Source organism: Aythya ferina, assembly GCF_964211825.1.
Source record: "Aythya ferina genome assembly, chromosome: 1".
Classification (NCBI taxonomy): Eukaryota; Metazoa; Chordata; class Aves; order Anseriformes; family Anatidae; genus Aythya; species Aythya ferina.
This window is the reverse complement of record NC_140296.1, coordinates 107,827,076-107,879,672: the sequence shown is the minus strand read 5'-3', so window position 1 is coordinate 107,879,672 and position 52,597 is coordinate 107,827,076. Positions and strand designations below refer to the sequence as shown.

The 52,597-nt window shown below is 36.0% G+C and overlaps 1 long non-coding RNA gene across 1 annotated transcript; it reads left to right on the top strand.

Annotated features, from left to right (window-relative positions):
- Window positions 1-25,858: 25,858 nt before the first annotated feature.
- On the top strand, window positions 25,859-31,162 carry LOC311421110. Its single transcript, XR_014684700.1, has 4 exons — window positions 25,859-25,927; window positions 27,119-27,218; window positions 29,081-29,151; window positions 30,728-31,162. It is a non-coding gene; the product is annotated as an uncharacterized lncRNA (long non-coding RNA).
- Window positions 31,163-52,597: the final 21,435 nt, after the last annotated feature.

The following is a 52,597-nucleotide window of genomic DNA, read 5'->3' as shown; positions in this document are numbered from 1 at the left end:
AAGCAATACATTTAAAGAGAAGGTCTGTGACTCTTCCAAAACTTCAGAAAGATCCTCTTTTTAAAAGTAAACTATTTACTAAGGAAGGGCTTTATCCTCACCTTTTCTCAGAAACCTCAAGATGAAATTTCAGCAACAGATTGTGCAGAAATCCGTTCACGTGGCTGTCAAGTTGCAGCTAATTGCATTCCAGCTGTGCGTTTAACCATTTGGAATGAAAACTTTTGGGCATTTTGTCTCAAAACGTGAACTGGAATTCACAATGCAGGGAAATTCTTGTCTATTTAGAGATTCATTTTGTAATGTTTCAGCTTCCGTTAATTAACACTGCTTGTTGAGCCTTTCTTAGTACTAGTTGTAAGGGGTACCTTTCAGAAGACAGACTAGAAGCCTTATGCTTCAAGCCATGCTATACTTCACAGGATAAATAAAGCCAGCCATGAATTGAGTCAGTATCTCAACATAGTTAATGTTGTGCCATTTACTGGCACTGGAAAGGAAGTGAGAACAATAGATAATATAGTTTAATGTTCCCAAATCTATTGAAAGGGGAGTCCTTGAACCTAGTGTTCATTTCAGCCATTAGGCTCTTAGTTGTGGGGTACTATTTGAGTTTTTAAGATCAGACAGTAAAGTACAAAATTAAATTTAAAACAATAATACCTAATGCTGTAACCATTTTTTTTCTTTGTTTTCTATACCAGTGGCCAGAGCTGATGACATTGGTGGCTACAAGTAGCAAGCAAATACCTGTCCAAGCCAGCTGAGTCGGCCAAACGACAAGCACAAAGATGGAAGAAATAAAAAGACTCAGCCACCATATAGATACACTTCCCTTACATGCACACCAACTCTTAGTTGTCTCTCTCCTTTCTTGCCCTTCCTCAAGATACTTTTCTTTATGGTATTTCATAAGCTGGAAGAGCACGTCACTTCTGTATGGCACAAAGAAACAAAAGATACTTCTCAAAAGTACAGAATAATCACTTTTGTCGTCTGAAGTAACAGAAATTTGAAGTCGAAAAACCTGCTCTGAACCTTCCAGTGGTATCCTTACTGTTGTTGTTCCTACATGAAGGAAAAACAGAGGGTCCAGGAGCAAATGCTGAGGTAAATCAGACAGTGATGGGTATGGAAGCAGTGTGTAGTGTCAGTACAAAAGGAAATTTAATTTCTTTAATTTATAAAGATCATTTTATTTAAGATTTCACAGTTCCGTAGAGCAGCTACTTCCCTGTGTATGTGAAGAATAATGAGATTAAAAGAAAGAAACTCAAAACAAAATCACTTGTAGGAAGGTGTTGTACATCATGTATAGCTTAATAATTGTGGATCTAATTCTGCCAAAATTACTTCAGGCATTCTCAGGTAGTGCTAGTGAAATAAAAATTCAAAAGCTATTGAGATGACTCATGGAGAAAGTCAGTATTTATTGAATGAGATTCACCTTTCTAAAAGTGACTATTTTTTATGTACCATAATTGTTGCACTTATATCATGCTTTCAAAATGTGATGATCATTTAAGTGCTTCATGTTTGTGCTTTGCTTTATTCTATTCAAAGAACAAGTCTGGAAATGTTTTCGTTTTACTATGGTAGTGGCCCAGATCAGGAGGGCTCACGTACACCTTGAGTTGTCTGTCTGAGCAAATGTGCAGGCAGATCCTTTCATTTCCAGTTATAATTGTAGCTCAGTTCTTTTTTGCCTATTTAAATGCAAAAAGAGAAATGAATACACATTACTACTTCCCTATCCCTAGTCATTTATTTTAGTAAATGGCTTGCTTACACTGGCTTGGAAGTTGGAGGAATGGTGCTCCTTCATTACTGCTTTAGCATCTGTGTAGGGAGCTGCAGCCCTGTTGAGTTTAACTAAAAAAGGAAACCTTTATTCTCTCTCTCTCTCTCTCTCTCTCTCTCTCTTAATTTCCTCAATATCAGGAGCAAAAGAAATTACTAGGCAATTTGTGGTGGATTCCATTAATTTAAGGTCTCTGTAACTTTCCATGTGATACAATAATCTGCATTTTTTTTAGTGCTATTTTTTTTTCTCTTATTCATGGTAATTTTACATCAGTGTGACTTCTTTGACATCACATACACCTTATCTAGATGGAAAAGAAATGAGGATCAATTTTTTACTCCTCCCTGTTCCATTCCAAATATATAACAATTCCTGTGCTTAAAGCATTGCTACCCTGGTCACCCTGTCTTCAAAAAAAAATGTCTCCAAACAGCATCTGCAAAGGGACGAAGAGGTCTTGCCTAATTGCACCTTTTTATGTGCAAGAACTTCAAGTTTAATTGGTACTACTTAAATGTTAATATTGTTAATAATAGCTAATTTTTTTATTATTTTTTTTCCCCAGGGAAAAGGGAAGTGAAATGATAAAACTATGTTAATAGAACATTATTATTATATAGGGATAATTATGAACCCGATGTGGTGAGGTGGAAGTTTCATAGAACTTCAGCAATCATTTTTCAAAAACCTCTTCTATCACAAAATGCAAGCACAGTGTACACCAGCCGGGAAGGAGACAAGCAAATTTCACAAGCAGTTGTTCATCTAGCAATGTAAACAAGAAGAAAAACCACCCCATCCCCATGCTCTCAAGCTCCAGAACATCTCTCAGATCACTCTCATTTGTGGCAAGGTAAGTGTGTGTGCACTAGTCACATGTTATAGCTGCGTTGTCAGATTGGCCACACCTAGAAATCAGATCTACTGGCCTTTTGAAGTTAGTAAACTATACAAGGAAGATATTTTTGTGCCTGGATCCCACCCTTCCCACCAGTGTAAATACTTTCCTCTGTTGTTTCCAGCTGTGAAAGGGCATTCTGCTGTTTGCCCCTTAGGCCTAATCTGGCTCCCATCCAGACTCTTTTGTTTGTTTGCTTGTTTCTCAACTTCATTCATTGCAGCCACCAAAATTGGCTGCTTGCATGGCAGGCTGCCAAGGTATTTGTAGTAGGACTCTGGTATGCTTGCTCCCACTTAGCATCACTCTCAACACGTTTTTTGTAGCATGATCCCCTCCTTACTGTGTCTCTATCCAGGAAAAACACACATAATTTTGCACTTCTTTATCTGCATCTTCCAAACAAGTCAATAGCCCCTTTGTTGCTTGCATTTACTCTGTTTGCAAGCAGAAACCAGAGTACATGTAAATGATATTTGTCTTCCTCTCTGAAGCTCTGTGAATTTAAAATAAATAAATAAATAAAAATGTTCTGTGAATATTGTACATAAGATGTTTTAATTTCTGTAATGAATATCTTCATTGTGGATCTCTGCTGTTAACTAGCAGAGGAAAGCTCACTGCCAGTTCTGTGGTTTAATCCTATACCTAAAATAAATGTTTCTGGTCATGAAAAAATTTGCAGTGAAGGGGAAATCCATTCCCCTGTATTTGCAAACTAGATATAAGGAAGCTTATTCCATCACCAAGGAAAAAGGTACTTAATTTTCTAACAGGAACTGTTGTGTTTCATAGAAACTTCTGAAATGTTGGAACACAAATAAATTTCCCCTCAAAAGGTAACGTTGAGTCTCATGTAAAACCATTGAATGTTGTAAATTCAAAATTCACTTCCAGCATATATTCTTCAATATTTACTTACCCTTAGGGGTTTGCCCTGACAAACTTTTTTTTTTTTTTTTTTTTTTTTTTTTTTTTTTTTTTGGGGGGGGGGGAAGGTACCTGTCATTGTTTCTCTGACTCACACTATTATATTGATATATTGATCTTTTATAGCATTAGAAATCTTGAATTTATATATATATATTTTTAGGAAACTACTCCAGGTATCTCAGGTGCCATTATTACACTACACACAACTGTGCCAGCCTGGATATACTGGAACTGGTAGGTATCTTGCTTGTATTAATGCAAAATGATGATTCTTAAGGGAATAGATTTACAGCACAGTGATCATTGTTGACGATACACTGATCCAGTTTTTAACATAAGACTTGGAGCATCATTTCCTCTTAGAACCTTGAACTTCCTTGAAATCTTCACGTTTTTCTCTTTATTTCAATCAGCTTTTCATGAAATGCAAAGTTCAAACCTGCCAGTGCTCTTCAGCTAATGATCATAGAAAAACATGTCTGGAAAGGACCTTGCATTTTTGTATCATTTTGTTTGTGTGATATTTTGGAATGTTCCCTAGAAAAAGAAACTTATCTGCAATACTCTCTTTTTATCAACCTTTCCTTAAAGCTGCCAAGAACCTGACAGAGATTAGTGTTGAGGGGGACTATTTGGTTAAGGAAAATGACATAAATGAGGTATTCCTGCTGTTGCCACTTTGTTAGTACTGAATTTCCAAGTATGGATGCAGTGATTTTTCTGTAATACCTCCTGTAGTGCTCCACAGCCACTGTTGTGAGGAATTTAACTAAACTGTTTCTAATTAGTACTTTTTACAGGAATTTAAATAAACGCTTGTCATCACCCCTTCTTCCATTTGCAAGTAAAGCTCAGTAAACTGTTTGCTAGAAGCAATATTGCTAACTACCCTGTCCAAATAAAGACAATACAAGGTCAATGACTGATTCTTTGGTGATGCTCCTCACATCATTGGCCCTACACTGCATAAGTAGAAAGACGGTTTTGTATTAATTTTTAAAGTGCCATTCAACTTGGCACTTTGGAGAATGAGATCAAAAGATTTCCTGTACTGTGAAATATAATTTTTATATGTGTGTATGTATGCTATAGACGGTCAATATCTCCTTCATTGACTGGGAAAAGTGTATTTTCTGGAGTCTGAAAATTTTCTCCAGTGAACTTCATACGTTGTCTTTGTTACATTATTCTATTTCTTAGGTCAGAGAAGAAATTGTGACCAAGGTTCTGCCTGTCATACCCAGCATTGCTACTTCACCTTTATTAGTAGTAAATACTTCCCTCTTTTATTTACCTCCCTCTCTCTTCTTTCTAACAATGTGTATTGTGTCCTGGATGACCATATGTGTTCAATAATTTATTCAATATATTCATTGAGCCTTATTAAAATTTAAAGCAACTCTGTTGTAAGGAATTTTGTGTGTGTAGTTTTGGTATGAAGTCAGTCCACAAGTAGAAGAAAACAATCAAATCTTATAGTGCAGTTCTTGCACATGTTCCATAGTGGTACGGGGATGAGCAGCAAGCTGAATGAGTGCATTGGTGTCAGACAGATGAATGAAACACCAACTTTGACTGAAAAATCCAAATTTGCTTCAGTGGTATTTCTCTCTTTGTACTTCTGTTTTTATAATTTCTACAAATAAAAAGTAAAATAAAATAAATTAACCTTCTCCTCCCAAAAACCTTGGCATATAAAATAAAAAATTAGAAACAGATAGAAATTAATTGATTTCCTTGGTCAATCAGACCAATGTTATGTAGTTCCAGTAGCAGTGGCAGTTAAGTTAGCATTGCACAGTCTTCCTTGAGTACTGGCAACTGCTGAGCCATAGCAGAAAGGAGTTCTATCCAAATGTCAATTCATTCAAGAAAACATGAAAGTATACGAGGGAGTTACCCTACGCTTAGACATATGTTGTTATAAGCTAATGTGTTGCACTCAAAAACCAGTTATGTGCAAAAAGGAGCACACCATATGTATGAAGCTGAGAATTTATTTTTAGTTCAATTAATGTTTTACCAATTTAAATGTCCAAATTATTAGTCCAGTTACAATGATACACTATTGCCTATAATAGCCCATATAAATACAGAAAGGTCTTTAATAATAATAATAATAATAATAAATAACTGCTACATAGGAAAGCTAATTTCCACCCTTTTGTACAATGATGCATCCTTTCAATGTCTCTCTGTGTCCTAAGGTTGAACAGCAAAAGTATTCCTTCATTTTTCTGATACATCATTTATTCATATCTGTTAAAACAGAGATGACTTCTTTGTTATCATTGAATCTCTCTATCCAAGCACTGCCTGGCTGAATGCTATGTCAGATATCATAGAATCATAGAATCATTAAGGTTGGAAAAGACCTTCAAGATCATCTGACCCAACCATTACCTTACTACCAATGTCACCCCTTAAACCATGTCCCTAAGCATCAAGTCCAACCTTTCCTTGAACACCCCCAGGGATGGTGACTCCACCACTTCTCTGGGCAACTTGTTCCAATGCCCGACTACTCTTTCTGAATTACTATTACAATACGAATTACAATGCCCGACTACTCTTTCCAAATCTACTCCTAATTTCCAAACTAAATCTCCCTGCTGCGACTTGAGGCTATTCCATCTAGTCCTATCACTAGTTATCTGCTTTATCTATCTATCCTATATCTATTTATCTATCTATATCTATCCAATACAATTTAGTTGCTGGTTGTTTTTGCATATTTGCATTCTTCCTTTAGGTCCATCTTCTCTTTCTATGTTGAAGTACTTTATTTTCTTTGGAAGAAGAAGATAAAGTGGCTTTGGGATTTCCAGAAGCTCGGTACAGTGACACAGGAGATCCCTTCTCATTCTGTGTTCTTTGTGAAGCAGAAATGGAATCCCAGTCAAGGGATGAGAAACTTTAAGAAAATAGCTTTGATAGAAAGTCAGCTTAGAAAATAAAAAACAAGCTTTATTTAGGACAGCAGGTATTAGCTTCAATAGAAAGATCTTAAATCTGTTTCTTTTTGATGGAGTATATTTTTATTGTTACATGCATTGCAAACACATGACATGTAACACCTCACATAGAGCAAGCAGTGTTTCTACTGCTGACCAGAGCAACAGCAATGGACGGCTACACAAAGGGGCCACATTAACAGAGACAACCTTTTCCATCTTGTCAGTCAAAGCAGCAGAAAGAAAGCACGAGGGGAAGGAAGAGCAGTCCTTGTGTCCCCTGTTAGACAACAGAGAATATATGTGTCTAGGTGATCTGGAAAGCCACTGCTCTTGTGATTGGCATTATAATGTCACCTTTTCCCAGGTCTTCCCACTCTTCCTGCTAGGGAAGTTGTAGCATTTGCATGAAGTACCTTGTGTGCCCTCACAATACCATGTGTCCAAACTACTCTTTATGAAGGTGGACTTGGAACAGCTACTAAGCAAGAGGTACCAACAATGCAAGTTCTGACAGTTTCATCTCAGCAGAGTACTTGATTTCCATTGAGAGCTATAATAATAATGTAATTTCTTCATTGCCTTTCCAAATCCAACAAACCAGTGCTACTGATATGCTACTGAAGGCAGAAAGAAAATGAAATATCAACTCCTGTACACCTTTCAGGTGCTTTTCTTTCTGCTCTTCTCCCTGCCTCTTGTTGGAGCAGGCTGGCCCACATTGTTCAGTTTTCAGTCTTTCTCAAAGTGCTGATCTCAGTGCTTTTACTCTGTTTCTTTGTTCCAGAAATTAAGATGTTTAGCATCAAAACCATAAGTGCAGAAAAGACTCTTCTGCCTTCTATAAGGTCTCAACTGCTTTATGGAAAGGCATAATTTAAACTACCAATGTATTAATTAACTAATTTAATTTTTTGTAATTGCAGTCCTGTGTCAAAAAGATCAAGGAACTTGGCTGCAGTCGGCTTAATGCATTCTTGAATAGAGAGCTATTTTCTACTCTTATTCCTCCATTATCTGGATCACAGCCAATATACTACACAAAATCCATTCTTTTAAGGATTGCTAATGACACAAACTAAGTGATCCCAAAAGATGAAATGGTTGGTGTGGTTTTCATTGATTTTGGCAAAACGTTCAATCTGGAATCTTATTTGTTTTTCATTCAGTTGTGGGAAATATCTCATTCTGGATTTTTCAAATCAAGCTGAAAACACATAAACACATGTCTGTTGGGAAAAAAAAAAAAAAAAAAAAAAAAAAGTTTTTTAAAAAAAGCCCCATGGAAGGAAAAACAACGTGTTGTAATCTTTCCATTGGAATGTCTATATTTTCATAATCAAGCATGGTTGTCTACTAACATCAAAATTTTTCTCATATTTAATCTTGGTAAAATTTCTAACATAAAATTTATTCAGTTGTTAACTATGTCTTTAAAATGACACTCGGAGCACTAATCCTATATCTCTTCTACATGGAATAGCCTGCTTCTTTTCAGAGAGCACTGTGAAGCCCATGGAGCTTTTATTTACCAGATACAAGTCCAGTGACTGACACCTTGGAGTTAACTAGCATCTCCTAGGGAGTGAAAGAATCCCTAACAGGGAGACAAATTCTGCTGATGTTTGAGGAAAAGAAGGGATGATGGACAGAAGAGACCAGGAAGCTAACCTGAAATATGTAGGCTTGCATATTTTTTTCATGCTTTGGGGGTGTTTCTGTTTATGGTTATAAAAACTTCTTCACCACAAGTAACAGTAGAAATATCATAACTGTATTACTTGATGTTAACTATTTTTTCTGTATTTTCTAATAATTTCTGGGTTTGCTAGTCACCTAAGAATCACAGTTTTAGGGTACAGATGTCATGAGCAGAAATAAAAGAAGCTAGTTGGAGAAACATGCTTTGAGAGGCAAAAAAACTTTTTTGGGTCCTATTTATACTTATAGAAAGAAGAAATAACTGAGGAAGAGAAACTGTTATTGAAGAGTTAGTTAGCAGATGAGTTGGGATCAGGCAGGCAAAAGATCTAGTAAAAATAGGTGGTGGTCATTGTGTATGTGGCAAGAGCAGTGGGGATAAGGCCTCCATCACCAGGGACCGAGAAGGTGGGAAGCAGAAGGTGGGGGACCGAGAAGGTGGGAAAAGATTTTTCTTTTCCTCTCTTTTCTCTCTTCAGTGCAGTGTTGTTGTGTAAGTCATTTGGGATCACTACTTAAGTGAGGAATTTCAGCTCACTGAACACCTATAATTTTTTTCAGTCTTTGTTGGTGGCACCTAAAATTTGAACCTCACCATTGTCACTGCGAGTCAGGTACTGGAAGAACAGTTGCACGTGTATCTTAATGTATGTGTACATGCAATTTAAATAAATAAACAAGCTTGTATCTCCTTTGTACAGGATAGGAGCTGGGCTTAGGAATGAAGCTCACACTAATTGAATGCCTGGGACTTTTTCTTATATTATGCAGTATGTGTGTATATCCATATGTAATCCTGCAAGCTCTTTCTTAGCTATAACACCATGAACAATCTTTAAGTTTTCGATCTGCCTTTCTGAGCAACTTGATATAGCTGAAAGAGCTCAGTGCTAGACTTGCATATTGCTCAAAATTCACTAACGCATTTTCAGTTCAAAGACACTGCCAAACAGCTTTTGAGAAAGCAGTCTACACACCTAACACAGGGTCAGAATTAGCAGACTTGCTGTCTTCCTTCACTAGATTTGTGTACCTGCCTAGACATCATAGCTGAATGTCTGTCAAGAAGCTTTTCCTTCTCTTGAAGGAATTCAAACTTAGTCTATTTCATGTAGGGAGAGTTTCCAAATCAAGTTAATGCACGCCCTGGAAAGAAGATGTCCTCCAATACTACTTGTTGTACCAGCCCACTTCCTACTATATACTCCAGCTTTAGTTTGTCTATGAAACAGTGTGTTGGGCACAAAAGTACATTTTCATAGTCATCTGAGATAGGGACTCTTAGGATTCTAGCTCTAAGACTACTTGTGCATTTGACATTAAATCACAACATGATAAAATAAATAAATAAATAAATAAACGTGACCCCATGTTTCAAACTGGTTAGGAAGGAGGGAGCTTTGGGTTCTTTTTTGTTGTTGTTGTTTTGTTTTGTTTTGTTTCCCCAAACCTTCCAGATAACCATTGCTTTTTGAATCACATTTTTGCAGACTTTTATTCCATAACATTTCTAAGGCATCGTTAGTCTGAGTTAAATATAATGACATAGAAAATGACAGTCTGAATGTTATGGGTGAATCTCATACAATACCAGGCATGCAAGGGGTTGAAAAGCAGATAACCTGTAGCTGCTGCTGCTCAGAATTGACTAATTATGTTTAATAGGATAGCAAGGGTCAAAATCTTCCTCTGACAACCCTTACAAGTACATGAGAAATAACTCAGAAAAACAGTAGTCTTAAAGACTCTGAGCTGCCAGAAGCTTTTTAGCAGTTGAGGAAAAAAAGAGAAAAAAAAAAAAAGAAAAAAGAAAAAAAAAAAAAGATGAGTTGTCAAGGATTGTTCAGGGAAAAACACAAATAATTCTTCATTATATTTATATTCTTAACAAGGTGTTCAATTAGTGTGGTTTATTTGGAAATAATTTGACTAGCTTTATGTATTAAGAAATCGATGTCAGTACTGGTGAGAAGGATGGAATCAGACCATTCAAATATTTTTTCCTGAGCAGCTCTTATTATTTTTCCTACAGCATATTCATAGCGGAAATCTACATTGATATTAGGTCAAACTGAGGCCAGCCTTAAATAACTCTGAACCACAAGCTTAGAATGACTTCATCATGCCATAGCCTCCTTCACACCAGAGGGAAGGGAGGTTCTAGTGTACCAAGACCTTTCACAGAAGAAGGCATTTCATACTTATTTTTTTGCTTTACTGGTCTTGCTTATTTTTCTAGCTATGAAAGAGAATAAGATGTAAGGGAAGGCACTGAATGGCTGAATAATGGAAATGGGAATCTGGTGTACATGCACTTCAATCTAGATCTTGAATCTTATTTCTAGTGTTGTTAACCATATCCTGGTTCAACTTGATGTAATAGTTGTTTGAGTGAATCTCTTCCCTACAACAATCAGAGAATAAATATATCCCATGACTCCTAAACCAAAGATAAAGACTTATTTAGTTATACCAGTTGTTTCCAGTGAATTACTTGAAGCCAACCTTCTGTTACACTTCGTTTTTCCTTTCAGTCCCTTCACCCTCATAGACAAAATTCAGATTTGTTTTTCAATAAACATGCAACAAAAAGGGGGTAAGTACACACACACACTTAAGGACAAGAAAACAAAGTATGTTTTCATAATGGTGGAGAAAAAAATAGAGATCTTTAATGGCTAAATTATATTACTTGTTAGAAGTCATGCATTGGTGAATTTTGTTACTGGAAATCAAAAGTGGAAATACACATTTGCAGTGTGAGTTTGCACAATGTAACATCTAAGATATCATTAATAATCTTTCATTTGATATTTTGAAGGCAGTTTTGTTTTACCTACGACTCTGTCACCATTTATAAATACTGATTTTTGTACTACATACATGTATTGTTCATAATTTAGTAATGAGTATTTATTGATAGATAATTAGAATATGTCATCCAGAAGAGAATAACAAGTAAAATTCAACCAATTGGTCATGAAAATAAGTGGTAAATTTAATTTTCCTTTTTCATTTATTTTCAAAAACAATACATTTTATATATAAAGCTGTTAATGATAATACTTAACTATTTTTCTCACATAGAAGCTAATAATTTTGAAATAATAATCACATAAATGCAGAATTATGCTGATATTAAACAATTGAAACCTTTCTTTGCCCGAAAGAAGGAATTCAGCTTTGATTACACAATACTCTTTTAATTTAAAAAAAAAAAAAAGCATCTTCTTTTTTAGTATTGACTTTCATTTGTTCTTTCATCTGAAAGACTTTTGTATGGAAATTAGATTTCCCTTTCTAGTTGAACTATTGAATGCTAATAAAAGCATTCTGCAATCACTCACTAAAGTTTTAACTCAAGTCACTTTGATTATTTTTGCATCCCAAGTGTCATTTTTCCCTGCAAGAATCCCAACAAACAAGGTTACTGGAATGAATATTTCCAAACAAAGCTAATAACAAATGTTTGAGAAAATTGTGTTTTAAGTTTTTCTTTAGCAGTAATCGTTGAAGAGTGTGATTGATCAGGGAACATACATGTATGTACTGAAAAATAAACATCAAATTCATATATCCAGTTTCATACATCAGTTAATTCTAGCGGCCTTCTTCTATCCAAACTACTGTATAACTCCTGGTTGCCACCTCCTGGTAAGCTCTTTTTTTTACCCCCACAGTGTCATTGTGTTATCAGCTTGAGAACAGTGGATGAAAATTCAGAGTTTAGAGTAAGAGTTTACTAGCAGTCAGACTAAGCAATATAATGGCAAGAGATGCTTTTTTTCATACAACTTGAAACCACAAGGACTTTTGCAAACAAATAAGTTTCTCTCCTAAGTATATTCAGTACACTGTAATAAGGTACAACAAAAAGATACTTCCTCCTGGCTGATTAATGTTGGACTCTGAAATTTCCTTTTTGTGTTTTTTTTCTGTACAATATTTTTTTCTCAGTTCCCTGAAGTGCAATGCTATCAGCTTGAGTATGTTTGGGAGATTCAGATTTGTTGCTCCCTATCAGCAGCCAATCAAATAATTGTGTCAATCAAATAATTGTGTCAATTGTTCGAACAATTGTTCTTCCTCTAAATATAAATAACCTAAGAAACATAATGATTTTAAGAGAAAAAAACAGGAAAGTGTTTTGTTTTGCTTTGTTGCTGTGAAATACTGCTGCCCTTCAATGTTACAACTGTACAAAAAATAGACATTCATCATGATCTGTTCCATTGAAATTGTCCTTCAGATTACTTTGTTGCAAAGGAAAACTGAACAAAGTAAAAGTATCAAATGAAAATCAAAACCTGTGTTATGAATTGAGACCAAACACAATAAAAGAGTGATAAATAACGGTATTTACAAGATATAAATTACATACTTTCTATGTGAGTTTTTAATGACTGCTGTATACAAATACTGTGCTCTGTGAATTGTGGCAGGAGAGGGATGTGGGAAGAAAATGTTTCAGGTGGACATGTGTTAGATTTCTATTTTGAACTGAGCAGCTGTGATGCTCCATCATACCCATTTTTGCAAACCATTTCTTACATAATGATGGAAATAAGATATGTTTCTAAAAAGGAAAGATTCTACCATTTGGTGTATAACTGCAAATTTGCATATGTTTTGAAACATGCAAATATATTCTTGATTTTAGAAGTTTCTCAAACTCTTCTGAAATGGTTTTGTACTCGGAGTTAGGTTTTTTTACTATCTTTCCTTCTCTGTGACTTGAAATCCCTTCCCCTTCCCCTTCCCCTTCTCCTTCCCCTTCCCCTTCCCCTTCCCCTTCCCCTTCCCCTTCCCCTTCCCCTTCCCCTTCCCCTTCCCCTTCCCCTTCCCCTTCCCCTTCCCCTTCCCCTTCCCCTTCCCCTTCCCCTTCCCCTTCCCCTTCCCCTTCCCCTTCCCCTTCCCCTTCCCCTTCCCCTTCCCCTTCCCCTTCCCCTTTTTCTTTTATTCTTTCCTTTTTCCTCTCTTTTTCCTCTCTCTTTCTCTCTCTCTCTTTTTTTTTTATCTCTTCTTCTTCACCTTCTTCTTCACTTTCTTCACCTTCTTTCTACATTAAAACTATATTTTATCATTAAAAGAATTGTTATTTTCATTTCAGGTTTTATGCTTCAAATGCACTTCAAATATGTTTTCAGGAAAACATTTTACTGCATAGCACTAACAGATGATAAAAGCTACATGTAGAGATGGATGGATTCTTCCAGCTTATCATTATGAAATTCAAAATTCAAACAAAATCTAAGAGCAAGAATGAGATTAAATGGAAAATTCAAGTCGAACATTAAAGGAACTCCACCTAAAAGATTAGCTTGATTTTAAATTCTAGTCAAGGATTTACTGTTCTCTACTACAGGGTCAGTCACAAATGTCTGGGATACTTTAAGAAAATAGTGCAATAATTCAAAAAGAAGCGACCCACTGGACCAAAGAAATGAATCATTTAAAGGGCAGTAACAAAAGATGAGAGAAAAATAGAATATTTTATCATTCTGATATAATCCCAAAGATTTTTGCATGTTATTTTTAAAATAGGATAATTGATCTCTAACCTGAGATCATAGTTATAACCAAGTTTTTCTAGGTAGTCTGCTGAGGCTGAATTTAGTTTGACTAAGTCAGCATATCAGCTTTTGGGTCCTCATAGCTACATTTTGGGCTTGCAAACAGCTAATTATTGTGTTTCAGGATATTTGAAATACAAATATCATCTCATACTTTGTTCAGCTCTGTATGCTAAGACACGGGGAGGATCTTCAAAAAATGTTTATCTATTTACTTTGAATTATCTGTATTTACTTCTCTCCATGATCAAGGAAGAAAACATCATGTCAAGGGAAAAAAAAAAAAAAAAAAAAAAAAAAGTTACTCCATTGGGCACAAGACCACAGGGGAATTGAGATATCCTGGCATCTAACCACCCATGCATTTGCTAAACCATATGCACTCTGTGATGATGTAACAGCATTGCCTATCCTCAGTAGCAGGTGCTTGGATAGTATAAACCCAAAGGATTTTCAGGATAGTTTGAATTCAAGCTTCCTACTTTTCCTGTTGAGCATGTTGGCACTTCAGATTTCTTGAAGAAAGAGCATGCAACAACTTGTCTGCTGACATCAGCCACATGTCCTTATAAAGTACAGACTGATATATAGCATCACGCTTGGGCTGACAGTGCATGCGCTCAAAGTGTCTGCACTACAAGAAGATGTTCTTTGACATGTGCCCTGGGAGCTGAGAAGAGCTTGGCTTCATCCCCTGTTGTGGTCCCAAAATCAGCCAAAGCCTGTGCCTGATCACCTCTGTGCAGCCAGTTGTACATGTAGAGGTAAGGTGATATAAACTTAAACTCAAAGCCGAAATCTAATTTAAACACAGGACCTGGGTTTGAAGCTACTTGTTCTCTAGCAAAATTTATAACTCTGGGTTTAACAGACCCCTAAAATAACTAAAAATTCCCTATAAAAGGATTATTTTAAACAGCCATCCTACAATTTGCAAGATCATCAAAGATTTCTTATGGAGTAGTGAGAGAGGAAATCCTTTTCTGCCCTAAAACTTTTTCCTGGAAAAAGTTGTCTAAGGCATCTCATTCAAAAACGAAGCCAGAGGTCGCATTTTTTTATTTCAAATAAAAGGCTCAGTAGCCGTGGTCCAAGTGGTTGTATAGGCATGCCACACTGCATAGATCACAGCTGTTGGGAAGGCAGCAAAGCATCCCTGCTTCTCCTTTCCCACTTCCCAAAATCTGGATTTACACCAGTTGTTTTACCAGGCTGTGCTTTGAAGGGCCAGCACAGGGTTTGAGAAGTAGGTCTTGATTTCTTTCCTTGACTGAAGTGAGCTCAATTTACATCTCCCAAAGTATCTATAAGCTGACCTGGGTCAGTGATGCTCTTGTTTCTTCCTACTGTAGCTGTTTCAATTTTCATGGAGTACTTAACCTTTCAGTGAACCAGTGACTTAGAAAAAGCAAGAGTACAAGCGGGTACAGGAATAAAAATGAAGACAATGCTGGTACCTTGCACTTGCAATCTGATTTGAGAAATGGGAACTTGCAATTATATACTGGACTAATATTTCATTTATCTCAAAAAGGTATCTTGCTATAATTCCCAAACATTACAATATTAGTAGGTGTGTCCTAATTGATAAAGATGTCCTAGGAAAGACAACTGAATAGATTACATAATCGGAGTAAATTAGAGTTTTAATGGACTAAGCAACAGATTCCAGTTTAGCATTTAAGCTTTAAATTAAAAAAAAAAAAAAAAAGTCCCTTAATGTGATAAATGAACCAAGTCCTCGAATATTTTAGCATTTAAGTTTCATCTGCAAGTTTAGATGTAGATGGATGTAGATGACTTTTCCTCTTGATTAACTAGTTCCTTCCCTGAAGATATTAGCAAAGCAGTAATGTCAAAGGCTGCAGTTGTTACAGCTGTGAAATGGGATCTTAATTAATTTTTGTTAAATATGTCACTGAGATGTCATATATTTCCCTCTACTATACAAGTCAACTATCTGAGGACTTAGAACTTATTTAAGTACTTAGCTATATGACAGGTATCTCTAAAGGGTACAGATAATTACTCCTGTGTGGTATTCCTCTTCTTCAGACCCTTTGAAACCACTGTAGGATCATTTGGAGGTTGAACTTCGAACTCTTTCTCATGCAAATGCTGTAATTCTCAATCCTATGTGCAGTTCTGATGCTGAGCTGTCAGAAAACCTTCTTCCAAAGCCAAGTGAAACTGCTTCCACCAACTCTATGGTTTTACATTAAAACATTTAATGATCAAATCCAACAGGATTATTGGTATGGGGGAAAAAATAAAAAAATAATAAAAAAATAATAATAACTTGTCTATTGTTTGGCTTTCTAAATTCTTCCCAGATGGAGACAAGTCATTGTGTTAAATCACAAGCTCATTTGTTTACTTTTAGTTCTTGCCAGTAGTTGTGTAAAGAGACCAGAAATATTGTCTTAATTGTGGAGGGGAGTGACTTGTTTGACCACAATATTAAATGCTATTTTCCCTACAGTGGCTGTTAGGTTCCTAGTCTTGTATGACACCTGGAAATTTTGGGTCTTTTTTTAGTGTCTTAGCTATCATAGTTCCTCCCTGCATGTTTTTTAGAGGTAATGTAAAGTGTAAAGATGCAGTAACATTTAATAGTGCACTACAGAATGACAAATTTATTTTATTCTTTGAATTACTGTTATTTACTGCCAGTGCATGGTCCTATGAATCTTAGTTCTTCATTCTACAATAAAAGAATGCCTCAGTCTAACTCCTATACACCTATACAAATGAAATTATAAATGTCTTTGTTCTTTGTTATCTATTTATAGGTCTTGTCAATATTTCCTTTTTTGCTTCTCATATTCTCACTAGTTTATTTTTTTCACAACTTTTACAGCATCTTTACCTTGTTCACATTTGCCTCTAAACAATCAGATGGAACATTTCTACAAGCTGTGTGTTTGAAATCCCTCAATGATAGCTAATGTTTTCATTACTTATCTATTGACATTCCTGATGAGGTATTCTACATTCATAACAAATTAAATGAGTGACATAGAGTGTGCAGATATTTGTTTGCTCTTTGACTAGTTACAGAGAAACAGCTTGTACAAGAAAAACAAAATATGTAACTCTGAATAACTGCAATATTGCCATGCTGGAGGTGCCACAGTTTACTGAATTTTGTTCCTGTCACTGAATGCCATAGCAAAGGTTGTCACTCAGCTACCATTATACCTCCTAACTGGCATTTGTGAAGAAGTTATTTAAAGAAACTTGCTTTGGACTAATGTTTTATATTTTATACTCCATTTCAGTTAATAATACATGCATGGTCACTTCAGGAAAAGCTAGGTGAAACTCTTCTTGTGTGTTTTTGAGCAACCAGAGGATTGTTACCTGTTTTTTAATCTAAGTCCACAAATCAACATTATGAAACATTCTCTTTCTTCCTAAACAGTACCCTCAGATGCTCCAAGAAATAATTTTTCAGATTGGAGCGTAGTTGGTCTTTGTGAGTGCTCATGAGGAAGCTAGTAGCCAAATGTCTTTTTCGCAATTTTTGCCTGTGATTGCTCCTCACCTTTTGCCATTCAGTCCTTGATTGGAATTCTTTTGTATTATTGTAAAAATGAGGAATGATATCGCCTCCCCCACCTTCCTGCTGTATATGTTTTAACATAGAGGTTTAATTTTTGGAACTCATAACTTTTTCTGTGGCAGCAGTTCTAGCCTTCATACCCACAGTGATGGGATTTGTAAAATGAAGTGAGTGATATTGCTATATACTGTTTCCACAGACAGAGAACAAAAACCACAACATATGTAGGGCAAAAAAATGCAGATATCCATAAAGGTGCTTGCTCTTCATATCATTCTGGAAAGCAAATCCTTCATTCCTACTGTGCAGGAAAACAGGGTCAACAAACCCATTCATGACAGAATAGTATTAAGAAAAATCTACACTTTACAAGTATATGGCAATACAATTATTTCCAAAGAGCAGATTCATGGTGAATATTAAGCTTACATGAGGTAACTTAGATTAGACAGACAAAGAGGACCCACGATCCAAAAAAAAGGAAAATTTTAAAAGAAAAGACAAAAAAAAAAGAAAGAGCTATTGTGAAAATACATCTTGGGAGAGCAGAAAGAGTAGGGGGCTGAGAGAGAAAGGCCATAGAGAGAGGTAAAGATGATGCAAGTATTAAACAGGGTTCTTTTCTATTTAAACTTTTCTATTTAAACTTCTAGACTGATTTAGAAAAGTAACTCACTCACTGATAAACACCAATAAGCTTCCCTTTGTTCCTCTCCTCACAATCATACTTAGCTTGTTTTTTTCTATCAGTTCTGAAAGATGTCTATAGTTCATCAGCTTTTTTACAGATGTTATTTGTCTTTTTTTTTTCTTTTCTTTCAATAGGAATCTGAAAAATGTGACTGTTTATGAACATACCATTGTTAGGGGACAGAGAGTCATATCTAGCTGTCTGGATTTATTTTAACAAGACCTGTCTTTGGCAACCCAAATTTCAAAAGAAATCTGAAAATATGGTTAGTTTGACATTGTTTCTTGTGCATTTATTTTTGTTTTGTTGTTTTGTTTTGTTGTTGTTGTTTTTTTTTTTTTTTCTTCGGTTCACATTGCCTGCAGCATTTTACCTCTTTCTCCTAACAAATGATTAAGACAGGTAACACTGAACTTCCCAAATAAGCTGCCTGACTGTCAAGTGACTGCTTTCATTGACGCAGTACACAAGCAAATATATGCTATAGAATTGGCACCCAAATAACCAGACAAGCTGTCCCTATTGACAACTGCTCTTGCCTCAGCATATGTATTGTCTTCTTGGATTATCCCATCTGCAGCTGCTTCAGCTCTGATGCCACGTCATCATTTTACTTGCTCCGACGGTTTCTCTTCAACAGCTAAACTCCATCCTTCATGCACTGCATCTCAATGTCTGTGCCGGAACAAGCCCTTCAGCTGCCTATGGTTCCTCCTCTACTGACACTAGGCAACATCTTTCAGAGGTGCCAGACTGATCTAGCATATCATTGTGATAATTTTTTAAAGCTCACTGCATGTGAAACTAACATAATGACGCCCTTCAATATGGAATAGTAGAGAGTGTAGAGAAATTAATTTCTTCATAAGAAGCTTTAAAATATGGCTTGTGCCAGTATGCTTAAAAATATGGTCTTTGAGGAATAGTATGTGAATTTGGGAGCCAGGAACACACTCAGGATTTAGAAAGGTAAGAACACCAGTGGTAAAGCCCTTCAAAATGTTTCCGTAAAACCAAAACAGAATAGAATATTCCAGTTTACAGACCAACCGCTACACTTAAAACTTATGTGAAAAACATACTTCCTTTTAATTCAAATTCATCTGTAAAATTTATCACTTCTGTATGCTGCTAGAGTCCATACCTAAGCAGAGGATTGCACAGAGTGACTGGATGCCTGGTTTTGACTATGTCTACAAACAGAGTCTAAAGTGTACTGCCAGTGTGCCTTATGACTGACCATGTTGTCATATAGTTTTCCACAGGTTAATTTTTCTCTCAAAAACAGAGAATATTTTATTATTTCTGTGTTTTACTTATTTATTTATTTTAGTTAACAGTATTAGTTGTAGTATTATGAGCTATATCCAACAAGAGGTTTGATCACCAAGTTCATGATGCTATCCAGATTCATGTACATATGTCCAATGCTGAGTTTTTCAAAGTGCTAACTATACATCTGACTATACTTCATGATGCATTTTTAATGTTGAGATTTTCCAATGATCAAAACACAGTTTCACCTCATCTCCTTCCTGTCAAAGGTATTCTCAAGACACACTTAATGAATCATGCAGTATACAACATGAGTTGCTTTTTTCTTTTATATAACCTGACGAAAGGCACACACAATCCCATCACTTCCTTCTCTATAATACCAACCCTGGATGAGGAGCACCTACTTCACAGGATATACTCCCAGTGCCAAGTTATTTTGAGTATTCCTATTAAATTCCTGTTAAATTCCTATTAAATTCCTATTAAGGGCTCTAGTTTCTTCTAGAACCAAGAGATGCTGTTTAAGATGCTGGAATCAAAAACATCTTGACTACTACCTTACCTGAAGAAAAAGCAGATATCTTTACTGAAAATGCCAGGAAATAATAATAATAATAATAATAATAATAATAATAATAATAATAATAATAATAAATAAATAATAATAAATAAATATATATATATATACGCACACAATGCCTCTGTGTTTAAATGGCTAACTTGTTGAAAGAAACATTATGGGATAACAGGGTGAGCAATTGACAGATAGGCCAGGCTCAAGTGGACTTAAAACAGGATGGAGAAAAGTCACTAGTGTGGTTCTGCAAGGCTCCAATTTAGGGCCTATTACCTTCAAAGTTTTTATAAATGATCCTGGGAGAGGAGAGGCAAAGAGGTGAGGAGGGGAGAGAAGGGGGATTGGTGTGATGTGGCTGTGGTGCCTGTGACAGCACAGAGGATGAGTCACAGCGGGGGAGCTGTCATCAGGGCCAGTAGCAGCAGCGCCACCACACTTTGGCCTTGGCCGTCGGTGAGTGCAGATCGCACCTCCTGCAAGCCATGGCTCGGCTGATCTTCCTCGCCCTGGCTGTGCTGGGCATTGCCCAGAAGCCGTGGTTTGTGGATGATCATGTGGATGTGGATGAAAATGAGCGAATGCAGCAGCATGCGGAGCAGCTGATTGAAGGCATGGCTCGGCTGCTGCATGAGATGGAGGAGAGGAGCGAGGAGCAGAGCGGGGTGGCCTTGGGAGCCCTGCTCTTCACTGCCTTGCAGCAGTGGCAGCTCTGGACCTTTATTGACCTCCTTGTCCTGCTCTTTGGGCTCTGCCGGTGGCTCAGGAAATGGAGACTTGGGCTCTGCAGCAGAAGCAAGCAGGGCATCTCCCCAAGGAAGAAGGAGAAGAAGGACGAAGACAACACCAACACCGATGACACCCGGGATCTGGGCAGGGTTTGGGCCGATCGCACCCAATGGCTGGCACCATACATGGCCGACAAGTGCAAGGTGGTGGAGGAGCTGGTGGACAAGCTTCCTGGTGCCTGCCAAAGACTCTCCGGGGAATCCCTCTTCACGCCACGGCTGCAGCCGGCCATCGGTGTGGGCTGCTTCTCCGAAGACGGGAGTACCCGGCAGGACAACGTCCTCTACCGCCTGCTCGTGCCCCTGAGGCCTCCCCCCGGGCATGCCTTCCACCTGGAGCTGGGCGCCGAGGGGGAGATGCCAGCGAGGAAGCCCGGCCTGCGCGTGGAGCTGGAGTGCGCCTGCGCGAGGGAACGGCTGGTGGGGGACATGCTGTGCTTCCTCCACCACCCTGAGCACAAGCTGAGGAGAAGACAGGAGCCCAGCCTGCTGCGCACCCTCTGCACCAGCTCCTACCTGGATGTGGAGGAAACCACTCGCTGGTTCCAGGCCTTGGTGAAAGCAGCCTGGGAGCTTCTGCCGCAGTCGCGCCACTGCCGCCTGACGGTGCTGCCCTCCCGCAGCTCCTGCGAGATCAGGCTGGCCAACGCCTCCCAGAGCACCCTCTCCATTGAGATCACGCTTGGGGTGCGGCTAGACGACTCGGACTCCTTCCTGAGCCTGGAGTAGCCGCGGCCAGCTTCACCAGCAGCACGGCGCCGCCAAAGAGTTGCGCTGTGGCAGAGATGCAGTCTGTCGGGCACACGGCCAGGCATGCCTGACCCCACAGCTTCCACCTCAAACATCCGCAGCCCCGCGCCCGTATGCTGGTGAGCAAAGGCTTTTCCCCCCATGCCCTGAAGACGGCTGTGATTCACCACCTGACAGCCACAGCCCTGGAAAAAAAGTGTAAAATTAGAAATCTTAGAAATCTTGGTTAACCAACTTGGACTTTTAACACAGACTCACTGATATTTTCTTTAAAGATCAATACTGAAATCACAGTATCTTGTCATGACATGTGTACACTGCAAGCTGATATAACCACATTCATCTTCAGGCAGCATAGTACAAGCATGTAAACAAAACGTTTAAAACGTTTGATCTTTGTGCTGTTTTATTCTTTAACAAAATGTCATGGGTTAAAAACTTTTATTTATATAACCTAGACTAAAATTAAAAATAAAAATAAACATAAAATAAAGAGGCAGTTCGTACTTTTTTTGCTCTCTGAGTTGCAGCTTCACTCCCCAAAAGGCAAGGTTCTCATACCTAACTACTTGCATTAACTAACTGTGTGCCGAGTAGTGCTACTGATTTTAATATATCATGCTTAAACCTGACGATGTTTATGTGTATTTGGGACTAGATTTAACTCATTAAATATCTAATCTAACTTATTTAAAATGCTCTTTTTTTTGTTGTTGTTGTTGTTTTGTTGTTGTTGTTGTTGTTGTTTTTCAGCAATGTACATGTATAGATTTTGCTTCCTTGCAAGGTATGTATTAACGTAATTAACACTGATAAATCTGAGTGGTTTCTATATGCATAGATCTCAAAGTTCAGGTTCTTCAGTTGTAGCAGCATAAGCTTTGCATGAAACAACTTCATATAATTCAGGTCTTAGTGTGGAGTGATCACTAGAAGCTATTTTTATTTTGTGCATTCATATGGTTTGTTTTTTGAAGAAATATTAAGGGAGAACATGAAATGTTCTTGTTCTGTGGCATGCAAATAGGGGCTATGCAAGTAAAAGTTTAGTATGTATGTGTTTACAGTAAGCAAATTCTGATATGTTTGAAATTGACAGAAATTTCCATAGCTTTAAAGATTTGGCCCATAAAGCAGGCAAAGAAGAGACACAAAAAGCTTTGGTGAATTTATTTTTTATGTTGAGATTATGCCATCAAGGAAAACCATCTACAGCTCACTCTGCTCTACAATTAAAATACATTTATATGTGACACGTTTGACTTCCTGTTATAGCAGTAATCATAATTCTTAACTTTTGACTTGTGTGCATTCAAATCCCTAACAAAGTTCATGATATTGCACTGATGTTATTATTCACACAAGTAATTCCTTTGTCTTTCTGAAAAAAAAATAAAAATAAAATAAAAATAAAAAATTAATTGCATTATAGTTACTTACCTGGGTAGCTGTTGCTTTATTGGTTCCATAGGAATCCAAACTTTGTATATAAGCTCCTTGACAAGACACCAGAAGACCACATCCATATGTCCTGACTTAACATATAAATTCACAAAGCCCAGCCTGTTATGCCTACCTGTCAGTTTGGATCAAAATTGGTAACACAACAGTGAATAAGTAGAGCTGAGAAGGAGATCTTTTTTTCAATTTTATTGGAAATTTCCTGAAGACAAAAATGTGATAGTACTTTAAAATAAACAACAACAACAACAAAGATTTTAAAATTTCATCTCACTTTTCAGCTCTTTACTGCTTAAATAAATTAAAAAAAAAAAAAAAAAGAAAAATCTTCGTTTTTCATAAATTTATAAAACTTTATAGTAATAAATCAACAAGCTACTTTCTAAAAATGAGGAAAAAATTCAGCATGATTGAAATGCTTTTTTTTTTCCTTTTGAAATCAGCACATTTTTCTGAACACTTCAGTTGGGCAAGGCACCACTTCATAGAGAAAAAATGATGTTCTGGGGAAAAAAAAAAAAAAAGAGAGAGAGCTGAAAGGGTTGAAAGTAAATTTTTAGTGAGTTTTTAAGTTGGCTGTGAGAGATTCTAAGAAGACACGCATGCTGAATATAAGGAGACAGAAAGGGAAATATCCAAGAAATAATTTCAATGTTTTATGCACTCGGAGTATTTATTTATTTATTTTTGATTTCAGTGATTCTGCCTTCATTGCACCTACTGCCATCCACACCAGTAGTGCAGTCTCATGTTATATTTGCACTACCATTTGTAGCAGTTGATACCCAGTTGTGCTCCTTTACCAAGCCTCATGGCTATACTTATGTCAACAGTGGGGAAATTAGAAAGATTAGACTTTTCCTACTTTTTCACTGTCAACTCTGAAAGAGCAAGAAAGACATTCAAAGCTAGCACCTGGTCACCAACCTCAGAACAATCAAGGAAAAAATCTCAATAGCCACCATCTTTCCTTTGAAACCTAGCTGCTAGGACCACTCAAACACATGCCCACTGGTGTAAGAGAGACTGAGTAAAAACAGTTTTCTTTTGAAATAAAATTGCTTTCATTTCCAGAGAGTTGCGTATGGAGCTTTGCTATGTTGTTGCTACACCACCACTATTCGAATGGCTTGTGAAATGTTGAAGGCTAAAGGTGGGGTCCTCAGCAGTCACTTCCTTCTGGCCCTAGAGCATTTAAAATGTGTGGGTGCCTCTTATTAGACACTGCAAAGTGCACTTCTTCTTGGCACAGAGGTCTGAGTCCACTGAAGGCTGAGTAACTTCATGCTGAGCTACTAATGCCTAAATCCCATGAGAACATGCACTTTAAGCATCTCTTTGCTCATAGAGCAGAACTGCAAAAACAGTAGTTGTATTTCCTTTACCTTGTTAAATAAATAACGGATCAATTAGAGCAGTAACTCCAATGTTAACAGAATGAGCTTCCTTGTCTTGCATTCAATATTCTGCTTTGATAACCATGTACTAAGTTTAAATTTTTATTTTTGTTGACAAAATTAGCACACTAAGAGAAGGAAGAAAAAAGTAAATATGTGTGAACTCATCTGGAATGGTGGCGCTTTCTAGTTCCCCTGAGATCCAGTAATATTATTTGTATTTTATTCATAGGTTACTTAGTACAAAATCTTCAAAAGGCACTGGAGCAGAGAATTAAACCTTGGAGAACTTCTTGATATCCTTACCCATAGCTTTCTGACCCCCAGTGCACTCTATCCATTCTGGAAAAAATGACAGCAAGAGAATCTGTGTCTTTTCTACAAAGCCTGGAACGGCAGACAGGGTAAGGCATTTGCAAGTTGGAAACAGGGGGTTGAGATGCCTCAATCAAGGCAGAGAACTTAAATCAGATCTCCCATATAAAGGCTGAATGTTATGAAAAAGCAAATTAAGAAGGATACCTAAGGAAACATTATTTATGTAGACAGATTTTGACTGATAACACAGTCCTTTGCTAGGTTGTGGAAGAAAGGCTTGGCTGCCTTTCTCTGAACAACAGACTCAGAATGATGAAATCTTAATGCTTGAGAGAAACAACACTTAACGTGTTCCACTTTTCACACTGTTACCTATAACTTAAAATGCCAGCCCAGTGTGCTGGCAATACTGACGGCCTGGACTCGAACCTTGAAATCCATAGTTAGAGCACAATTCTTCTCAATATGTGAGTACAAAAAAGAAATGGGAAATCATTATTCAGCAGACCTTCTGTCTGCATGCATTCAGTTGCAGCTGCTTATTCTTGAGACAAAAGTGATGTTAAGGGATTTTGTGGCTTTTTTTTGTTTGTTTGTTTTGTTTTTACTTGCTGCTTCTTTATCCTAGAACAACGCCAAAGCTGAATTCTGTCTCAACTTATGTACTGTGCAGCACTGCTGGTCATGTTCAAGGTGAACCTAACAGGAACTGAAGGGAAGCTGATTCTTTTCCATAGGGTCCTTTCATACATGCAAAACCTGAAGTTAGTCTTGCTTCAAATTCCGAATAGAGAAACTTGCAGAATTTGATTAAAAGACATCTTTAGCTTTATTAATGGCATTTGTGCACAGAGTTTGTTTACCTCCCCATGCTCTTCACATTGAATGCTGAAAAACAAAATGATTTTTTAATGAAGAAATGTTTCAAATTAAAAATTTACTTGAAAGATACCTCTACAGAAGCTTCAAAAACCTCTAAGCATGCTTAATCCCTACATCTTCTTCAGCTGGGTAAACAAGACCTCAAATTAAAGTCCCAACTCATTCCTTTCCTAGGCTTCATATGGATTTGAACAGCAGCAATCAATAATCCAATTTACATCTCAGCCAACACCTTTTGTGACTACAGCTACAGCTTCCCATCAGGCCTGTATTTATTTCAGCCCTGTAGCTCCTGAGAGCTGTTTGCACCATCTTGGTAGCCTGGGAGTACCAACAGACTGTGTGGGCTGCCAGGAGGAGGTAGGACCTTGCTACTTCACAGGGCTTGGGCTCTGGCCAGTGGGGTGGGTGGCTAGAGAAGCCTGACCAACCACCTGGTGTTGGTTCTGCTCTGTAGATTTTGTAGCTCTTTTTACTTTCTGCTCAGCTGTAATTGACTGTTCTGTCATCGTTTCTTCACCATCTTTGAGTGTATTGTTATAGTTGAATACGTACTATAGTTTGGGAAGAATCCTTGCTCATCACAGCTGTCGTTTTCCTCTTCTTTGGTTCTTCTTGTTCCTTTTTCCTACGCTTTTAGTAGTGTAAGTCATGCTGCTTATATTGCATATGCATTGACAGATTTTTTGACTGACATGCAAATTAATTCAGAGGAAGGAAAAAAGAACATTTTTGTTCCTGACACTTCTTTATTTTTATCTTTTCATGCCATCTTTGACAGGCTTTAAAATCTTATTCATATTTTAAAAGTAACTTTAAATAAAGAGCAATTTGTTATATCAGAAGTGTGTTACTACTGCATCTTGCTATCCAATTTGTTCAAGTCTATGCTAAGAAAAGCTCAGAATGATACGATTCTGACACTAAACAAAATGCCTGTAGTTCTGGTAAATATTACTTTTTTTTTTTTTTTTAATCTGCTTGAGGGATTTTTTTTTTTTTTAATTACCCTGGGAATTTTCTGTGGAGCCCTTTAGCATGCTCCTTCAGTATTGCATAGGCAGAGCCCTGAGAAATATCTGCAGTTTATAAAATGGAATAGGATGGTCTCAGAAAGGGCCATTACTAAGAGCAGAAAACTCATTCTCATTAACGTAGACTTGTCATAGTATCAGTGTCTGATATATAAGACTCCTGCATTTTAAGCCTTACTTACTGGCTTTCAAATGATTGTTTCATTCTTTTATTTTTCCAGTTTTACTGGTGTCCTGCTAATTTTACTTTAAGAAAACAAAGTGTTTCTTTGCTTTTCCCTTTTATATTTACTTACATAGGAATTAAAATTGCCTGTCTCCTTCCAACTCCCACAGTTCTATGGCCTTGGAATAATTCTGTAAATCCTGAAGAAATAGAAAAGCAATTTTATAGAGAGGAAATAGACTTCATGTGAATGAATGAGTTTTAATCTTTTTTTTTCTTTTTTTTTTTTTTTTTCCAAAAGATCACAAGTCTCAAGCAGACTGGTGACTTCAATTTTTCTTCCTTTGGTAGAAAAGTTTTGAAATTTCTGGTTTTTCTTTCCTGCTGTATCATGGTCACCTCCAGTACTGCATACTGAATACCCATTGTTGTCCATCCCAAGAATCCAAAGGTATTGGATTTTCTGTACTATGTGTAAGTGGTTCTGTACTATGTGTAAGTGGTTTTCAGAGGTGAAAACACTGTCTGTGGATTGGAGATTAATGTTTGTGAGGAAAAGAAAGATCAGTGACAATAAAAGAATACATGGGACTGGGAACCTGGGTACTGAAAAAATGGAGCACTAGGGGAGAAGTTATGGAAAAGGGGAAAAAAAAAAAAAAAAGTAGAAGGCTAATTCTAGTTCTTTATTGTCATTGCTCTTGTTTTTTCTCCCCCCTATTTTCCCTTAAAAACATTTTCTAAGAAAGAATGCTCCCTAATACAGAAATGTCACAGCTCTCTCTTTGCAGAATTTTTTTTTTTTTTTAAATAGTACACAGTTTGATGCAAAACACTCCTATTAACTGATTTGTTTTTCTTCTAGCACAGGTTTTTCAGTCCTTTTTGTTCTCTTGGCTAGTGTCTTACATTTTTCTAAAAGCTGTGTTAGTGTATGTGATGCTCTTAGCTAGCGAGGAAAACTCATACAAACAGTATGAAGCATGAGTTTTCTTTACAATTGGAATACTTCAAAATTCTTTGCACTTCACAAGCTTAGTTGTGCTTGATTCGTGTTCCTGAACAAACAAGGGAGGAGGAGCAGCTTTGGAAAATGTAGCACTTTTGGAGCCAACAACAGAACTTACTACTTATTTTAATCTATTTTTAACCCTGAGCTCATAGAGACAGGGTTTCTTGGAGAGTTTTAGTGTCCATATGTCAGATGTAAGACTTAACAAATGAAAAACTGGGCAGAATAGTGACTGTGGTTAGCAATTAGTCAATGAGTAACTGTCTCATTGGTGGCTTATGTAGAATAATACTTTCTTGCAACGTGCAAAACAGGAATGTGAATTTAAGCCTCTTATTTTGAATACCGGTTAATAGGTGCTTTAGAATAATCTTACAGTGACAGTTTCATGTATCCATAATAAGTGTGCATAATGAGAAAACACTAAACTTTATTACCCTGTAGAGTTGTTTTTGCTTTCTACCACTTAATTTTTTGAATTTTAGAGAAGCTATAAACTATTTCCTACTGAGTTTCCTCTGATGCTGATATTGTGATTTCAAGTAAACCTCCAGTTAACACTACAGTTATGCCAAACAGGTACTAAATTACTTGGGGTTAGAGCCAAGTATGTAGTGATTTTAAGAAAAGCTAAAACAAAGGTTTGAGGTTAAATGTAGAAAGTCCAAGTCCAAACCTCCTGTAACTGAGCTTGTGAGCAATGTGCTGATTAGATTTCTTGCTTGAAAGCACTTTTTTTTTTTTAATGGACATAAGAATTGTTTTTTTTTTTTTTATGTTTTCCCCTCAGGAAACTTATAAAACTGAACTTTATTACTAACCTACCTCCACCTCAAAATGCTTGGTTTTGCATTATTCATTGTGAAAGCTACTTGCTATGGACAGATCACGATTCCTGCCCTGTTCATTTGTCTGACTTCTCTACTCCCTTGTAGTTATGTGCATGCAATTCATCATTGCTTACCTTATTTCTGAAGCCCCCAGGGGTGAATAACTTTTAAACACTGTGATAAAGAGTTGTGCCTTTCTCTTTCTTGTCCTCTTATAGACAATTTCCCTTAAGGCTGACCTTCCTACCTCTAGGGCATTTTGGAAAACCTGGGAAGGAGAAGAGGTGGCTGTTTTCAGATTTTTATTTCTTTTCTGAGCCAGAACCTCTTAGCACTTCACACCACCTCATCCCCTGCCCCAGCCTTGGGAGAAGCTTTGAATAATAAGTATATCATACTTGAAACAGAGTCAACCATTCAAGCTGCTGTTGTGGTCTTTGTTGCATTGTTTCCTTTCTCTGTTGAGATCAGCCATGCAACCCATCTGCCATTGATTTCGGCTGCACAACACTGGAAGCACAGTTTTATCTTCAAGAAAACTGGTAAGATGAGAGGGGTGAACCCACTCCAGAAATTTTTTCATACCAATGTTTCTGAGACAAATGTTGAGAATTTTCTGCCTTAAATGAACATTCTGGCTGAATCCTTGGAATAAAAGCACAAACAGGCTATTTTACAGGTAGTATTTGGCTAGACTCAGTAAGCAAAACACCCTTCTCAACAGTGAAGAGGTAATCCTGAGAAACTGTGCTTGGAAGAGTGCTGTTGGTGGAAAACCCTACTGGGTGTAGTGGTTTATCTTTCTTAAGATGCGTGTTTCCGCCTTGTTTCTTTGGGGCTTGGGGGACGTGGCCATTAGCACCCAGCAGTATAAAAGTTTTCTTTAACTCTTTCTGATTATGATTCGGTTAAGAGCTCCTTAGCAGATGAGGCTGTTGCAGATTTTCAGGATGTCTTTCTTAATTCCTAATTCTACTCTGAATATCAGTTTAATACCCAGAATATGGGGGGAATTATTTCTTTTCAAGAAAAGTTATCAGATACTCTATCACTGAATTGTGCTAGAAGATTACTGGTAAATCATAATTTTTCTGTGCAGCTGATGGAAGAAATAAATCTATCTAAGCACATCAAAGCAAAGTATTTATGGCTCCCTTAAATAGCCTTTCTAACTCATATTTCCTATATAAATCAGTCTTGTTTGTGACCTTGGCAATACATCAGCACTACAAAAATATCTAAATTGCTTTTTGCTAACTCAAGCTGAGGTTCTTTTAACTTACCATTGCCTTCAATTTCTTTAAATATCACAGGAAATGTCCTCTCTGATTAAATACAGTTTAAACACTACAAAATGTTTTAGGGAAAAAAATCTAAGTATATTGTTAGATGATACCTTCATATCACCAATCTGAATTTTTATTACCATCTATGAACTTGACCACAACATACTGTAAATATCTGTTGACATGTAATCTCAAAGAAGCCTGGCTTCAAGTTTGTAGTTATAAGTTTCTTTTAAATTCTTTTTAAAACTATTACATTTTGAGATGTCCTTCTTTGAAGCTAGGATAGATCCCCTGAGGAATTTCCTTGCACATCACTGGAGGCTTTTTGTCCCTATGCCATAAGGCCAAGGAAACTAGATTTCTTTTTGTTCCTTACTTCTTTTGAGCCTAACCTAAACTGCCTGCTGTTTCTTTTGGAAGTTCATCATGCTTCCATTGACACAAGCCCTGATCCAAATGCATATTGCAGCTTGTCTTCTGCCTTGTAGTTTTTCTGGCACAGAAAGCACAACTGTCATAATCTTTTATCCTTTATTGATGTCAATATATTGATCTTAACAAAAGATCATGCTAGGAGATTTTGGTCTGTTTTCATTTTATCTAGACACTGTCCAGCCATGGTACAACATATGTTGATGACAAAACAGATCTTTGGTGTTTCAGGATGGAGCATTGATAAAAACAAAAACAATAAAAAGCTAACAAGGAAAAACAAGGCACAAATACCCTTTGCATGGATCGGGTAACTTGTGTGAAAGGAATTCAGATTTAAGAGGAAAACTGATATCATTACATTCTTATGATGTTATTTATTTTTATTTTTTTTTAGCAAGTGAATGAATGAAATTTCCTCAGAGCTAGAAATTCTACTTTCACCTGGTTCTGCAAGCAACTAAGTATCCAGTTTCATCTAAATCGCTGGAGATGTTCATTACTAAATTCTCAGAACATTCCACCCACAGTGAGTAACCAATTCACATGACTGCTAGAATAGCATGAATAATACCTAAGAAATAAAAATGTTCATGAGGAAATCCAACCATCCAAAGAGACAGTAAATGAGAGGTTAAAAATAATGTCAGACTGTCAGACTCCCAGCTGAAAGCCTGAAGTTCTTGAAGGCTACAGGAGTATTTCTTAAATTCGGTACTTGGCTTTCTTAAAACAAAACAAAACTTTTTTTATATTGCTTGAGAAGAGGATCATGGAGATATTTTAGATGCAATGAATCCAACATTTGCAATAAAACAGCATGCCTACACAAGCTCTGTATGATAACATGTTCCTTCAAAATCTGAAAGCTTCCCCTGAGAAAAGAGGAAGGCACTGTCAGAGACCCCATGCCTCACTATTGGATCACCAAGAGCCCCAGCTGGTGGTAGTTACCTCCCCAGGGAAGGAGGGCAGGCTGGGATGCTGCTTTTATGTGGTGGAGAAATGTTAGTTGCTTGCTGCCCAAGGGGTCGAGGAATTGAGTATTGTGGTTAACTCATGGAAGCTCACAGAATTGCCTCAAAATGTGTCTGGTCTCCTGCTTTGTCTTCCCCCAGCTATCAAGGTGAGCTAAATTATAATCATGGTGAATCTGTGTCTTTATGCTGTCTGCAAGTATTAAAAACAAGCTGATACTGTGGTTACCTGCTTAATTAAAGGTCGGTGCAACTTTATAGCCCTGAGAAATGTACTCCTGATTTACAGGAAAGTATAAAAGTCAGAAGAAAATTGGGCCATATAATATAAAGATCATTATTGCCATTCACTTTGAAATAATACTTCCACGTTGGAGCTGAAGTTACATCACTCATTGTGATTTGTACTTTTAGAAATATGAGATGGACAACAATTTTTTCAGACCTCAACCTTTGGATAGACAGAGTTATGGTTAACTGTTATAAGCGGAGTATTAATGTAAAGAAAAAAAAAGACGGCAACAAATTAGAAGTAGAGATCTGCCAGCAAAACATTCTCTTCCAACCAAGAAGAGAATTTATGGAGGGGAGAAAAACCTTAGATTGATTAATTTCATTATAATGAGGCTCTCTCTTTAAAACAAAAAAACATTTAAAAAAAAAAAAAAAAGAGAAAATATAGTATTGGCCTTGAGAATGCAAGAAAGCAGTTGCAGACAAAGATAATGGACAACAGCATTCTGGAAGATTTGTGTGTTTTTTTTTTCATGAGCATTTCTCTGAAGGAAAGGACAAAAGGATTATGTGAGATTTCTCCCACACACACCCCAGTGCCAAACCAGATCACAGATTTCCTTTAATTTTAACTACAGGAGAAATACAATGAACACTGTAGGATGTACATTAGTACTTCTCCCAGACTGAACTAGAATTTGAAACTGGCTCAGAAGACAACACAACCAAGTTTAGCATGAGATTAATCTCCTACTTATTTGTACTATGAGCAGAGATGTTTCCTCCTGTAAAAGTGTTTTGTTTCCTTAAATAGTAAGGGAATAGCAGCTAAGGAAGAAGCCGGACTATGTGCTATTTTCCATCTTCCAATAGATAGAAAAGATGAGGAAAGATGTTTTCCTGAGTAGAGTTCCATGAGTTTTCCTGAATAGACCACAGACGATATAAATTAACAAACTTCATCCAAAGTAAACCAGATGTCTGTTATCCAGTCTACTTTCTGGCATATCTAAGGATATGATAAATCATTGACAAGGGAGATAAGGAAAGGTGGTGGCAAGTGAATACCTGATTGTTCCATATTTTTACTTTCAATAGCATTCAAAGAATGCTGCAAAACAGATGAGTTATGTAATTATTCCCCTTCAAAGTTTTGATTTATTTTCTTCATTCACCAGACCTGTTAAAATGCCTTAGATTTTAGCTCTAGTAAAAATCTGGAAAGACTACCTCTTTCCCACCAACAATAATTAAACAACATGATTTGAGACCCCTCTTTTACCTTAAAGACTAACGAATTATATTTAAAAACAAAATATTAAAATCAGACAAACTCATTAAATTGAGGAAGACTCATAATGGGTTCACAAGAAACTGAAAAAGGCAGCTGTTACTTTGCGGGGGTCCCAAGCAGAAGATTTCCCTAAGCTGTCCCATTTAGATGACCTGTAGCTCAGATGATTGCTGTGAGTGCCACCTCAGAGGTCTGGTTCAGAGCACTGTGCCCAGATGATGCAGCAGCCATTTCAACTATTTTATATCTTCATTCACTGCATCAGATGATGAGTGAAAATGCAGAAGAATGCAGAAACATTTCTCTTTCTGATATAGAAACTGGAGAGGGTACGTTCCTCTTTATGCCATTGCAATGGCCAGATGCAATCCCCACCTAGGAGTAGCCAAAACAAACAAGACTGCAAAAATGGAAAACAAGATTCTACCTTACTATTTTCAAGCAACAGCTTTGAGGGTCCATATTCACAAATAGGCTCCAGGGGTCTAGGAAGTGAAAAACAGAAGGCAGTTTAGGAGTTTCATCTTCTCTTGCAAAACTGGATTTAATCATTTTTAGCTCTTTTTAGTCCTAGTATTCAGTGTATCAGTATAGGTTGCTTTTAAAACTTGGTCTTCAGAATTCTATCTTATATGAAAACATCTATGGATCATAGTAAGTTTTCAAACAATTTTTCTCCATACTCAATAAAATATTGCTGTGAACTGAGTGAATAAACAAATAAACCACACCAAACTTGTCATACAAAATATACCCCCCAAGTAAGCCTTTAGAAGTCAGAAAGATTGCTTTCTGGCAATTTCAAATTTCTGCTCTAAGTTCTAAAAATGTTTTTGTCAGAAATGCCTTTTTTGTTTGAAAAACACTTCTATTAGTTTCAGTTTTCAATAAAGGAAAATGTTTGTGAATGCTCTTTATAATATCATATAATCTGTTCCTTTTTCGTTAAAATCAAAGCAGTGTGTACATGTGATTTTTTTCACCAACCAGCACATTCTGGTCACATCCATTATGTTTCATATGGTGAGACCAATCTCATAAGATGGAAGCAGATGGTAACAGTTCCCCCAGTATCATCAAATCAAATTGAGACAGCAAAAATAAACATTGGTCCCAAGCTTAGAAACCAGGTGAATATTCTGCATTCTGAAAAGCTCATTCTGAAAAGCTGTGCCAATTTCTTTAGAAACCATGAACAAAATAATGTTGATTAATAACAATGCATATCCAGAAATAATTCTTAGGAGAGATGAGTGTACTGGAGATGCGAGACTACCTCATACTTAATCTTCCATATCAAGATGGGTTTCATTTAAAATGTGTGAATATTCTCCTTCTGATCTTTGTGTTGAGAAAGTACTCTTATCAATATTAATTCTATGTAACCTGAGGTTCAGTATTGAAATCAAGAACTACAGGTAATATTTGCATTTTCTTTGCTTCCTCTATTGATCAAAAACACTAAAATATCACTACTATATGATGAAAATTCTTATAGTAAATATCTTCCAAAATCACTGTCTTACTATTAACATCAAACTCTGGTTCTGTATTTTTCTTTTTTACATTTCTTTCATGTATTTATTTTTCACCATTCAAAAATATTAAATCATGGCAAATGACAAGCAGCTGTTGGGGAAAAAAAATATCCTTCTGAAGGAGAAAAACCAAACATATTGGGAATATAATATCAGATCACATCAGCCTTAGTTATGCTTCTTATTTTGAACATAAAGTGTAAGGAAGAAATATTTTAATTGATTAGGACTTTGAATGTATTTGCTATGTTAAAAAGAAAGTCTAAACTGAACTTATTTTGGTACGGTGAAATAAAACTACCACCTTCTAGGATTTCATTCTGGCAAAACCCCTTAGTTTTCTTCCCTCTGTCTGTCCATCTTCATGGATCCATACAATGACATCTCTTCTGCATTTGGCTAATCTTCTCTAATCCAAAGATTGAGGACACTAGATAGTTTCAAAGAAATTATTACCTATTACTGTAGATCGGGTCTTTCCCTGCTCTTCAAACAACAATAACAATAAAAAGAAAACATCACCCCTTGAGATTTATTTTTTCAATTATCTCTCACGTGTAACATTTTCATCTCAAACAATTTACATTGGTAAATTTGTATGTAACAGAAAATTCAGTATTCTAGTAGAGATGTAGGGGAGCTGACAGAAAAGCAGCACGATTTCTATCTTGCCAAACTGTTGCCTTTGACAGAGGAATAGCAGTAACAATGCCTATGACACTAATGCTGTTATGTGACATTTGAATAGTGAGCGGAGTAGTGAAAAAGGAGAGGGTTTATGTGAAGTAGCCTGAGACAATAACATAGCATTTGTGTGATACTGGTATTGTATATTTTATAGATAGGGAGAATAACTCTGCTCAGGTAAAAATACTTAGCAGTCCCTCTCATATGGAATGCTTTCTTTGTTATCTTCCAGAAGGTGACTTATCCTGTAAGAAATATGTTGCACAACCCATCGTGTGTCTTGATATTCATCGCAAAATAAATGTTATGACATATTAATTTGATGAAGAGATACCATGAAAAATATCACAGCATAAAAGGAAAGTGTTATGACTAACAGTGTTCATAAATGAAAAATTGTTCTCCTTAGTGTAGTCAAAGGTAGTCTGTATTTTAGATTTTGGTATAATCAGTACCCGACTTAAATAAGTTATGTCTTCTAAATTTTAGATGGTAAGATGTTAGATCACTAACAGGATGTATGGTACATGTGCTAACACAGGAGTGAGGGAAAGAAAATCCCCTAGTATTGTTGAATAACATAATTCTTGTGGTTTGGTACTGGGTAGAAGAGGGAATGTCAGTCTTACAGTGCATCCTCTTGTTATTCAATTCCTCTTGTAATTTGGGGTGTTTGGAAGAAGTACAATGGGTTACTGTTTCCTTCAAGTCTGGGTCTATAATCTCATTAGAGTACAGGGAGAATTCACAGCCTAATTTACTATTCTGTCCAGTCTGAAGAACTTCATAAGACAGAATCACATCAGTTAAAGCATCTCTTTTTTTAATCACTTGTAAGCCCAAAGACTATAAACATCATTTCATAATTTTTAATGATTAGAAGACTGTGTTTTGCAGCCTCCATCAATGTCAAACATACCTGGTGACTTTAAAAAAAAAAAAAAAAAAGCTATAATCTATTTGACATGGACTATTAAGTATGTCAATATGTTTTCCAGTTTATTGTTACTATACATTTTCTTATCTTTATTGCATTGATTTGAAGTCATCAGGCAATTTATGACATCAAATATTTAACAAAGGAGCATAAACGTTGATTTTAATGTGAATTTCCACTAAGTCTTCATTACACACTGCTCTGACATTGCTATTATTTCCTTTAAATGTATTTGCATCACAAGATACCTAACCACTAAGAAGCTTATGTCCACTAAGAAGCTTATGTCCACTAATTTAACAATATTTCTGGCAAATTTATAGTATCTCCCTTGTTAGAGTAGTACTTCTGTTTCATAGTCACAGAAATAACCACCCAGCGCTCCTTATAGCAGAAGTGTTTTGGTTCATGGACTCAGCCTGCAAATGTTCAAAAAGTAGTAACATAACATTTCAATAGTACTAAAACCTGCTCAAGTTTAGTTGCCAACTTGTGCTCTATTTGCAAGTAAAATGTGCCTTCCTTCCTAATCATCTGCTTCTTTAACTGATCATTTCCCATTCATTTAATAATATATGACAAGTGTCTTCCAAACATGTTTTATCCTTAGACTGTCTCATCATCATTATCTTGTATGGTAGCAGTGCCAGTCTCAAAAGAAATTAACAACAGTAGGAATGCAAATATATAGGTGGCAGGTCACTAAAAAAATATAAAATGTTTTGAGTAAGGCTTATCTAAATAACACCAATGCATTTCTTTATGAAAAATACGGAAAGCAACTGAAGTTCCATTTGGGGAATTTTGATTAATCAATGAGTGTTTTACCCAATATCTATTGTTTGTGCATTGATTAATCTGAAATACATTACCATAGTGATGATACTGAAAAAATATCCATTTCTAAAATACAAGTTGAAAAATTATCTATATACAAAGAAAGAATCGTGTATTACACCTATCAGAAAGAAATGGCTAGTTTTGATTGAAGTGTTCAAAATGTATAGGTATCTAAGTCGGGAAAAAAAAATACATATATATGTGTATTTGTAAATGTTAATGCATGAGTCAATTGTAATTTTGTGAGTCAACATATTGTTATTTTTATTTAAAAGATATTTAGATGATCCAGCAAAAATAAATACTCTTCTACAAGATCTGTAAAAAGATCTTGAGCTACCTAGGTTGTATACTACAAAGATCTGTGTCATATTTCAGGCTCTAGAAGAGAGCTAAAATGATGGGATTAAATATATATTTAATCAAAATTCGCTGTGCGTAACTCATTCTGCACAGCGAATAAAAACTTATTCTGGACCAGTAGTTTGAATGATATTCCCCATAATCCATATCTTCTGAGTCAAGTTTGTGAAAAATGTATTTGGGAGAAGAGATATTTTCAATATCTTTGGAACAATGCATATAAATAGTAGTAGGAAAGGAATGACATAATAAAAATAATAATAACAATTAAAGATAAACTAAGATAACAGGCTAATATAAATTAGTTCAATCATTTTAATATTTCATGCATCACCATCACCCTCCCCCCCAGAAAAAAAAAAGCCTTATGATTTTAGTATCACATGACTCATGGCTGGGCCTAAGTATATACTTGTTTTTCTTTATATGCCTCAATTCTATTTAATGTATGCAACACAGAAAAACTAGTTCTATGTTTCTATGTTTGGAAATTTAAGGCAGAGTTTTGTTTTTGTTGTCATCGTTTGTGCTTGTTTGGTTTGGTGAATACTAGCACCCTATTCTTAATTTTTTTTTCTGTTTTGGGAAATGTATGGAAGCATAGAACTACATTAGAACATCCAGAATTTATTATGCTAATAAGAGCTGATAATCTTGGGAAAAGTAATGAAAAATTTGAGTGTTAATTATAGAATGGGTGGATTTAGGCAGATTTTCCATACTGCCTACAGTGCATGTGCACTCTGAGAATTTTATTAATAGAGATAAACGAGCTGAGCAACAAGACAAACACTGGTTCTCAGAAAATGTAGTTTACAACCTAGGTAGCTCAAGGTAGAATAACCATTTATCATTTAAACAGTGTTTTAAAGCTTCAATCACTTTAATATTAGCCACAGGACCAGTGTACAGTAAGTTTCTACTTACAGCCTTGACTCTCAGCTGACCTTACTGAGGTGGTATCAAGACATCTGCCTAGGATGATCATGTTACTGATTACATGATTTATTTGTTGCATTTGTGAGATGAAGACAGAGTTTAAGAGGAAATCAAAGTCATTTGTGCCAATAAACCATGCAATAAAAATTCAGCATGTTTACAGGTTTATTTTAGAAATGTTTGCCTGGGATTCACATAGAGTAACTCATTACTGGATATCAATAACTTGATTATGCAAAGTAACAATCTGTTTTCAAGCTTCCAAAGATACCACATAAATCACCTGTATCTAAACTCCTTCATGTTAGAAACTGTAAGTCAAAAGCCATGAAAATTTTTTTCTTAAAACCCCACTATGTCAAAAGCCAGACCCTGCTATCAACACTTCCTAAGTTGTCCAAAACTACTGTATAGTCTTAATTTTACAATTGAAAAATTATTTGTGTCAAAAGGAAACAAAAGGTGGTAAAAAAAAAAAAAAAAAGAGGTGATGAGGTTGTATGCTTAAAAAGAAGCAAGCAAACAAGGGGAAAAAAAGGCAAGCAAAAAAGACCCTGTGCACAAATTTTATCTCAGTTGTTTTTCATTGTCAGTGATGCATCTCCATCAATTTAATACTTTCTCAACTAGCATGCCATGATTTTGGCTGTCACCTTGCTAGAGAGCATGCCATAAGCCTGAATTAGTTGGCTTCAGGACAGCTTTCCCAATGCCTTTTGATTGTAGAGGACGAGAGGATTGGTAAGGCTGGCCATACATAAAGCAATTCTGTCCCCTTTATCTCATAGTCTTACTTTCAGTGAGCAACCAAACTAAATATGTTTATACATGGCAACTCTCAGACAGCATCCAGATCTGTAGGAATGTGAAAAGAAACAGAAGAGTTCATGGAGGCAAATGGAGCTGCTGAGCCATGGGACAAGAGCACAGCAGGAGTTTGGCAGCTCCCCTCTCCACAGCTGGTGTGAGGCAGCCACTCTGGGATCATGGGGAGCAAGCTGGGAGTGCTGAGCTGCAAGCTGCACCTTGTTAGGGGAATTCCTCTTCCTAGGAAGAGATTTAATTGCAGCCATCTTCAAACAAATTGAAAAATAACCAGAAGGTGAGTAAGTGAAAGATTCATTTAATAATCTCAACAAGGCCTTTAACAAGTGCTAATGATCATACCTGAGAAAATATCTGCTTCTGATTCAGAATTATTAATATAGGTTCAGGAGGGATGATAGGAATTGACACCAATTTAAGAGGGGGAGCAGAAGTGGAACTTGCTAAATAAAGCACCTACTGTTCAAATACCTCAGTGATGCAAATGTTTGCTAGCTTTTCAAGAGATGAGATATTTTGACTTCTATGCATGTTTTCTAGCAAGAAAGGCAGCTTTTCTAGCATGTCCTGCACAACATTGTCTTAGTCACACATTCTGACACCTTTCAATAAATTCCCAAAAGCAGCTCTTCTTTATGGTCTTCAAAGAAATACATGTAGAGTCCCAAATCTCTGGCATGTCAGGGAACAGGCTCAGATGAGATCTAAATCAAATACTGTGTAGTATTCAATATAATTTGAAACCACACTACGCAATAACATTGATACAACCACTGTGGTATAATCACAGTATAATCTAAAATTGCACGATCACTTCTCTGACCAAAGGGGAAAAAAAAGTCTGGCTACACAAATCAGTTAAACCATGGCTTGCTTGTGGTGGATCTTCTCCTTTCCATTTCTCAGGTCTGGGTCCTTGGATCAACCTAATATGTAGTGTTGGTTTATTTTTATTTTTTTCATAATGGTTTTAGTTATGTCATTTCCAAGACAAATCATACACTCATTTGTCACTATCTTTACAGTTATGGGAACTGAGCACTGACAACCTTTTTCTTTTTTTTTAAAATAGGTCCAATGTGGCTGATTCCAATGAAACTGTTGGTTGCAGCGCCAGAGCTGCTATAGTTTCTTCACTGTCTGAAGAAACTGAATTCTAGAAAATAACTAAAATGATCTGACCCATGCTGTGCTGTAAGCTTTTACTCAATTTTCAATAAGCTATTGCTCTGAGGTCTTCTTCCAGCATTATACTTCATCCCAGCTTCTATTTGAATATCTGTATTTTATATTATTTTCCTCACATATGAGTTTGTATTTTTCCTATTTGAATCTCATTTTGTAATTTTCTGTCTGATTCCTTAATCTTACTTGGTCCCCTTTGTGTTATTCCTTTGTGCTCTCTGGTGTTCACCTCAAGTTCTAATTTATTCTCACCTGCATATTTCATTAATGTATTTTTACTCCCACATCCACATTATTAATAAAGACATTAAACTGAATGAATCTCCACAGAATGCTGTTAAATAACACCCTCCCCCCACCCCCCCAATACACACACACACTCCAAATTTAATACTTTAAGCCTTTATTTTACAGTCAGCTCTCAAGCCATGTGACAATGATCTTCTGCAAGTCACTGGGAAATAATTTGCTGTGAGGTATCAGTCAAGCACTTTTCTAGACTCTCCCTATATATATTGAATTCCTTTTATCCACTAAGTAGGTAATGATGTCAAAAAAAAAAAAAAAAAAAAGGAAAACATGAAAACAAATGACAGAATTTGTTTTTAGGAAACAGTTGCTGTATTTTATTACTTGATGACTGGGTTTGGGATTAAAGAAAGAACGATCTGAATTATTTTTATAACCTTTGTGCTGCAATTTATAGACCATGGTTTTCAGCTTTCCCCACGATCACTTGAATTCCCCTGGCATCTGGACCTGCTTCTGCTGCTCATAGTGTTTAGCACTAAACCCTTGTTCTCATGATAGGATAGCAGGGCAAAAGGCTCCTCCAGACCGACTCTTCTGCTGAACTATGGCAAAGCTTACAGCAGGTTCTGCTGTGAGTGCTGCAACCAAGTATGCTGTGATACATCTCCCACAGACTACAAAGTCACCTTTGTGCTGTCTGGAAAGCTTCCATCGCACTCTCACGTGGGAGATGTGCCCCCAGCTCAACCTTCTGACTATGGCATCTGGGAAGACAGCATGCCCCATTGCTTTAGTGCTGTTTTGTTTTTGCTCTTTTCTGACTGCTTTCTGACACTTTCTTCTCTTTGTTAAATTGTTTCCCTCCCTAGCAATTTTCTCCTAGTTACTTGTGTTCTTTTCTAATTACTAGAAGCAATTAGACTAATTCTCCCCCTTTCTACAGGTTCTGTATTTGACAGTGGAATCCGATTAGGACTGAATTCAGCTGTGGTTATCTATCTAGCAAACTGTTTGTGTGTTTTGGGAAGGTAAGTTGGAGACCTATTGTATTCATTTAGCTGTTTAAAGCAATATTCAGTGTTAATAAAAAATGCCACAGTCTTTCATTAGGAAATAATGCGGTGACTGGAAGAGAAAATTCACTTTTTCACATCAGTTATTTTAGACTTGTGCAAAGACTGCACCAAAAATTATCTAGGGAGTCCAGCCACAAGGTAAAATTTGGAATTGTCCCATAGCAAGCAATGCCCAGGAGAAAAAGCATTTTGCCTTAGAATGACTATTGGAATAGCTGATTTTTAAGACTTGCTGGACTTCTCAGTTCCAAAGAGGATGTTTTGACATCTAAACGGTGTGCCCTAATGTATCAAACCAAATACTAAATAAATTATTAAGCCTGTGTGGGCTGCTTATTTCCATTTCAAATAAAACACAAATATGACATTTAAAACTTTTCTTTAATGTTTATAAAGAGTGTTAAGAAGAGCTCACACTTGTAAAAGAAGCTTGTTCAGTGCTTATAAGACTGATCTATCAATAGTGGCAGTCATTAAAAATACAGATATTCCATATGATGATTCAGGAGAACGTTTGTGGTTTAATATGTTCAAATATTAATACTGACAATAAAAACACCGCCTCCATTTTTCTGGGCAAACATTCTCCCATTGGCCAACAAACTCAGTTCTGATGTAATGCTTGCTTAAGGTGTTCCTGAGATGGTTAAACTGACTGTAGTAGTGTTGGACTCTGGGGATTTGGGCTTGCTGGCTTTTTTTAGTGATGTAAAGCCAAGCTCTCTTCTCTCCTTTCTGTAGCAAAAAGGACAATGTCTGGTAAGAGTTCTATTTGTAATAGAACTCTTTGGCCTTTGTAGCTAATGAAAGTTAATTTGCAATAAAGCAGTCCTTGGATTTCTCTAGTTTGAGAATCAGCCTGTTTAAATTACAAAATGATAGTAAGTAAGGCATGAGGGACACTTCTACACACTGCTGTCAACCTGATGTGTGCATCTTCTGCATGTGCTGTGCTAATCACTGTAGATGTTACCAAGAATGTACAGGGTCAGCAAGGATCTCTAGCTCATTACAGATGTTACAGCACAGGGAAAATGAAAACTACAGAGTACATTTGTGCCATACTAACCTAGATGTTCTGAATGTCCTCTAGATGAAATTCTGCAGGCACTGGATCCAAGACAGCTTGACACTTGAGATTTATAAAACAAGCACCTGAAATAGCTATGGATTAAGCTGCTTTAATTTTTATTATTAATAATACATTTCATATTTTCAATTCACTGTTATTTTAAGGCTTACCAACATCATGATTCTTAAGAACATGTTTAGCACAAGCTCTATATGTAGAATTTAGCAAAACTGTCTATTTTTATCTTTATTAACAATTTTGAGATTGCATATTTCTTATTTTATGATAGTTTCATATAAAGCCACAACAAGTGAGCAGAACGTATTAAGAAAAGGACAAAATGTTCATCTGAGAGTTTTTTTTCTGGTGATGGTGGTTGGTTGTTCATTTGCATTGTTTTGCTTTGGTTAGTTCTGAATTTGCTTATTCAATCTTATTTGAATCCTTATCTGCACTTTTGGGTTGGATTTTTTTCAGTCAAGTTTTTCTCTGTTCAGACACATGTGCTTTCAGTGTATCCCTGCATGAAATATAGATCACTGTAGACCACCTAGCACATGAGGCTTTGACTCCCTTCATGAAAAAAGCAGCTAAGCAGACAACTGTAAGCAGAGGCACAAAACGAATTTTCCAAGACACTTTCAAAGCTAGCTCAAATTGCTAAGATTTTAGTGAGTACTGGGGCAGGTACTTAAAATACATGATGAAATTCCCATCTAACATTAAAGTCCATTGTTATGTTGCTGGAGGAAGCTCTAAAAAATTTTCAGAGACTGGTGGATTCTCTTCTGAATCTTTTTAATATGGCTGGTCAAAAATGATCTGTTGAACATAACTTCCGAAAGAAAATGGATTTTACTAAATGTTCTGGGGCCTGAGCTTTCTGTTTCAATGAAAAGTTCAGTGTCCAAAAAACAAACAAACAATTTTTTTTCCCATTCTTCTTGTATAGCAACATGCAGAGCAGTAAGTTCTTAGTCCTCTCTTACAGAATCATAGAATCATAAAGTCATCTAGATTGGAAAGGACCTCCAAGACCACCAAGTCCAACAATCAAGCTGACCTACCAAATCCCATCAATAATCATGCGCCACAAATATGTCAGCATTTCTTCCTATATTTTTCTTATAGCTACTGTTGTGCTAAATTTTCAGATTTTTTTTGTCTAAACCTAGTTTATTCTCCCAGCTCCAGCTGATGACTGCTAAAGAAATTTAACTTTGTTCCCTGTCCTTTACACATATTTGCAAACCTTCTAGTATACAAAAATCTTTTGCAATAAGGAAAAAAACTAACTTTTTCACTGTGTCCATGGTGAATAAAAAAAGAAGTTAATTAGACTAGATTGCAGCAAGAAAGAACCTAGATTAGATATTGTGAAGAACATTGTGATGATAAAGATATTGAAAGCAACAGAATAAATTGTTGAGGGAAAACTGTAGCTGCCATCGTGGGACACCTTCATTAATAGGTTAGATAAACATCAGCCAGGAATGACAAAGATAAAATTGACCTTGTCAGAGGCAAGATGCCAGACTACACTTTTTGAGGTACTTTTCAGACTATTCCATGATTCTGTCCCCATAGCTGTATATGTGCCAGTTTCACAGCTGTCAACAGGACAACTCAGAAAAGCTAACCTCATGTGAAAGACTCTCCACGGTCAGAACATTTAAATCTGCATTCTGCCACAGTGAAAAAGATGAAAAATATATATTTCTGTAGTGCTCTGGTTTTTACTTTTTGATTTGTTTACCATCTGTTCCCTAGCATAAATTTCTTAACATATATTTTATACTATAAAGAGAGATATTATTCTAACTTTATATGGAAAAAGGTCAGATTATCTATTTCTTGGAAAATTCCTTTTGCTTTTAAAAATGTTTTTTTTTATATAAAAGCAATACCCAGGAGAAAGCATGTATAAACAAATGTATTCACAATCACTAAATATTATATTTTGAAAAAAATATATTGAAATAGAGAGAGCTTTGAAGTTTCTCAGGATTTCCAGATTTTAGTTTCCTGATACTTCTCTAGTCATTATGGAGCTGAAAGAGCAAACCTTTAAAGGGACATATGGATAATCTATCATCCCTGCAGCACAGGTGACTGTTCTTCCTCAGGAAGGCTGAAAGTTATTTTAACAATTCTAGGGAGCCTTTACTGCAGCTGGGATTCTCATGAGCTTTCAGCTCCAAGTTTTTAGGTCTTGTGACAAGAAACTTTGAGATCTCTAATTCTAGGACAGTCCACAGCATGGAACTGTTCTTCAGAGAACAGTGCTTAGAGATACCTTGAAAGTTCAGGCTCTGGGACAACGTCATTCCAGATAAAGAGAGCTTGGAAGCCCAGTAGTTTTTAGAGCAACTTCATTGGCACCACTGAGCTGAGTTCTTCATTCTCCACTCATGTGGTATGATGAGAGTAGGCTGCTGGAAACACTGTTTGCCTGTTATCACAAGATTGTTGAATCTGTTTCCATAACTTTCATAATTTAGCATTTTCCAGTAAAAATCTTCTTTTATTTGGAAAACAGCCAAGCAGGTTTATATTTAATATTATCTGAAGCTCTGGATGGAAATCTTTTAAAAGTATTTTGTAAGGAAAAGCAAAGATGAAACAAAACAATATAAAGCAATCTGAATTCTATTTGCCTACAAAATCAAAGTAATTTCATATACTAGATCTCCTTCATAATTCTGCCAATTTTAATGGGCTTGCTATCACACATTTCTGGGGGTTTTCAAATTTTGCTTCTCTGCTGCTCTGTGGAACAGCAATGCCAGCAACACATGAATTGACTAACAAACTGAGTGTATATTGGAAACAGTTACTTTGTCAATACACAGTGTGCTGCCAAATGCAAAAATGTCAAACAAACTGAAAAACAGATACGAATTCTTGTTTAATCTCCTATAGTTAGTGTAGTTTCACTTGCTCTTTGCAAAAATTGCAGGTAAACTGTTTTCAGTCAGAAATGATTTTAATTGGCAGCCTCTCTTCAACATTGCATAAATCTTAACCAAATGAAAATTACACAATTAGCTGCAAACTATAAACTGTCAAAATGGATCCTCTATAAAATAAAATAGACTAGCTTTGTTTAGTCTCAGTGTTTTTTCCATACTAGAATCATTGTTAGGTTGTTTTAATTGTATGTTGTTAAAGAACGATTGGATGATATGAATATAAACTGCTTAAGTATTTATGATGTGGGCCTTAATTAAGCTTCACTTCATTTCTTACAACTGCAGAAAGCACAAGAACCTTGTCCAAAGTATTTTGGTAAAAATAGGATCCTACCTACTTTGAGTAATAAAGGAATTTCTTGGATGGGAGACCATCTGGAAACTTGTTCAGAAATAAAAGAGGAAGGAGATAGTGAAAGGTCACAAAGCAGAAGATAAATTGCACAGACTTAAAAGAGAGAAAAAGAATCTGAAAATCCTGAACCCAATTGTATTATAACATTCAATAAGGTCTGGCTTGCAGGTTTATTCTCAGTTCTTTCCTTACAAAAGTAGTTCCCAATTTTTTCTTCCCTGTGTACTCAAAACAGGACCTTCATTCTCTTCTCTTCTTTCCAGCCTACAATGACAATGATTGCTAATTTTGTCTACCTTGCCACATTCCCATTCATTTTATTTCCTTTATCTGTTGTGGTACAAGTGAGACATCAGATTTTAGATTCTACAGTTTTTATAGCAAAAAGCTGTTTGGTTTATGATTCAGTATTTTATATGCACTGCAAATTCACATCTGTTTTTACACTGTTGAGATGATTTTTTGAAAAGCGTATGCTCAGTTTCACTTTTAGCTTATCTGCTTCAAAATCCTTGCAGGATGTTTTGCATAATGCAGTCTTTCTGCTCGCTTGTTCTCAGATTACTGCTACTGTTCTCATGTATTGGGTACTCACATGATTCCCATTTGTTCTACATCTTTGTGTCCATAAAGTTTCATTTTTCACTTAGATTTTTCAGGTACCATTTTCTTCATTTCTATTTCTCTTTAGTGCTTTATGCTACTTACCTACTGTTTTATGCTCTAATGATTCATATTTACAGATCTTCTTAAGGAATGTCTACACTGTAATCTAACTTTGTACTCCAGCTCGTGATTTTTGACGTATATATGTGGTCTGCACACATGCTATATTTATGTATCTGATATGTTTTGATTCTATGTTTCTTTGTACAAATGGGGAAGGAAGGGGAGAGGAAAGGAGTTAAAAGATTCCATTTAATGCACTCAATGTGCAGACATGATTATTCTTTTATCTTTCTAACATCCTCTCTGCACAGGCGCCTGGGGGGAAAAGGCAGTGGATGTGTTCTCCTGTGATGGACAGGGCTATCTATACAGGAGTTCTGGAGACAGAAATTACACAACTCACACAGGAACAGCAATGACATGGTAATGTAGGTACAGGTTTGTTGATGAATGTTATAAAAGTTTAAGGTTGGGTGTGCTGTATTGATGATGACTCTGGTGTTATTGTAGCAACACTGTTACCATTTTCATTCCCAATCCCATGTCCATCATATTTATAGTGTTGTATAAATTCTTGTAATCATTCAGTCAATTACATTTATTGCTCAAATATTTCAAGCTAACATATTATTTATTTCAGTGGCAATGATGTAATTGTATTTATTTCTTTTCTTTGAAGACTCCCATCTCATCAGTCCTACCTGAGTGGTCTTTCATTTAAGCTTATTATGCTGACATTTTCCTGGCTTGAATCCATTCCCTAATTTTTGAAATTAGTTTCAATTTATTATAGAAATAGACTTCTTGAAACAGTAGAGCCTTGTTTTTCACCTTTCTCCTACTGTCTGATAGTCAGAGTGACATGGTCATCCTTTAACCTCCATTTTATTTAATTGTTCTAAAGAGTATGGCACTGTGACATTACATCCTAGATCAAGAAATTAAACATTTTATTTTAGAGAAAATAAACCAAAGAAAAAGATTTTTGTAATTGTGCACTGCAGATTGGAAAGTCTGCAGGAATCCAACAGAGAATTATAGATTTGGAAGATATTTAGAGCATATCCTTCTTATACCTGCTAAGCTTTCTAATTGTTTCATTATTGGGATAAACAATGTGCCATCTCTCTGTGATGTAGTCAGAGTTTATGAAGTATTTCTCATTAAAGACATGCTGTACTAATAGCTATAAAATAACCACAGAGATGTATTTTAGGGAATGAGGCTGGCTTGGGTCACCACAGGAGATCCGCTGATATTAGTCATTCTGCCAATGTTCACAACTTTGCTCAACTTATTGATTCTCTGCAGAAAAGGGAAAAAAAGCCAATCTATCTGTTTTTCATGATGAAAATCAAAGAATAACATGAAAAAAACTTTTTTTCCCCCTCTTACTAGATTCATGACATGCCTTTCTTCACTGGCACATTTAATGACAAGAAACTCCAATATGGTTTGATGGCTATAAGCCAAGCTAATTACACAATCTGAGATCTTAGGTTTCTGTAAGTCAATATTCAGAACAATTTAGAATATATTTGAACAATGTAGACATAAAGGTCAAGTTACAATATTAATTCTTTCTAGTTAGGCCCAATATATTAAAATATATTTTCCTCCCTGTTTGAAAAGTCAGAGCATTCAAATACAATAAAGATATTTTGTCAATTATCCATCTATACCAAATGAGAAAAGAGGCAGCTTTGTGCTGTGCATACTTTCTTGCATTTTAATGATGTGAATTTCTTTCTGTCAGACATAAGAAATTCAGAGGAGTGACCCCTCAGCAGCTTCTTTAAGTGGTGCTCAGTAATAAATAATTTATCTGTAAGAATAAGGACTTGGAGACATTCAGCATAGGAGCTTAATAAATAATATGTCTGAATACTTTTATAGTATATTGTCATATCTGCTCTGAATGCACAGGCTGATTTTTTTATATTGAGTTCTAAATTTGGGAAATATTATTTTTCCATCTTTCCATAAAACTTTGTGCGCTTATTTGTGGGTTGGGAGGTGGCAAATTCAATTTCTTCTCTTCCAGAAACTGAATGCAGAATAGGATAGTTTATGATAATACATGCAAAAACTTCTGTAGATATCTTACACCTAGTGTCATTCTTTCACCCACCTCTGAAGAATAATACCTTTATTGTTCTGTGTGTTAGTGTTCTGTTTGACAGCACTGGTGAATTTCCTGCGGTTGTTTGTCAGTTTTAGTACAAAGTAAATGTTGCTTAGATGCTCCAAATTGATTATGTTCACCCTCAGGCAATTTCACAATAACCTATTGCAGATTAAAATCACAAACCGCTATGTCACCTCCAGTCCTTATTAAGATAATTGACCCTCCTACTGAATTAATAATCTACAACCTGGTTGCTTAAATATGCTTGCTACTAAATAGTTCTCCTAAAGTCTAAATGGTAACATATTTTGATAAGATAATTGAGCTTGTTTGTCTTCTTATTCAGTTAAACATCCTGGACTGGCAAGAGCATATTGTTTAAAATTCTTCCTGACAGAAAAATGTAGAAGACCCTGAATTCTCCAGGGATATTTTTCATAATTTCTAAGTTACTTTATTCGTTATCCCTCTGATATTCAAATAAAAAAAAAAAAAAAAAAAAAAAAAAAAAAGTGAGAAGCTAAGCTATTTAAACTTAAAGTTATCAGTGCAAGTATAATTTGACATTATAAATTTATTGTCTCTGAAACAAAACTTTTTATATGCTAGAAGGAATCCTTCTATATTTTCCCATAATCAATATGGGTTTACTTGAATTTTTAAATTAGAAGAAATTTATCTAAATATAATTTAAAATTAATCTTTTCTTTGATCGTTTGTAATTTCTAATAGAGATGATGAGCCTCAGGATAGATTGGATTTCTTTCAGTATTGAGATTTATGCATGTTATTAACTAGATGTAGTAACATATAAAAAAGCTTTGTTTCTCTCATTATGTTAACCATTTACATCTGGTTGTCATTTTCCATATCTCATTGTTGCTTCCCATGTTCCCTTTCTACTTACTTCCCTTATTGTTATGTTCCTCCTTGTCCCAGTATTTAAAGTTAATGTATACACCATTCAGATATGACAAACAAATGGGTTGGTTCAAGAAGATTGTATGAAACTTGTTTGAAAATATGATCCAGTTTCACTTCTTAGCTTTGTGTTGTTATTGTTTTGTTTTAGTTAAGTAGAGATCTTTTTCCTTTCTTTTAAAGCAATGGCAAACATGTCGATAGTTGATTAGTTTATAATAAAGCAAACTGATACAATGGATGCTCCTACCATGAGCATACTCAAAAAGGTCCGATCAAGCTAGAGTTAGTACTACAGTAGGGAATCTTAATGGAGTTCTAGAACATACATGTATCTATTGTACTTCACCCCTTAAGTACTACCAGGTATGTCAGCATAAGTGCATCTCCAATTTCTTAGTGAGTAAAAGGAATTCTGTGTATATTGCACTCAAGTCTTGAATCCAGGTTGCTTATTTGCATGACCATGTGGAATCTGTTGAGATATTGCAATGAGGAATATTGATGAAATCTGAACTTCAGGTTTTAAAAGCTTTTAAGTATAAAAAATACAGAAAGTACAGAAAGTACTTTATAAAAATGTATAATATCCAAACAAAAAGAAGCTGACAAGAAAAATGTATACAGAGATTTCTTCATTCTTGAATGTGATTTTGCATTACTGATGCAGTATCATCATTTCTTTTTAACTCTTAAGGTCTCTAATGACCTTAGATATCAGAAATATCATACTCTGACCTATTGGATAACTGGGCATATTAGTCAATGTCTACTATCAATTTCATTTCACTACATTACACTTAGCACCTAGATCAAAACCTCTTTATGTTACAATATACATCAGTTATTCTAGAGCTACAAATCAATCTTGTCAACATATTAAGTTTTATAACTTCTTTATAGTGATACTGTTTCTTGGTAATAACTTCTTGTACCAGCTAGCAATACAGAGAAATAATCAATTAAGAACAGCAACAACAAACGTATGCTATCAAAATAATATTAAAAATAAATCCTCAAAATGGCCAAATTCATTGAAAGAACTAAAATTAATTCTCTCAGCATCCAGTTGCTTTGTGAGATGAGTATACTAGAAAAATTTCTTTATCCTTTCTGACTTTAAAACATTTATTTTTTTCAGGATTGCTTCTTAAAGAGCATATTACTTTATCAAGATCTATCCAACAGTAGTATTAAATTTAGCCTTCTATATTTGCTCTAATGTACGAAAACATTAACTCAGAAAATAAACAGTGATTATAAAATGCACAGGTGAATAGGTCTGAAAAATCTCTGCAATTGTCCGGGTTAATTTCCATATTCACCAAAGTGAAGAGTCATCCACTCTGACCTTGAAAAAGTCATACATCAAGAAGCTTCATCCACATAAAGGGACAGTGTTTATCTGTATGAAATGTTTCCTGACAACCTTCTGGTTACTTTTGTGAAGTCCAGTTAGTGGAAAGCACTGTGTCCTGTCCTGCAAAAGCAGAGAGCTTTTCAAATAAAATTTGCTATAAATTACTGTCGAAAACATGTCAAGAAATTGTCACATTATAATCAACAGCAAAGCTTCCCTTTACTTTGCTGAGTCTGAAATTGCCACAATTTAATTGTGTTAAGTGTATATATTAATATATATATATTATTTTTTTAACTGAAATTTTAATACTTACACTTACACATCCATGTCTGATGTAAGTTCTTAACCCTAAAAAAAGTTCTATGTCTTCACGTAAGACAGGGAACTACAATCCATGTCATCCCTCAACACTTACGAAATTGGAAAAATATAACTTTGTTAAAGTAAACAGGTTGATTTGCAAATCTCTTTGTTAATTCTAAGCAGTGTTCTCATACTATTTCTTCCCTACAAATAGGTTATTTCTCAGAAAATTTTAAACTTATTCCTGTGCCTTCAACTTTACCCAGAATGTATCAAGACTTTTTTTTTTTTTAATTTATGTATCACTGTTACATTTTTCTAACTCTTAAGTTCACAATTGACTTGAGTGAAATTCCACCTGGGTTCAAGCAGATACTGAGTTTCTGAATAACAGTACTAAGTTCTTTGCCGTTCTCATTCTCACTAGCCAGCAAAGTTTTAGGTTATATGTATCTTAGGACTGATCCCACTCGTGATTAGGCCAACACTGTCATTCCTTTCATGGCAAATGCTATATACAGATAAAGAATGAGAAATTCCACAGGTTGTTTTGTTGTGGTGGTCTTTGTTGTTGTTGCTGTTGTTTTATGGTAGAAATAACAAATAATGTATTATTCCAGTCACTGACACCTTCTGTCTGTTTTCCTCAAGGTCCTTTTTAATGTGTCCACAGAGCCTCCTAAAATGTTAAAACCTAACCTAAAATGTTGAAAGATTATGTTGCAAGCAAGATATAAAGCAAACATAGTCTTAGCCATAGCCACTTTCCTTGCACAAGAGCAGCATCTGTATTACTGTGGGATAAATCAGTTACAACACTATGATCAGACAGCAAATTAATCAATCTGAATTAATAAATGTATATGGAATAATGTATCTATAAAATCTAGAAGGATAAAAGGATATAGCTTTACTCCATCACAGATTAAGAAAGCCATGCCTTGCATGGAACATGACTCTGAGATTTCGAAGATAAAATGTGAATTGTTCACAAAGGTTTCTCATAGGCAAAAATAAGCAGGGTCAATGGCAGTTTTTACCAAAAGGGCTGGTATCTTATTTTTCTGAATGATGTAAACTAAGTTGACAAAGCACTGTCTGTTGTCAGTCTGTAGTAAAGTCCTGTTCATTCCATGGTGTTGGTCTAAAGGTGCCTGCTGAGTTGTGTTTTTAACACTCTGTGATATAAACTGTTTTGTAGACTGACACCTGTAGCCTCATACCACGTGGTTGATGTCTTGCACAACGGGACTCAGGTTTTTGGGTAGCCAACAGGTTCTTATGTGAAGCTCTAAGACTGATTTGCGTGTCAGAGGACTTGGGGAGAAGATACTCAG